The 72089-nt window shown below is 34.2% G+C and overlaps 1 pseudogene across 1 annotated transcript; it reads left to right on the top strand.

Moving 5' to 3' along the window:
• Positions 1–13300: 13300 nt before the first annotated feature.
• On the top strand, positions 13301–55173 carry LOC143223469 (uncharacterized; annotated as a pseudogene). The gene is made up of 5 exons (XR_013012923.1): positions 13301–13398; positions 18965–19117; positions 25096–25208; positions 43791–43974; positions 52980–55173. The product of XR_013012923.1 is annotated as an uncharacterized LOC143223469 (transcript).
• Positions 55174–72089: the final 16916 nt, after the last annotated feature.

The raw sequence follows: 72089 nt of genomic DNA, 5'->3' as shown, positions 1-72089 counted from the left end.
CTATTTGTAATAGCCGTTATTATAAAGTGTATTGTTGTTTGTGCATTAAAATATATTTGTGTTTAGAAAAAATAATGTGTATGTCAATCTTGTTGGCAAATATCACAAATTTAATACACATCAACATTTAATTAACTTTTAAATTAAATTGAAAGTTTCCTCCTATTTGAAGGCCCGGCATGGCCAAGCGTGTTAAGGCGTGCGACTTGTAATCTGAGGGTCGCGGGTTCGCATCCCCCTCGCGCCAAACATGCTCGCCCTTTCAGCCGTGGGGGCGTCATAATGTGACGGTCAATTCCACTGTTCGTTGGTAAAAGAGTAGCCCAAGAGTTGGCGGTGGGTGGTGATGACTAGTTGCCTTCCCTCTAGTCTTACACTGCAAATTAGGGACGGCTAGCACAGATAGCCCTCGAGTAGCTTTGCACGAAATTCAAAACAAACAAACAAAGTTCAGTTTGTTTTTGAATTCTGCAACAGAGCCACCACACGAAGGTTATCTTCACTAGCCGTCCCTAATTTAGCAGTGTAAGACTAGAGGGAAGACAGCTAGCCATCACCATCCACCGCCAACTCTTGGCTACTCTTTTACTAACAAATAGTAAGATTGACCGCACATTAAACGCCCGTGCGGCTAAAAGGGCGAGCATGTTTGGTGCAACGGGGATTCGAACCCGATGTAAGTTCAATAGATTTTTATTATACTTTGTGGTTTGTAACCTTTGTTCTTACCTGCAATTATCCTTAATGTGCAATATGTTTGGTGGTGTTTGTATGAATGTTTCTAAAATTTTCAGCCCATTTAAGGTGGCTGTGGAAGGTTATGTTTAGAAACATGGCTGAGGGGCATAATTTTGTTTCAATATCGTTTGAGTTTTACTTTTTTAACGTTTTGAAAATATTTGTTAAACTTATGTCGAAATATATTTCTTGTTGTTTTAATTGGTTTAAGTTGTTACATCAATTTACAACAGAATGAAGATATTTTTGTACACTACTTGCTCTATTAGGGGTTTCGCGAGGTGCTCCAAACAGCAATATCTTCGCATATTGTGAGAAAAGTATGTATATGTTAGATTAGGGAAAGGAACTTATTAACAAAAATAATATGAAGGAGTGATGAGAAGACTGAAGGACTCCAACAGAAATTTTAAATCATTTTTAGAATATGTTGTTAACTTTAACTGAGACTGTGCAATCACAAAGGAAATTAGATATCTATTAAAGTACTGTGTTATTGATTTTCCTATTGTATAAACGGTATCTAATGGCATTGTACCACACAGAACCCAAGTCCTTCTTTACATCTAGGACTACGGCTAGCGAAGATTGAATGCCTTGCAAATAGATTCAGTTAATCTGGTTAGATGGTATACATTATGGGAACCTTTACGGGAGGAATTTTGGAAGTTTAGTATAAGATTGTTGTTATCACAATAAAGGTGTAGTCTGTCTAATATTATGTACTCAAGTAGTCTATCAAATCATCATACCAAACTCATTGGTATGAAGATGTTTGGTCTGAAATTATTTGTAGTAGATTTAGGAATAATTGTGATTATAGCTTTTTCCTATGATTCCGGGATAACCTAATAGAAATGATAGATTCATAGTGTTAAATAATGTAGTATCAGACGTGTTGTAGTCTTTTGTTTGTTTGTTTTGAATATCGCACAAAGCTACACGACGGCTATTTCCACTAGCCGTCCCTAATTTAGCAGTGTAAGACTAGAGGGAAGGCAGGTAGTCATCACCACCTACCGCCAACTCTTGCGCTAATCTTTTACCAACGAATAGTGGGATTGACCGTAACATTATAACGCTCCCACTGCTGAAAGAATGAGCATGTTTGGTGCGGCGGAGATTCGAACCCGCGACCCTTAGGTTACGAGTCAAACGCCTTAACCCACCTGGCCATGCCGGGACGTTTGTAGTCTTGCACCGTTTTGATTTGTATTTAATATTATACTCGTTCAATATGGGGGCGGCAGTGTGATTTGTTTGGAGATGTGTTTTTCGGCTGATACAACAGGAGATATTTGCGAAATAGATGGAATAATGGGTCAGTGCAAGTACCATCAGATACTGATACATCTTGGTATTATCAGCGGTTTACACATGATTGGTGAAAAGTTCTATTGCCAAGAAGATAATGACCGCAAATATTTATCCAACTTATGCAGAAATTACTTAGCTAAGAAAGAAGCTGCTATCGTCATTTAAATGATGCAATGGCCAGCACAGAGACCCGATCTCAACCCAACTGAGCAGAAACGGGATTTGATAGATCAAAAACTTGACAAATCAAAAGTTACTTCCAAAGAATTTTAATTAAATATTTTGTAACAAAGCCTTGATGGAGGTACACACAAATTATTAACCGTGTGCTGAACTCAAACACTTCCTCTGAGTTTCTGTTGTACTAAATATGAAATTAATAACATTTTGATGTTTCACCTGTGATTTACCTCTCACTGTTCTATAAAAGAAGCCTGACATCTAATTTTTTACTCTGTAATAACACTTTTGCACAGTACCGTATAATACACAAAAGAAATATCTTACAATTACACATCATTTATTTTTACACTCAAAGCTAGTTAACTTTTCATTTAATTTTATTTATTTACAGTTGTATCTGGACAATCTGTCAGATTGTGCCCGGCATGGCCGAGCGGGTTAGGCGTGCGACTCGTAATCTGAGGGTCGCGGGTTCGCATCCCAGTCGCGCTAAACATGCTCGCCCTTTCAGCCGTGGGGGCGTTATAATGTGCGGCCAATCCTACTATTTGTTGGTACAAGAGTAGCCCAAGATTTGGCGGTGGGTGGTGATGACTAGCTGCCTTCCCTCTAGTCTTACACTGCAAAATTAGGGACGGCTCAGGTTTCTCCTCCTGGTTGGGGGTTGTGCAGTAGGCTAACAATTAACTCACTTAAAAAACCAGCCTGTTAATGAATCCGCAAGCGATTGCGGCCCTATGTTCCTTCATGGAATCGATAAGCATAATAATAATAATCTGTCAGATAAAGACAAAAGTTAGTTATTAAATGGGACAACTTTGTGTAAAAAATTAAATAAATTAACTACTTGAATTACACATTAAAGCGTTGCTGACGTCAATTATACTTTATCATTTTAGTAAGAAATATTTAGATGTAATAATCCAAAAATTACATGAATTTTTAATTGTTACATCATTGTTCTTTCCTTGTTCCTTTTTTCCAACACCAAACTTCAAATTCGTACATAAAAATATTTCGTGCAGGGAACCAACTTCTCCTGTTACTAGAAGTATACATAATGTAATTTGCTATATAAAAAAAAAAAAGTGAACATACCCTATGCTTCAGGGCCTGGCATGGCCTAGCGCGTTAAAGCGTGCGCTTTGTAATCTGAGGGTCGCGGGTTCGCGCCCGAGTCGTGCCAAACATGCTCGCCCTCCTAGCCGTGGGGGCGTTATAATGTTACGGTCAATCCCACTATTCGTTGGTAAAAGAGTAGCCCAAGAGTTGGCGGTGGGTGGTGATGACTAGCTGCCTTCCCTCTAGTCTTACACTGCTAAATTAGGGACGGCTAGCACAGATAGCCCTCGAGTAGCTTTGTGCGAAATTCCAAAAACAACCAAAAAAAAACAACAACCCTATGCTTCATTAAATAATAATTAAAATCCATGTAATACATTTAGCAGAACGAACCTCTTTTATTATTTACTTTCTGGTATGCAAGTGCACTAATATCCATAATTAAAATTATCTATTATCAGTTAAGTGAAGGTTATGAAAATATTGTACATGGAGTAATCTCAAACATGAAGATCAGAGGACAATACAGAAACTCAGGTACACAAATATAATCAATTTATTTACACATTACAAGTTTCTACTAAATATCCAAGTTGTTTTTAAGAGTGAAACATTATCATTTTCTGCTAAGAGAGAAACCGGGAAGATTTTATGTTCCTTTAAAACTGATATACTTTTCTTTATAGTACTGTAAGAGTTTTCATGCTGACTCATTCTCAATCTATCAACAGCCATATGACTTTTAGTTTGAATGACCCTGATGAAGGGAATCACTTTCATTACTTGAACACAATTTTACAGTTTTTCACCTTTGTACAACATACCATTTAAACACCAGACAATTTGCATGAGCCCTTCTTCCTATCACAATCAGACTTCTCTGTTTGTAATCCTGAATCTATATTACAACTGATTGTTCGAAGGAGGTTAAAAAAGTATTATAATGTTAAAGATCTGTTTTATATTCATTTTTATCATAAGCACATTGAGAAAAAAGATGATGGGGAGTTACCTCTGAATTACTTAAAATACCAAAAGAGTTATGTAACTAGACTATTCAGTAAGCATTCAAAGGGAACCGTAAAGAGCCAGATGAGCTTGAAAATGACTTCATCAGTTTTCGAATTAAAAATATAAATAGAGTTAAAAAGGCCAATACCTCTTAAAATTTTAAAATACAACTGAGGTGGACAGTGTCACTATCGCTAATGACATTGTCCAGCGTCAATGGTGAATCCATGATAAAAACATGACTAAAATGGTGCCATCGGTCACAGTCGTAGCAACAACATGACAGCAAAATGTGAGCTATTGTGACTTGAGTGTCACACAGACACACGTTGAAGCATCAGTCCCAAATAAAAGTAAATGATGAGTTAAAACTGTGACCAATGTGTAGCCTAGCCAGGCCAGCTTCCTTATAGAAGAAAGACTATGAATTAGTCACAGTTTTTTAACTCATCATTTTCTTTTATCTGGAACATCCAAAGAGCAACAGAAGGTTTAATCTAGAAAAGCTTGTTATCACATTGCTCCCTTTAAGTCGTCTACCAACTGGTGCGGAGCTGAGCCTTGAATTTAGGTACACTGTCTATAAATGGGACAGGCATAGCCGTGATAGCACCCGAGCAGACAGAATTAGTTGTGATGTTAGTGAGTTTGTTCCTACAAAGACGGACGTAGAGTGGTATCCAGAAAAACTGGATAAAAGTAGATTATAGAGAGAAATAGGCCAGTCGGTTCTGAATATCAATGAGATTGGGGCGATAACTAACATGAAGCGATTCCAGGACCAGTAGAGAGTTAAGAAAGTTGGTATAAATAGAACAGTTTCTGTACTGCACAGCTTTTTTGTGATTCAAGGCAAGAAAAATGGCGTACAATTCAGTAGTGAACACAGAAACTGTAGATGGGGTACTGAATGCAACTAACAAGCCACAACAAAGGCCATAGAGTTACCTAATTTTTATCTCTCCGTATAAATGAGAATGGAAGGATGATTAAAAAAATGTTCGACAAATAGAAGGCGGTAATTTCAATCAAGAGTATCCGCCTTCTTCAGATGATTCAAAGAAAGATCACATTTGGGTATGGTAATAAGGCATGGTTGGATGGGCTGACCAGTGAATACAGCAATGTTGTCCGAGGTCAGAGCTACTTTATCCAACTGTGCCTGGATACAAAGGCCAAAAGAACAACAGACCATCTATTCTGAAAAAGCATGATCCATTAAGGAAGGAAAACACAACCTCAGGTGGGATGCTGTGGTATGGATCAAAATTTTGAATCATACAGTAAAGACAGTTACAAAAGGCAAAGGTGTAGAAAAGGTTCATGAGATTCAGTGTATAAACTCTGGAGTGGAGAAGTTTTGTTTGTTTGTTTGTTTTTGAATTTCGCACAAAGCTACTCGAGGGCTATCTGTGCTAGCCGTCCCTGATTTAGCAGTGTAAGACTAGAGGGAAGGCAACTAGTCACCACCACCCACCGCCAACTCTTGGGCTAATTTTTTTACCAACGAATAGTGGGATTGACCGTCACATTATAACGCCTCCACGGCTGAAATGGCGAGCATGTTTGGCGCGACGGGGATGCGAACTCGCGACCCTCAGATTACAAGTCGCACGCCTTAACACGCTTGGCCATGCCGGGCCTGTGTGGAGAAGTACAGAAGACCCCAGTAAAGAGCTAAAGCTCTTGATGGTGAGTAAGGTCCAACATCTTGAACCTCGAAATCCTGGCAAAGCTACAGACCAGAGACCCATAGTCCAGTTTTGATCGAATTAGAGCAAGATAGATTTTTAGTATAGAACATTTATCTGATGTGGAAGAAAGGACACAAAGGATGTTCAGTGCCCTTGTAATCTTGAAACTGAGCTGCTTGATGTATGGAATACAGATCAGCTTATGGTCAAAGATAAGCCCAAAGAACTTTGCCTCAGGAACAACGGGAAGCACAATTTCTCTCAGCCAGAGCTCGGGATCAGGATGAATACCCCATTGGCAGCAGAAGTGCATGCAAATGGTTTTAGAGCGAGAAAGATTAAAACCATTTGCTGTGGTCCACTTCAATAAATGATTGAGGGCAGTCTCTAGTTGATGCTCAATAAATCTCATGTTCGACGACTGACACGAGATGTTGAAGTTGCCGACATAGAGACTATTTTTAAATGTAGTGGGAGTTGTCCACTGATGTCATTGATCTTTAAATTGGATAGTGTGACACTCAAGACACAGACCTGAGAGACATCAAGTTACTATGGGAAAGAATGGTGAAGTGCCAAACCCACACAGATTTGGAAATGTCAGTCCATGAAAAAATGTTTAATAAAAATTGGCAATTGACCATAAAACCTGTGTGAATGAAGGTTTTGCAAGATGCTATACCCCACACAGTGTCATAAGCTTTCTCATTGTCATAAAATAAAGAAACAAGATGATGTCGCTTGAATGACGTTTCAAATTGAATCAGGTGGTCCACAGTGGAGCACTGTCATTGGATCCCACACAAGCAGAGGCTGTTTGATTTGAAGAACCAAAAAAGATAAGCATTAACCATCCTCACTATGATCTTACAGAGACAGCACGTCAAAACATTTGGATAGTAGTTTGAAGGAATATTGGGATTCTTCCCATGCTAAGAAAAAGAGAGGACAATAGTATTCTCCTGCCATATCCAGTTAAAACAACCAGAAGAATAACAAGAAAAGCAGGAGATAGATAAAGCAGCATCTCTTAGTGAATTTTATAAGATCTGACTGATGTACTACCAGACCAATGAAGAGCAAGCTTGAAATCCACCAGTGTAAATTGGCAATTATAATCACAGAGACAATCAGTTTGGAAGGAAAGAGGCGATCACTCTGTCCGTGTCTTAATGGCTAAGAAGGTGGCGGATGAAGCAGAAGTACTAGATGCATGAAGAAAGCTTTTGCCAAAAGTATAAGCAATGCTCTGGGCATAAGCAACTCCCTGGCCTACAGAGAGCATATCAAAAGGGAGCAGAAGAATACTGCCCACTGTTCCTGTTTCATATGACTTTGGAAATGGTGTATTTAATCCGAGATTTATTCTGGCTTTGACGTCTGATTGGTCAAGAATGTGCACGGACCTGCTGTAAAGCAATGCAGTTTAAAAGTGTTTGTTACCTATGAAAGGTATCTATCCCAGGCCTGTTTTTGAGCCTTCCATGCCAAATAGAAGTCAAGATTCCACCATGGAAAAGGATACTGTGGAAAACGTTTCGAGGTTTTAGAAATACACAGACAGCTGCCTGGACAATACAGTTAGTCCCTACTGTCACACAGTAGTCATCTATGAATGGCTTATAACGGTAGCAGGATCAAATTCTGAGAGAGCAGTAAAAGACGGCCAGTTTGCCTGATCCAACTTCCATTGAGACACATGAGTCAGAGGGCATCGACAATAACTAGTCTCTCTTAAAATCATAGGGAAATGATCACCAACCTGTAGGTTACTGTTAAACCTCCAGGAAAAATAAAGAAAAGTAAAGGAGAGCAGGTAGAGAGATCAATAGTGGTAAAACTCTTACTAGGTGCAGGGAAATAAGTATAAGAACCAGTACTAAAGAGAGAAAGATTATGATCCAAGAGCATACACTTTGTAGAACAACCCCTACCACCAGTATTAGCACCACTCCAGAGGGAATTATGTTTATTAATACCCCTCAGGATTAAAAAGGGAGAAGATAACTGCTCAATGAGGGAATCAAGGCCTGACTGATTATAGGTTTCCATAGACAATCGTGTATCGAGTGGCAAAGACAGAGTGGGCACATGTTGATCGACCAGCACTCATCCATCACATAGCCTGTCATTTCTGTACAAAAAACTGCCGAAGGGTGACTGTGTCAACAGGTGTCAGAAACGTTTCCTATAAAGAAACACATACAATGTTAAAAATCAATCAAATCCTTTATGTAATCCATATTCGAATGAAAACCCTGGCAGTTCCACCATATCAAAGTGGCCATTTTTATTAATGTGGAGAAAAATGAGACAATGAGCCCTTTTGTATTCAACCACATTTTTTCTTTATTGGACGAGGGTCAATATCAATCTTCATGAATCTTGCCCTGGATTGAGAAGCCAAGTTTGTCTGTGGAGAAAGCTTCCAGCAACTGATGGCATAAACGATTAATATTTTTCATCTCGGGGCTGCAGTAGAGGATCGACCCGAAAAGACAGCCGAATTTGAAGGCAAAAGAAGTAGACCCAGCCGGTCACAAGAATGAGTAGCAGGGACAGAGATGGAAGTAGATGCAGATTCGTTAATTCTTTTAACCATGGAAAGCAAAAGCCTCTTCAGATGATTTGCAAATAACTCTGCTGGAGGCACAGAAAGATCTATCTGCACTCCCACTGTGGTAGTGGAATGGAATGCAGCAATATATGTCTCAGATGGAGTGGGGAACAATAACTTCTGAGCATCTGGATATGAGATACTGTTTATAGTCTTCAAACATTGCACCTGTTTCTCCTCCACCCACTTAGGGCTAGGTGTAAAGTAAGAGGGGTGTGAACCACCACAGTTAACACAGCATGGTTCAAGTTCTCATTCGTAGGTGTCGTGGTCTTTGCCACCACAACAAGAACATTAAATAACCATGGCATGATGTGTTCGAGTGACTGAACCAATGGCACTGGAAACATCTAAGAAGGTTGGGAATGTATTGCCATACTTTACAGTGCAAATAAACTGCTTTTACTGTGGAAGGATGACGTGGTGATGTAACCATTAATATCAGAACATAAGTAGGTATAATTATTCCGTCTCTGCAAGAGGAGATTCGGTACACCGAAGAAACGCCTTGGCTGGAGAAACAAGCAAGGATCTCCAACTCGGAAATGTTCTTTAAATCCCTGTCAACTGTAACTTCTCTGGAAGAATTCAAAATTGCATGGGGAGTAAACTCGATGGGTATATCCCAAATGGCTTTCAATTTCAAGAGGAGTTTGGTATGTTGTGGTGAACATGTTTCCAACAAAATGACTCCAGAGCATTAATGTCAGATCAAGACGATCGTATAGCCTAGGCATCTTGTGTTCATAGGCTCTACCAGCCATATAAGTTACACCAAAAATAAGATAAATTTATGATATATAAATTATAAATTCTGGTTTGAAATCTAAATATTTACATGCTTATAATGTAAACTTACTGTTTATGTGTGTTAATACACTGCAGTTAAATATCGGCTGTATATTTATATGAATGTGAGTACACAAACGAATGCATATATACAAAAATATATCATATAACTTAAAGATGTAATAAAGTTTTTACAGTAAAATGTGTATTTCATGTATTTATGCTTATTATTTTTGGCCCTCTAAGAATAACTTTTGAGAAAAATTTTTTTAATCTATTTTCTCAATTTTTTTACATTTGTTTATTTTTGTATGGGGGTATCCACAATAAAGTTGATACATTTCAATGCCCACTGACCCACCCACCATGGAATCCTACGAGGGGATACTCTACAATGCCAAACAAAGACACTGCAGCATTGCCAGGGTTTTGTAAACACTATACACAAACACCAGTATCAGACACAATGTCTACAATAATCGTTGAGAACGTCCAACACTGCAGCATTGCCAGGGTTTTGTAAACACTATACTCAAACACCAGTATCTGACACAATGTCTACATTAATCGTTGAGAACGTCCAACACTGGTACTCAGTTGATCCTACCCTAAGTGGATCAACCAGTTAACCCTGGGGGCACCACCCCAAGACTGCCCGTCTACATGAATTAAAGGCCAAGAGGTGCATTGCAGTTGGACCCCTTAACCACCAGGATCTTTTCCTCCTCTTCATGAGTCGCCACGCACGGCAAACACGTGGGTGGATGTTTAAATTACAAAGGAAGTGAACTGAAAGTACAGAACCTTCTCTGGGTGGTCCCCTCACCACGTACAGGAATCCACCTCAAGCAGTATAGAGTTGGTAAGATAATATATGTGTAAGGATGGAAAATTTGTTGCAGTATAGCAAATCTTAACTAAAAAATTTTTAATCTTTAATAGTATAAACCATTAAAATTCCTTCAAGACACCATCAAGAAGTACGTCTACTAAAAAACATTAAAATTCCTTCAAGACATCATCAAGAAGTTCGTCTACTAAAAAACATTAAAATTCCTTCAAGACACCATCAAGAAGTAGTACGTCTACCAAAAAACATTAAAATTCCTTCAAGACACCATCAAGAAGTAGTACGTCTACTAAAGAACATTAAAATTCCTTCAAGACACCATCAAGAAGTAGTACGTCTACCAAAAAACATTAAAATTCCTTCAAGACACCATCAAGAAGTAGTACGTCTACTAAAAAACATTAAAATTCCTTCAAGACACCATCAAGAAGTACGTCTACTAAAATCATAGCACAATTCAATGCAAACAAATTTCCTATTTCATATCTGTATTGAAGTAAGTTTACTTGATAATACTACAAAATAGATATGAAGAAAAATAATTTAATGTCATGACCAAAGAATTTATGGTACTCTTGAATTAAATAATTAGTCATTGGAAAAACAGCTTATTCTAAGGACCAAAGTATTAACAACCAAGAGAGAAAGTTTGCAGCCAAAGAGACAATGAGAGAGAGATTTGGTTTAAAACAAAATGCACTTATGGTTATGAGACTTTTGCTCATTTTGTAAAAGTTAAAGACATCAATCATCTTACAACTGTAGATTGAAGATGACCTGCTGATGTCTGGAGCATACAGACACAGAATCAACCTTAACTAAGAGGATCAGTCTTTGCACAAGAGAAGCAGCAAATTATCAAAGTCAATATAAACTGGCACCCATTCATTCAAGTGCACTTGGCAGATTTTTACATAATTAACAGATCAATTAAAGTAGACTATGACAGCCTCACCTCTGGTCAACAATCACTGATGAAAAGCTTAAAAGAACTGGGTATGGTGCTAACAAAAGATCTCAGCCAGCCATGGTTGTTTCTACAGTATGAGAAATAGAGGCCAATTACAGGTAATAACCATGACAAATTGTACAATAAGCCAAAAGTACCCTGCAACCCCAATAATGATATGTGATTACACCCGAAGTCATAATGAACTACACAATGAATTCCAGAATATAGCTCTTTGCCCTCTGCTGGACCAGGGGCTGATTACTTGTTCAAATATTGAGGCACGTTAGAATTACTACCACTTTGAAACTAAAACTTCACATTCTTAAAATGTTAAGGAAGGTAGCTGCTTAAAATGGATGGAGTCAGAAACACATTGTCCAATGCCTGATACTAAACTTGGAAGGTCCTATCTATGCTTCTGCTGAACATCAGTACAAGAAGTAGCAACAATCTGTGTCCCCAATTCAACCCTTTGATGAACTGAATGTTCCAATGGGTTAAGTTCAAGGGTTGAAAGGAAATGGACACTAAGAAACTGGCTTCCCATGCAGATCACCTTTGCTGATTGCATAGGAATACCTACCCATCAATGATATTGAATATTAGAAGGACATACTCATGATCAAATTCACTGAAGGTCATAAGGCAAGAAAAGTGATATACATCATACAGGGGGTATCCTCAACTAACATCAGTACAAGGAGCAGCAATCACCAACAATGTTTGTCCCCAATTCAACCCTGTGGTGAATTGAATGTTCCAATGGGTTTAGTTGAAGGCTTGGAAGAAAATGAGCACTAAGAAAATGGTTTCCTATGCATGGGAATACCTACCTAACAATGATATTGAGTATTAGAAAGGCATACTGATGAACAAGTTCACTGAAAGTCTTCCCAGTAAAGTCATAAGGCAACAAAAGGGTGTATATCACACAGGAATATCCTCAACTAACAGAGAGGTAACCATGTGTGATATTGTAACAGACACAAGAAAGTCCACAGTGAAAGCTGTAATGGCTACCTCTAATATGGACTGACCCACTCAGACAGTCCACATCATTAGAATATACGCAACCAAGGGTTAAACCATGGCCCACATATCACAGCACTGTGATACAACCAATCAGGTACCCAGTGAGCGGTTAGGGCTATCAAGAGCCATCCATTTGGATATTTTCTACTGCATGTTCACCCATTACATTCACACCACAGAAAGTACTGAAGATCCCACCTACCATCATCCAGGTTGGAAGAGCATATGTTTGGCTTTGTTTTGGACAAATATGATGCTAGCAAATTAAATGACCATATTTTACCAAATAGTAAATATATAAAAGTAAAGGACGTAAAGTATGCAGAACCGGCAACTGGAGGTTGACAAAAAAAGTTAGGGAATAAAGGAGGATGGATAGGAAGGAATTGCTATAGCTGGAGTAATGAAAGAAACCACAGTTAAGCGGGCCAGTAAGGATCAATCAGAATGATTTTACACGGAAGTAAGTATTATTATATAACTATGAAAAATTATTACATATTGTATGATAGAACATTCAAAGATATTCATGTGATGTTTTATTAGGTGGTTCGTTTGGATTATTTAGTGAAAATAATTCAACATACACTCCACATGATAATCCTAAAGTGGCTTATTATATCTTTAATTGAATTTACAAACCTGATCACTTGTAATCCGTGGTAAGTTGTTGTAGTCCCACGTAACCAATGACGTAATTTTAACACACTTCCAAAAACATTACTTATACAGGTTATGTAACTCAATACACACGACAGCAAACACACTGTCGTATTCAATTCTCTATCTTGAAAAATTTCTACAACCTCTACAGTTTTCTCTATTTGTGATATAGGTTTGAATGTGCGAGAGAAACGTACGTCTATTTCATATTTTACAGGTGTTCTACACCTAGTAAACTGAATTACAACATTAAAATTGTAGCTTACAAAAATATGAGTAGATATGTATTAATTTTTATTTGTGATACAAGGGTTTGTATGTGTTTTTCTTATATCAAAGCCACATCGGGCTATCTGCTGTGTCCACCGAGGGAAATGGAACCCTTGATTTTAGCGTTGTGTAGCGGGGGACCTGTGACACTACATATTTTCAATATCTAAGTTAGAGGAGAAAGACTGACTAATGAGAGCCTTAAGCGGGACAGCAGTAGGTTTGTGGACTTACAACGCTAATGTGCTAGATTCAGTTCCATGTGATTATCACAGCAAATAGTCTAATGTTTAGTTCTAAAATATATATACAAGCAAACAGTTTGAATTTTGAATTTTAACGCGGTCAGTCATTATGTACAATTTGTTTTGTGATAATAAAACTTTGAATTGTCCTTATATTTGGTAAAACATGGAGTGATGCTTCAAAAATATATGATAAAAACTTTTGTATAGTAAATGTGCGACAACAGTTATTTCTTCGTTGGCATTTCATATTTATATTTATTTATAATTTAGAAGGTGGCGGTTGTCGATAAATATGTAATAGGTTATTACTACTATATTCATGTACAGTTAACAATACTTGCGAAAGATACTGCGTTTTTATGTGTAATAAAATAAATTGTCATTTTCATTATTTCGATTTTTTGGTTCTAAAATTATTCTACTTTTAATGGTTATATTTTAACAGTTAAAGACTGAGACGTTATTGTTTTGAAAAAGTGTGATGATTCCATATTTTATTTTCAACTTACCCAGTTTTGTGAAGTTACACACGTTTTTAAAACCGGAAAATTTACTTTAAAATCCAGCCAATGGAAATCATATTTTCATATGACAAATAAAGAGCTCTGTTAGTGAAAGTGTTATAAATTTGTACAGTCTTTATAACTATATGATTTGTTTTTATCTTTAATCGCTTAAGTGTTTCATTATTTACGACGGTACTTCGTAGAAGGTTTACTGCTGAGTTTGTCTAGGCAACGGTGCAATGTATTCACATTTTATTCAGTGCAGGCCTAGTTTGGTTTACAACATATTTAGCGTGTATATTTCGATAACTAGGTCATCATTGGTTGGTAGATCAATCATACTGATAGAAACAAACCATTTGCGTGCTGGTGATCCTTTCAAATTTAAAATTATTTATCGTCACATTAGGGTAGAATAAGACCGAAAATTGTTATGAGGTGTTTGTTGTTTTGTTTAGTGATATTATTAGTGTTAAAAGTATTGTTATGTAATAATATCACTTTATAATGATTAGATATACACGAGCTAGTATTAGTTGCACTAGTAGTATTAATACTACTACGCATTATAATGATTGTGTATAAGTATTAGCAGTGTATTACTATTACGTGACTGATAACTATATCATGTAATTATAATATTAGTGGTAGTACTGATAATATCGATACCACTATTATAACGTGTTCTGTCGTTGGAAAGGTCGTTTTATTTGGTAAAAGTATTGACAAATCGAGCACGTGTAATGATAGCTGGTTAATTTTTTTTTCGATTATATTTGCTACAGGATATGTTCACTGGTAGGCCTAACCTTACAAACGTGTTAACAGAAACTTTTAAGAAAAAACACTCCTTACTTGCAAATGAAGCTTAAGTTATATATATGAAGTACTCCAGTTATTTATTTGAAAACGTGTAGACCGACTCATTAACATCTTGCTAGTTGAATTAGAGATTAACAGAATTACTAGCTTTCACTGTCTTAACTTACTAACTGATAGTGACACTAAATTAAAAACTCCATAATGAACTCATTAAGTATGGCATTTTTTATATTATAATCTTTTTATACATATTACAGGAAGCTTCTGAATTTTGTATCTTCATTATGGCATGATAAGCTCCCAATAGCAAACTAATATTTAAATATTAAAATTATATCTTACAATAAAACCATTATTAACATTAACGCTGTTCGTGTTAATAATGGCTTTATTATAAGTAGCCCACTGCTAGTACAGTGAGAAGTCTATGGATTAACAACACTAAAATCAGGGGTGGGATTCCCATAGGGGGGGCTAAGCAGGTAACTCTATGTGGCTTTGCTATATTGCTATAAGAAAAGACTTATTGTAAGTTAAGAGTAACACGTTTGGGGGGCATATTAATTTTTAAAACATACATAGTTACCAAACTTATTTCCTGGTCGTAATTAGTCTGTAGCATATCGTAGCATTTTTACCATATTTTGCAAATATATTTATACAATGCATTAGATTTAAAACAGTTGACTGAGTGTGTTGGTTGTTCATTATGCAGTTCTTTAACTATTGCTGGTTGTTTGTCATATAAGTTAAATTGAATTATAATCTGGGTTTCTTGTTTCTCTGGGTTGGATTGTACTGTTGTTCATGCATGTATATTTATAAAAGTATAAGTGTGGCATATAGATGGCTGAACTAAGTTTTATAAACATCTGTGTGCATATGAAATAAACCAAACTGACAAGATAATGTGGCTCTTCTGTAACTTTTTTTACCAACATGATTTTTGTTGTAGTGCATATTAATGCTAATAAGATAACATGGTAAATAAGGAAGAGGTAGGCCATTCAAAGTATTTCTTGTACACTCAATTTTAAGAAAATTAAACATTTAAACCTATCCTATACATTTCAAGAAATCATTGATTCTCTTCTTAAACAGTTGTAAAATTTATGAATTCATTGCTGTTAAGATCAACTCATTCCAAAAACCAATCACCTGTGTAAAACAGATAAAACATTTTAACTAGAGCTCAATTAGCCTATCTGTTCCAAATCTTAGTTCCTTATACTATTGTTTTCAGAATACAACATACCAAAATTGGCTATTTACCATATTGATCCACATAAAACATAGTAATCTTTTAATTAGAAGTTACTCCTTATCTTTTCCACATACAGAAGCCCTTCTATTTACAGAATTGTCATTTTATCCTGTTTCTGGACTTTTTTGTGGTAAATTAGTATTTGTTTTTAGATAAGGAAACCAAAACATAATTCGAAATGAAGTATGATAAGTGATTTAGAGTAAACTATTATTGTTAACTGATTTTCTACAAGTTTGTTAGTCCAGTTAAGTCTAAATTGGAACACTGTCATTGGTAAAGTGAACACGGATACTTGTTATTAGTATTATTTATGTCTGTGTAAATACACTTCCTAAAATTCTGTTAGCTTTACTACTAGCAACAAAGCATTGTTTTACTGGATTGATTGACTCATCCTCTACTATATTAAGATTCCTATCTTCAGTCAGTTTTAATGAGTGAATTCCAATTTATTTTAAATGTGTGATCAAAATTATGATAATCCAAATGCATTACCTTATAATACCTTTCAAATTCATCTTTCTCTAGATGTGATAATGCACTACTTTTTGGTAAAGAAACCTGTTATTGAACCCTCAACTGTACATGTTGATGAAGTATGTGTTAAAGAGATCCCAGTGATACAGATTATTTTGAAAATTATTGACTGATATCTATTTTATCTGCATTAGCACATCTTGTTGAAGGAATACTTTATAGTAGAATTATTAATTTAAAAAAAAAATTAAGTAATTCACAATTTAGTTTCATTAAGTAGAAATCAACCAAAAAGTGTCTACTGGCGATTATGACAAAACTTATCAAGGTTTACCAAGCCAAGAAATCTGTTTTCTTTGTGCCCTAGACATTGCCAAGACTTTTGATAATGTTAATCATACAGTTTTACTTTTTAAGCATAATCATTATGGTCTACAAGGTAAAATGTGTATGACATCATAATATCTTATTGGAAAAATATGCAATGTTTTACTTCATTTTATGGTATGAAGTCACATTTCTATAGTATTCATTGTGGAGTTCCTCAAGGCTAAATTATTCGCCCTCTCTTATTTATTATTTATGTTAAATATTTAATATCTGTATGTTCAAAAGATAATTGCTATCATTATGTTGATAATACAGCTTGTGAAAGAAGATTTTTTTTGCTATATGTTACAAAACAGCAAATTACGAGTTGCTTTCTATCAACACTGCTTATTGTAAATTGTGTGTTTTTAAATATTTATAAGTTGTAATAAAAGGTTATTTCACTGAAGAGGTTAATGCCAATTTGAACATGAATAGCAGTGCTTTATTCAGGGTCATTCAGTTAGAATTCTTGGAGTTATTATTCAAAACAATCTTAGATGGGAAAAATATATAAATAATTTCCAAAAACATTGTTGGTATTATATATATTGATATGGTGTCAGAAGGCCTTCCCACTTTGAGTACTTTATCAACTTTACTGTGCCATTTTTGTAGTCTTACTGATGTAAGTGTATTGAGGAATATATTTCATTGCATTAAGGCCAGTTTGGTTATTACGAGGGAGAGTCTTAAGACTAATGATTGTTCCATATAGAGCATCTGTGACTAGCAGTTTTAAATAGTATGGAGTTTTAAAAAAATATTAAACCTGTGTTTACTGATTTATTTGTATTACAGAGGATAGTATAATATTTAATCCTGGTATAAACTTGAAACTGCCTTTGCTGCATAATTCCACAAAGTAGTTCTGTTTGAGCTTTGAGTACTTTTGTAATTTGGCTTTATTCTAAATATAATTCTGTAAGATGATTTGTTAACTTCCAGTAGTGAGTTGTTTAAAGTAAAAAAATTCAATTATATATATATATATATATATATATATATTCTAATTACTCTGTATTTGGTTTAACATATCAGTAATTATTGTATATAGTTGTTTTTGTATTTCTGTAGTTACTTAATCCATTTTGGGTGTGGCTTTATGAATTAATAGGAAAAATAAAAAGTCATTTGTTGAATATTTCTGTAAACAATTCTGTGAAATTTGTCACGTTGAAATATCGTTATTCATTCATTCCCCAAATGTAAAACTGTATTACATGGGAGAATGAAACTTGATAAATTTCAAACTTGTCTGATACAGCATATGTTTTATATTTATTTCAAAACTTCTAATAACAAAATGATGATGAAGAGTGGGTGTTCTTTCACTGAGTACTCATGGTGTTATCTTAAAGAATTGCATGTTGTGGACTACGTATCGTAGTTATAATGAATGTTGTTTTATTATCATGAAAATATTTACTTTGTGGGTACTTTGTTTTGGGAAGCAGTTAAACACTGAAATTTATTTAATAAATGCAGTTGTACTTTTTGTGCATTTTTTTTTGTATTATATGTAGTTTGTCCATTTCTTTAGTTTTTTAATGTTTTATATATTTTTAAAATTAATTAAGTATAGAGATATTTGACAGGCTTAGTTGTAGAAGACAAAGTCTTCTAAGGAATTATGTTTATAAGGTTGATGACTAATAATATCTACTATTTTTATGAATTCTAAAGTTCAAAATCTTTTGAAATCAACATATGTAAAATGTTATATTTACCATGAAAACATGTAACAAAGTTTATGTTATTGACTTTCCTTGTCTATGTCTTCAAGGATGTTGTACATATTGTTTGGATTTTTTAAATATCATGAATTGGTTTATGTTAAAATATGATACATTTCTTGAATTAAGGTCAAGAATCAGTATATAAAAATGTATAATTTTTTGTATGACGTTTGTGATTTGGTGTTTGTTTATGGTGAAATTTAACACTTATAGGTCCATCAGAAGTTGATAAAAATCTGATACAGTTACTAATTTTTATTAACAGTTTTATTATAAAGATGTGTATAAAATTATATAAAGATAACAAAATAATGTTTTTAAAGTTGCAACTTTTAACTTGTAACCTGTTTCTCTCTAGTCTAATTACAAGCTCTGATAAAAATATAAAGGTGAAGCTGTGATGGAACCAAAGAAGTGTTACAGATGAAAGTTGAACCCTTTTCAGAAAAGGAGCAGTGTGCTTTATTGGATACCAAGATGATTAAAAATGAAGATGAAACTTCAGCTAGTAGTAAGTATATATCTTTAGAATTTACTTGTGTTTTTCTCAGTACAGTCAGTATGAAAGCCACTTGATTTACTTGAATAGTATGGCTAAATTTTTCATCACAGATTGAAAATTTACTATTTCTTGATAACAGTTTACATTTTCATACAGAATAGATTCAATCCTTTCACATCCTCCTTAGTGACTTGCATGACACAAGCATTAATCTGATTTCTGCCTAAGAATAATGTTTAATGTAAACTGTGCTAGAGCATGATGGTATCATCATATAATAATAGCCTTCCACCAATAGGAGGAGACACAATTTCCTTGTGCAGTAACTCCCATTACGAACTTGTATTTAAGATAACTTCATTGTTTTCCTTGGTACTGTCTACTAGAATGTGTTTTTAAATGTGTCAATTATTTGAAGTTTGAAGTAGTTTCTGAAACTTACCTTTTATACAAGTTTTGATGGTGTATTTTATAAATATAGAATAACATAATAATAGTTTTATTTTCCTGCTCATCCATTATGAATTGTCTTATGATGAAAACTTCCACTACATTCTTTGAAAGTGACAATGTTCATGTGTCTTTTGTAGCTACTAAGGGTTTATTGTCTGTGGAGAACTTTGTAGCCATTGTTCATCATGCAGTATTTTCCTTCATGCACACTGGTTTCCTTCTCACACATTTGGACGTAATAAGGATAGTGATGTGTATTACATTCACCTTAAGAATGTTGATACTAGATCTGAGGTTGGAGACAACTACTTCCATTCTGGGAACAACATTTTCTGGACAAAGGTGAAGATTTATTTTCTCTCTAAAATCTATTCTATAGCAATTTACAAGAACAATATTTGTATTCACTGGCTTCAATGTGGTCTCACTTAGAGGGCTCAAAGATTGTGAGGTCTCCTGTTCTACCCCAAACAAAGGACTCAGTCCAGCTTGAACTTTGTTAGATTTTTTTGGAGTATTTGCTGCAGTGTCCACCACTTACTGTTGATTGTCCTAGACTTGCTGAAATGATGGCAGTTTATAGTAACTTTTATGTATTTGCTGTTTGGTAAAATATGGACCTCTCCTTTGTCAGCATCATATTTGTCCAAAACAAAGCCAAACATTTGCTTTTCCTAACCTGGATGATGTGCAGGTGGGACCATCAGTATGTGCTGTTGTGTGTATGTAATGGGTGGACCAACAGTAGGAAATACCCAATGGGTGGCTCTTGATAGCCCTAACCTCTCACTGGAAATCTGATTGGATGTATTACAGTGCTGTGATATGTGGGCCATGGATTAACCCCATGGTTGCATATATTCTAATGATGTGGACTGTCTGAGTGGGTCAGTCCATATTAGAGATAGCCATTACAGCTTTCACTGTGGACTTTCTTGTGTCTGTTACAATATCACACATGGTTACCTCTCTGTTAGTTGAGGATATTCCTGTGTGATATACACCCTTTTGTTGCCTTATGACTTTACTGGGAAGACTTTCAGTGAACTTGTTCATGAGTATGCCTTTCTAATATTCAATATCATTGTTAGGTAGGTATTCCCATGCATAGGAAACCATTTTCTTAGTGCTCATTTTCTTCCAAGCCTTCAACTAAACCCATTGGAACATCCAGTTCACCACAGGGTTGAATTGGGGACAAAGATTGTTGGTGATTGCTGCTCCTTGTACTGATGTACAGTGGAAACATGGGCAGGACCTTCCAAGTTTAGTATCAGGCATTGGACAACTTGTTCCTGTCTCTATCCACTTCAAGTGGCGATCTTCCTGAACACTTTAAGAATGTGAAGATGCAGGTTCAAAGTGGTAATTACTCTAAGGGACTCCAATACTTGAACAAATACTCAGCCCTTGGTCCAGCAGAGGGTAAAGAGCTATATTCTGGAATTCATTGTATAGTTCTTTATGACTTCGGGTGTTATTACATGTCATGTTTGCTGTCACAGGGTTCTTTTGGCTTATTGTAGAATTTGTCATGGTCCTTACCTATGGTTGGCTTCTATCTCTCATACTGTAGAAACAGTCCTAGTTAGCTGAGATTTTTCATTAGAACCATACACAGTCCTTAACTTGTTATCAGTGGTTGTGACCAGAGTTGAGGCTGTCATAGTCTGCTTTAATTGGCCTGTTAGTTTTGTAGAAATCTCCCAAGTGCACTTGACTCAATGAGTGCCAGTTCATTTTGACTTTGATCAATTGCTGCTTCTCTTGTGCAAAGACTGTAAGATGATTGATGTCTTAGACTTTCAGTCATTGAATACATTCTTTGGTCATAACACTAAATTGTGTTTCTTTGTATCAGTTTTGTAGTATTATCAGGTGAACTTACTTCAATGCAAGTATGAAATAGGAAATATGTTTACTTTGTGTTGTGTTATGGTTTCAGTATACTTACTACTGCTTGATGGAATATTTATAAAAAATTGTAATGTTTTATACTGTTAAAGATTAAAAATTTTGAAGCTATGATTTGCTACAGTGTAACTAAATTTTCCATCATTACACACATACTGTATGACCAACTCTGTACCCCTTGAGGTGGATTCTCGTACATGGTGAGGGGACCACCCAGAGAAAGTTCTGTACTCTCAGTTTACCTCTTCTTGAATCTAAACATTCACCCATATGTTGGTCATGCATGATGACCTGTGAATATGAGGAGTGATCCTGTTGGTTGATGGGTCCAACTGAATGCACCACTTTGGCCTTGAATTCATGTAGATGGGCAGCCTTGGGGTGGCACCTCCAGGGTCAGTTGGCTGGTCCACTTGGGCTAGGGACAACTGAGTACCAGTGTTGGACATTCTCAGTGGGTGTGGGGCACTGTATCTGATGCTGGTGTTCGGGAATATTGTTCACAAAACCCTGGCATTGCTGCAGTGTTCTTGTTTGGTATTGTAGTGTGTTCCCTTATAAGGCTCCATGGTAGGTGGGGTCAGTGGACACTGAAATGTATTGCGTTTATTATGAATACCCCATTAATAAAAAAAATAAGTAAAAATGAAAAAGAAAAGAGAAACAAAAATTATCAGAAAGCGTCCACTCATGGACGAATCTGTTGAACAGTCACTGTCACTGTCAAATTTTGTACCTCAATTTCTAATTATGCATTCCTCATTCAGAAACCCTTAGAACAAATGTCTTTTTTTTCCTTTTTTTTTCAAAAGGGATTCATGTGGCTTGCTGGCTCCCCTAAGTCAGTAAAGAAGTTATGCTCTGCAAGGCCAGATTATTTATTACATACAATAGGTGGTACAGTGCCTAGGGCCTACAAAAACTAAGGGTCATGAAATTTTTCCTTAAAAGTTATTCTAAGAGGCCAAGCAATAATAAGCATAAATACATGAAATACACATTTTACTGTAAAAACTTTATTACATCTTTAAGTTATATGATAGATTCACACAAATATGCAGGTGATATCTAACCACAGTGTATTAACACATAAAAATGAAGTATACATTATGTGCATATAAATACTTAAATTTCAAACCAGTATTTATAACTTATATATCATTAATTTATCTAACTTTTGGTTCAATTTATATAGCTGGTAGGGCCTATGAACAGAAGGTGCCTAGGCTGTATGATCGTCTTGATCTGGCACTGATGCTCTTGAATGATGTTCACCACAACATACCAAACTCAATTTGAAATTGAAGGCCATTGAGGATATATCCTTTGAGGTTACTTCACACGTAACTTTGAATTCTTCTTGAGGAGTTATAGTTGACGAGGATTTAAAGAATATTCCCGAGTCAGAGATTCTTGCTGGATTCTCCAGCCAAGGTGTTTCTGCAGTGCACTGAATCTCCACCCACAAATACAGAATTGTGATGCCACGTTTCTTTAATGTTCTTGTTGTGGTAGTAAAGACCACAACACCTACAAATGCAAACTAGAACCATGCCGTGCTAACTGTGGTGGTTAACACCCCTCTGATTTTATTTCTAACCCTAAGTGGGTGGAGTAAAATGAGGTGCAATGCTTGAAGAGTATAAGTTATTGCCCCCTACTCCATTTCAGACATGTGCTGCTGCACTCCATTCCACTACCACAATAAGAGTGCAGATAGACCTCTCCATGCCTTTATCACAGTTGTTTGCAAAAATCTGAGAGTGTTTTTGCCCTCCATGGTTAAAAGAGTTGACGAATCTACATCTTCTTCTATCTCTGTCCTTACCACTCCTTCCAGTGACTGTTTGGGTCCACTTCTTTTAGCTTTGGGTTTGGGTGTTTCCTCTGATCCATCCTCTACTGCAGCCCTGAGATGCAAAAAGATCATTTATGCTTTGTAACTGGAATCTTTGTCCATAGACAGGATCCATGGAGGCTGATAGACCTTCATCCAATAATGAAAAAAAAATTGGTGGAAAACAAAAGGGCTCCCTGCCCCATTCTTCTCCATATAAATAAAAATAGCCACTTTGATACAGTTGAACTGCTAAGGTTTTCATTCGAATATAGATGACATTTAGGATTTGATTGATTTTTACCATCCTGTGTGTCTTTCCCTACAGTGTAGCCACATTGGTCACAGTTTTTTAACTCATCGTTTACTTTCATATGAGACTGATGCAGCAATGTGTGATCTGTGACACTCAAGTCAAAATAGCCCATATTTTACTGCATGGTGCCATTTTAGACATATTTTTACCATTGATTCACCCCCTGACATTGGACAGTGATATTGGCGATAGCGATACTGTACACCTTAGTTGTGTTTTTAAATTTTTAAGAGACATTGGCTTTTTTAAATCTATTTTAAATTTTTATTTTGACAATTGTACTTTATTTTGTTTTAATATGATTTCTTTTCATGAGAATGAATTACTACCAGATATGGGAGAATGTTTTGTTCTCTGCACCTGGCTACTTGTGCAGCAATAATTTCCGACCTCACCTAAAAACATGCATTAGCCCACTCGTATACATTTTGCACATTTCTTAACCATCCATCACAGCATGTTGGTATTAATCTCAACACTGAAGGTTATTGTAGTGTTAGTATATTACCTTTCCTGTCCTAATGCTCAGCATCTGGTGTTTAGTTTATATTTTATTACAGCAATATATGGTTCCATCCATCCTCATTCATTACAACACTGAATGTTGATGTAGTGTATGTACATTACCTTTCTTGTCCTAGTGCTTAGCATTTGGTGATATCTGTTAATAATTTACTTTGATATTTTCCATTGTCTTCTTCCATCAGAATGTGTGTGTGTATTTTGGCTCAAAGCAATTTACAGATAAATGTGCCTAATCTTTTTCATATATATATTTGTGATGAATATGAATATAAAACAGATCTTTAACACTATAATACCTTTTCAACCTCCTTCTCACAATCAGGTGTAATATAGATTCAGGATTACAAACAGAGAAGTCTGATTGTGATAGGAAAGAAGGGCTCATGCAAATTGTCTGGTGTTTGAATGGTATGTAGTACAAAGGTGAAAAACTGTAAAATTGTGTTCAAGTAATGAAAGTGATTCCCTTCATCAGGGTCATTCAAACTAAAAGTCATATGGCTGTTGATAGATTGAGAATGAGTCAGCATGAAAACTCTTACAGTACTATAAAGAAAAGTATATCAGTTTTAAAGGAACATAAAATCTTCCTGGTTTCTCTCAGCAGAAAATGATAATGTTTCACTCTTAAAACACAACTTGGATACTTAGTAGAAACTTGTAATGTGTGAATAAATTGATTATATTTGTGTACCTGAGTTTCTGTATTGTCCTTTGATCTTCATGTTTGAGATTATTCCATGTATAATATTTTCATAACCTTCACTTAACTGATTATAGATAATTTTAATTATGGATATTAGTGCACTTGCATACCAGAAAGTAAATTGTACAAGAGGTTTGTTCTGCTAAATGTATTGTGTGGATTTTAATTATTATTTAATGAACCATAGGGTGTATTCATTCTTTTCATAGACAAATCTGCATTGTTTATACTTTTAGCAACAGGAGAAACTGATTCCTTAGAAGAAATATCTTCACATAAAAGTTTGAAATTTGGTGTTGGAAAAGAGGAGCAAGAAGAGAACTATGATGTAGCAGTAGAGAACACAGAGGTAATATTTAGATTAATACATTTCTTAAAGTGATTATGTAGTTGAAATGATGTATTTATGAACTTCATTTCACTAGCCTAATCAGCAGTCAGGTGTTTGTAATCACAGTTTGAAGAAATGAACTACAACTTTATTACACTGTTCTCGTTGTATAATTAATGCTAACAGCGTATTTATGTTACACTGTTTTTATTGTAGCATTAAAGTTAGCTGCCCACAAATTGTACACTATTCTTGAATAATTAATGTTAGCTGTCTGCAAATTGTACACTATTCTCATATAATTACTGTTAGCCATCTGTAGATATTACACTGTATTGTATCATAAATGTTCATCATCCATGGATGTTAAACTGTTTGTATTGTATCATTAATATTAGCCATTCATAGATGTTACACTGTTTGTATTGTATTGTTAATGTTAGCAAGGCTTAGTTGTGTAATTCAAATTGGTTATTTGATTATTTTTATTTACATAATTATCCCACATAATTACATTTGTCTTAATATTACAGTGTCTAAATACACCTGTAAAGAAATAAAATTAAATGAAAAGTCTTTTAGCTTTGAGTGTAAAAATAACTAATGTGTAATTGTGAGACATTCTTTTTATGTATTATGTTGTAGTAAATAAAAATGTTATGCAATATTCATATTCTCTGCCAGTTTTTCACAAGTTCCTTAAGTTGGTGAGCTATATGCTCATGACTGTATATCTCGGTATTTAAAGAAATACTATTTGTAGTTTGTATTGTGTCACAACTGTTTTACCCGTTACATTTAGGATAGTGAGGCATGAAACAGTTGTATCAAGCTTTAGAACAGTGACCGTGGCTTACAATGAAATGTGAGGTAATTTTTTCTTTTATAGAATGTCATAATAAAAGTAATCAGGTTGTCTTTTAAAAATATATATTCCAATACTTTATTGGACTTTTGTTTGAGAACACATACTGTTTTGTTGGTTTATTATTAACTTTGAGGGCTGATGTTAACTTTTAATCAATATTTGTGTGAGGTAGATGCATATCAGATTAAGGGCCTAAGAGGACTGGGGCTGAAGATTTCCAGTAGGCTTACTCACAGTAGTTTATAATACAACAAATAAATAAAATGACCATTCAGGTTCAAGCTTTACCCAGCTATTTTGAAATTATTAATATTTCAGGAAGTGCCAATATCTATTAACAACAACTAACCTGATAAATGTATTACAGAAGACAAATTATACAATTCAGTTTAAAGTTTTTAATCACAGCCAGGCATGGTTACAGAATTCTTTGACGGGCAGAGTTCAGACTGTAACAGGCCAAACCTATAAGTACAATAATGCATTTCTGATTTTAAAATGTATATTTGTGATTTAACAACATGAAATGGATGCAGAAGTGTTGCAGAGAAAACTTGCTTGTTTGATCAAACAATCAATATTGAGAATACAGGTTTTCATAACAAATTTATTTTATATTTCCACTTATTATACTACTAAATGCTGTAGTATTTTTAGGGTTGTACTTGACAATTCATGTGTGTGAGGGAGTTTCGTGTGTGCATAAGGATGATTTCAAAACATTGTTCCTGAATATTTTATTACTTAATATATACAAAGTACACAAACACAGAAATCCATATATTAATTTTAGGAAATGCATATTTTTTATTCAAAATATTTGCATAGAAATGCCATGTTTTTTTACAATAGTTTTATATTTCATTTCCTAAAATATCACATACAATTAGACTGAGAATGATAATAATTCATGTTCTTGCATAATTTTGTTTTGCATAAATAACTGAAGTAAAACAGTTCAACATACACATTGAAATAATTAAATATTTTACATTTTTCATTAAATGAGTGTTGTTCTAATATAACCATTTGTGTCAAGCATCTTCAGATTGAGGAATCTGTCCAATTAAACAAACACTTGATGGCTAAAAGTCAATTCAGAAGTGTATTCAGCATCATAATAGTTTTTGGTTTCCTGCCAAAGTAAAAATGATGAATGTTAAAGTTTCTTCACACCTTTGGGAAGTGGGTATTATAGCTCTCAGTACCTCTACAAAGTCATTTTGCCTCTGCTTTAGGTGTAGGATTTCCTGGCAAAGAGAAAATGGTGTAATGAAGTTTATATAATGAGTTTTTTTAATTTTTATTATGTTTATTTTCTGAGATTTTAGGCAAATCCAAAATATGTTGCATATATTTGGTAATTTGCATAAAAAAGGATGTATTTCCAGGACCCCCCTTCATTGTATCCACTAGTGACAGAAACATGTTCAAAGACATTACATAGCTTTTGTAAGCAAGACAGATATCATCATATTTGTGCCACTTGCAGTTCTAGTAATTCAATAATAATATTTATGTTTGAGGAATCTCTCAAATTGTGTATATTGTTCAGTAATGTTTTTTTGTGTAATAAATCTAGGCCTATTCCAAATGACTAGGGTCACAGATTTTTTTCAGATTTATTTAAACCCTGAACCCTCAGTTAATTCAGGATTGTGTATAATTTCTAATGCTTGTCTTTTTCCTTTCTTTTTTTCAATGCATTGGGCCTCTTGTTTCAGTGAGCCTGCAGTTGCAGCTCCACCAGTCCCCACTTTAATCCAACCCTAGGTACATGACAAACAAATATTATGTTTAAAACTTTTCCAACTAAAGACTTCTTGTGTATTTGTGTGCTGAACAGATCAATTAATAATCCTACTAACAGTAGCTAAGATTCAAAATTATCTTTGCCAATTATTACAGGTCTTCCATGAGAGCTCTAACCCCTGTCTTGCTGAATACTTCTCTTTTAAATTCATATGTACAGATCACCCTTGAAACTAGCCTTCCTACTGAACAGTTGGTGAACATTTAAAGAAACATGACTGTACAAACCACCCTCTCCCATTACCTTAGAAACTAGCTTTCCTACTGGGCATTTAGTATGTAATTTTGTGATAAACTTTAAAGAAACAATCAATACTGTACAGCTTCTCAATGAAATTAGCTTTCCTGCTAGTGTGTAGTACATAATTTTGTAATGAATATTAAACAGTGGAAGTCTACAATTTAAGTAATCAAAGAAATTTGTTACCTAAACTTTAACTATTTGCTGTCATAACAACATGAAAACTTAATTTTGTGTGATTGGAATTTTTTTGTAATCAGTATTAATAAACAGTTGACACTAGAGGATATCTTCTACCTTGTTAGTATGAAGTTAGAAGGGACACAAGAAAACGTAAAGCACTGAACATTTACTATCAGTTTTTTGGATTTAGCTTATTTTTGCTATGTTTATCCTGCATAAAATGGTGTTAATTTATGTACTTTACATAAGATACATGTTCATAATAAAATTAACTCCATCAAAATAAAATGCTGCTTCAAAGGTAGATTAATGTAATCTTTTCCAGAATTATAGCCAGTTTCAAGTTGATGATATTAAAGATAAACAGCAAGATGGTTAAATCTGTTTGACTTTCTCTTTGTAGTTATAAGAAGAGAAGATTTTTTTTAGTTGGAATTTGTCACATACCATCTGATGAAATTAATGACAGACTCCACAGTGAGGTAAAAAATTCAGTTGTTGATGGGGTTATAATTATGGGAAGATTTTAATTTTAGGCATATAGAGAGGGAAATGTTAGAGTCAAACCATGGGAGGAAGTAGGGTTGTAGAAATTGTTCAGAATGGCTTTCCTCAATAACTATTAAGGTAAATTGTTTGTAACAATGCTGTTTTAGATTTAGTTTTAACTCCTGATAATAAAGTGGTTGATAAAGCAGAGATGGGGGAACATTTGGTTGCAAGTTACTATTACCTTATTAGATTTGATATTTTACTGCATATGAAGATAAAGAATAATGAGAATTTGGCTCTGGATTAAAAAAAAAATTGTAAAGATCAGACAAGCATTTTCTAATTTTGAATGGAGAACTGGATTAATTAGAAATACTGGTGAAATATTGAAAAGTTTTAAAATCCTAAATTTTCAAGATAGGCATGCATTTTATAGATAAAAAAATGTCCGCAAGTCAAAACTAGGTTGGCTCAAAAAGGGAATAAAGGATAAGATTAGAGGAGAGAATTATATATACTAGCAGAACCTCTACCCACAGGGACTCTGTTTGTGTGAGTAATTACTTATGGTAGTATTCATACCTTATTCAAAAAATTTAGAAGAAAAATGAACATTTTCTAAGAAAAGGACTTTTCTCAGAAGTACCGTATGAGAAAAGTGTTTGGATTGTGCTATTTAATCATACAAAACTCATAACATTAAAATGATTCAGGTGACATAATTCACACTTTTAATAAATTTTACTCTTATGTTTTTATTTTAAAAGTGGTACTTTTATTAAATAAATAACTTTAATTTTTTATTTTTTTACATAACTCTTGTACTCCATCAATAAAGATATAATCCAACCTTCACTTCCAGTTCTTGTAAAAGTCATGTTATAGATATGAGTACAGTTCCTGTAAATAAAAGTATTCTATTATAAAGAAATGGTTGTTTTACATAATATAATTCTTTTTGTAATTGTCTGAATCTTGAATTGTGAAATTTTGTATGGATATTTGTATGTGATGTCATTCAATAGAAAACACGAGTTTTAGTTACATATATACATTCTAATATACACATTACATCCATTATAATGAGATAAAAAGTCTACATTGACTGCAATGATGGGAGGTTTGTAAAAGGACAAGTGAGTTGGCTAAACTGTAAGTTAGGAAATAAAAACAAATACACAAAAAAAGGTTAGCTGAAAATGAAAATACTAATAGTAAGGATTATTTCAAATACATTAAGGGTAAGCAAAATGGTAGGATGAGAGAAGGGCTTGTGAGAGATGATAAAGGAATGCTAATCTCTGATGATTATACAAATGATGGGTTATTAAATTCCCCTTTTTCAGTTTTTTGTAATGAAATTTTAAGTAATATTCCTCATTCTGAATAGCTACTAGATGGAAACAAGATGATAACATTAATTTTGGACTTGTTAATTAAACATTTTGAAGTTTAAATAATGATAAAGCTCCTGAGCCAGATAATAGATTTTGACAGAGGTTAAGGATTGGATAAATAAGTTAGTTGCTGTTAGTTTTTCTAAGTTCTTTAACAGCTGACAGGTGCCAGAAAATTGCAAGCTGACTAATATTTCTCCTCTTTTACATAGGAGGTGACAAAACTATCCCATTAATTTTAAGCCATTTAGTCTTACATCAATTTTAGGGAAACATTTTTAAAAGTCTGATAAAAGGTGTTATGCAGAGCTAATTAATAAAGTTTAAAATTTTATTAGATAGCATAAGTTCGTTTGGACAGGTTATTTCTTGGGGGTGGGGTGAGGGAGCAGACCTGGATTTGGTGTTTCAGGATTTTTACATATAATACTTGTTAAAAAAGTTATCTCTATAGGTATGGAGGATAGGTTGGCTCGTTGGATAGAAAACTCGCTAGACAGAAGAAAATAGAGGATTGTTATAAATGACATTCAGTTAGACTGGATTAATTTTGGAAGTGTTGTACCTCAGAACTCATTGTTAGGATAATTGCTGCTTTTATATTTGCATCATCAACACAGATGAAGGAGAGAGCAGTATGTTATATAAATTTCCTGGTGACAACAAAGTGTTTTGGTATTTCTGATTGAGGAGGATGCTGTTACTTTACCAAATGATTTGGATTATTTATTGAATTGGGCAAATAAATGACAGATGACATTTAATTATAATAAATGCAAAATAGTACATGTGGGATATCACAATTTGAATTATGAGTATAATATTTATGGGAACAACCTTAATAATGGCATTTTGACTGATAAAGATCTTGGTGTTGTGGTTGATCAGTCTCTTGTGTCATCCAAACATTGTTTTGTTGCTAGTAGCAGGGCAAATTGGATTTTAGATTGTAATTACAGAAGTAGTGAATACAAATCTTAAAGATTAAAAAAAAGGGTTATAATGTCATTATATAGGTCATTGGTTAAGTTGCATTCAGAATACTGTGTTTAGTGTATGGCTCCTTACCCTTGAAGGAGGGCTAGTAGGATGATATCTGGGATGGAAAAGGACATAGCAATGTATGAATTAGTTATTGCACAAGTTAAATGAATTACAATGCAGGCTGAGTGTATATATTATTATATAACACTGTACTCTTAGTAATGTGTAGTATTTAATATAAGCTGCTTATGAGAGCAGCTGTAAAAGCCACAGTAAAAATCAGAGGTATTATTTGATATTTTTTCATCTATTTACTTCTGTTTAATAATTGAATAATTCCACAATAATGAGTTATTGTTTCACTGTACACTAGAAACAAGGTACATGGTTGTACACATCACACTCAGTGTGAATGTCAGTAATGGGATTTCTTGCATTTCTTTTCTTTTTGTAAAAACTGGTACTTTTGGTAATAGTACATATATATACTGATAATAAGAGATACATGAACCCTTAAAGTTTTATATTATCCCTGAATCAGAGCTGTATGGTTTACATATCATCAGTGGTCTTTCAGACATGGTTTAATCATTTTTATCCCATTCACTGCATCTTTGTCCATTTCATAGAATAAGGTGAATTTGTGTGATACTTTTCCCTAAATGTTTGAGTCCTTGATTTTGTCATTGCTTCTAAAATCTCTATAGGTTATATGTCATCAACATTCTTTCCAGGTTCCTAATTTTGATATATCAGTGATTCTCCATGTCTTATTTCATCCACTTTTTGAACCTTTAGCATCCTACTCACTGTATCATCTTTTGATTAAGACTTACTGTTGGCTAGTGGACAGTGACATTCAAATGCATTCATAGTTCATGTTCATGGGACTCTTTGCTATTCCACTTATGTTCTGTTGTATTCTGATTGGTCCTATTTTCTTTAAAATTCAGTAGCTAGAGAACAGGATAAGACTTTTTCAGCTATTTATTTTCCTTCTACTTCTTATTTCTATGAATGCTTGGATCCAGATTAACTTTTATTTCTGATTCAGGCTCTTTGATGCTGTGTTGGATGTATTAAAGGGTTTCTGTACTCTCATCATGATTTGTTTAACCACTGAGATCCTACGGTGTCAAATGACTTATCTTCTGTAACTTTGAAAGATTAGGTTAATCAATAGATGTGTATTGTTTATTCTGGGCTTTCATTGAAGGAATAGAGACTTCTTCAGGTTTCATTTCATCAAGTTCACCATATCTTGATGTGCTTGGCAGCTTGGTTACATCATCCACTGGAGAAGATTGTACAAGATGCTATGGTGAACAGCTTATTACATGTATGCCTCATTATTTACATAATTTAGCAGTTGCCTCCATGAAAGATTTTAGGCTACCTGTCATGACTATTCTTATCATCCTGGCTCATTTGTAAAAAAGGTGAGTGATTTTATTCTTTTTCAGGATCTCTCTTGCTATTTTCATCTGGATTACATCCTGGGGCAGGTGTTGCCTGGTCAGGTATGCTTGTTCCAAAATCCACACTAGCTACAAGTAGACCAATCTGTTGAGATTGGATGTTTCATAAGATCACCTTGTGTGCTTTCCTAATGGTATACAAGTACAACTAAAGCTTAAGAAGATTTTGTTCATTCCTGCTAACCCCAAGATTGAATAAATCAAGGTTAATTTTCTTTTCTAAATATGGAATGTGGTTCACCTATTGCACTGTTCCCAGAGCATTGTTCCTCAGGGCTCTCCAACATGAATATTCATCTCGTTTTTCTTAATGGGGCATGGGATTCCATGCTACTCTTGGTTTTCAGTAATTGGAGTAATGGACAGAGGCCTCCTTAGTAATGCTTGTACTCATTATTCCACTCTCAGGAGCAGAGGATAAAGCTGAATGCCCTCTTACCAGTAACCTTAGATAGCTTTTCCACATGTATGGTAGTATCAAGACCACCCTATTTAGGAGTATTCTTGTTATTCCAGTTCACATTTGATTTTGATATTTGATTTAGTTGTGCATGGTCCTTCTTTTTAATCATTCTCTTTCTTTTTGAGGATCATGAAGAGAGTTCTGAACTCCACATAATTCTGCACATCCTCCTCATAATTCTGGAAGTAGATGTTGCCTTGCCTCTCAGATTAGGGGATTATGATTTTGGTTTGTAATCCTAGGTAGGGTAATCTTTGTTTCTTTAAGGTCTTGTAATTCTGAGGATGGTTTGTTGCATTTTGCACTTCTTCAGGTTGGAGTAAGGGTTTGTCCACTTTTGTGTTGCTTTCCTTCTTTTTTGTAATTCCTGTGACTTGGCATGCAACATTCTGCTACTTCCTGGTTTCAATAATACTAAAGAGTAAAATAATTCATATCCATACCCACTACACCTTGGACCTCAAGTTTGATCCACAGTACTATAAACCCAAGGACGAGGTGTAGGACATCACCTGCCTGATTGAAACATGGACATATAATTCTAGTTCTTTTGAAGATGTTAATATTTTGACTGGTTGACCTTTACCACCAAGAAGTTAGATTTCAGGTTGTCCAGGCAGAGATTATACATGTCCCAGAAGTAGTGCAGACTCCACTGGTGTGCTGTGGCTATATCTCATCTTTTCACATTTTCTTTCTTGCAAATGTTTTCTGTATGGACCTTGCCCTCACTGACCTCTCAGTGTGGGATTCTAGCTAAAGTGTAAGAAGAGGTGTGTTTTGGAAATTAACATTTTCCTACACTGAAAATATTTCTCTAATAATACTTACCTATTCACACTCTACCCTTCTTCCTGCAAAATGGCTGATTTCAGGTTTGTTAATTTGGACCATCTTCAAAAGTGAATAAGAAGTCATGATGGAAGCTTATGTATAGATCTGGTATAGGGGATGTATTGATGTAGGTGGAGATAATCACAAGAGTTAAATTACTATGAGCAGTATAGTCGTGTATAAAAGTTAGAGCAAATGAGGTAAGATTTGTACCAAAGCTAAGATGGGCAGACAAGAGAAACTTGTGTTGGGATAAAACCAAAGTATGAGTACATGTAGGTATTATTGGAAATACATTTTTGGTGTAGGAAAATGTTAACTTTGAACTTAGTTACCTGAGGAAATCAAGAGATATAAATGAAGTAGTAACCTAAGAGTGTGTGTCAGCATTAGCTGTGAATATTTACAAATGCATGAGATATTTACTACAATAACAAAAATTTTAATTCTTCAGAAAACTAACACATAAGTCAATGAAAATTAGTTAATAATGCAACGGTCTGAAGACACTACAAAAATTAACCTAAATGTACAGTGACTAGTGTAAATGTAATGATAATTTAGAGAAAAGCCATACTTCCATGAAATACACCATATGTCTTAGTTGGCCACTTTTACTGAGTGAATGTATGATGTAGTGAGAAGTCTTTAGTAATCTAGTTCTTATTATAAAGTTCATAACAGTCACCATTAAACTATGTTTTGATAAACTTAACATGAAATCAGAGATCTCGAACAATTTATTCACACTGTATCTGTGTATATAGTTAGGATTTAAAATGTGGAAGCTATGCCATGTAGGAATATTTGTTTAATGTATGTGACATTGATAAAGAATGTTTAAAGAATTATCTGAAGGATAATAATGTTACTACAGCCTCTTGTTGTAAGGATATTTTGTGCTGAGTGTTTGTAAATAGCCACTTGAAAAGGGTGACAATGTACATGTGCAATTTACCTGTTTCACGAAGACACAAGCCAACAGGCTGTTGTAATGTTCCATATTTGTTTCAACAATCTGCTGTGTATACTGATAACATTAGCTACGTCTTCAGCAGTTTTCTTAGTTCTGATGCCAGATGCTATTCATATTACTTGCTTAGCCTCAGTCATAGACATCGATTGGGATGCTTCTTGTTTTCCTCTCAAGAAGTGTACAAAGTTTATCCATTTGTAACAGGAGGCCCACCCTGTAGGCTAGTCATTTGGCTTTGCCTTTAACACCAGTTACAAATGATTTATTTATATCCAAGCATGCAGATGCAAATGGAATACACAAGTCACTGACTTGAAGGTTTTACAGTTAGAATAAAGAAAGATTTGGCTCAGAGACAAAAATTCAAAATACATATTGTACTTTAATTAAAATATTCATGTACATTCATTGTACCAAAGCTATTTAACAACAGTTTCTTATTAACCTGTTGTGTATGGCTGGTTTAAACCTTCCTATCACCCTATGCACAAAGATCTATGAATTTTCTCAGTAGTTCGTTTAAAATGTTGTGAGCCAAGTACTTGTATCATATGATGTCAACTAAAGTTGCCTATGCTAACATTATATGATGTCAACTGCAGTTGAATTTGTAGAAATCAATTTCTTCAAGTAGCAATTGTTCACTAATTACACTTTCAATAATACTCATCAAGTTAGAAAGTACCCTGAACAAATTACTAATTAAATTATTATGCAACAGACATTTAGACACAGTTTGACTTCTGTAATCTGGTTACTACATTCTCTAAGTTGTCCTCTGATAAGGATACTACTTTTTCAATAAACCTTATTAAGTCTACAAGTGAATTTTATTTCAACATCATCTTATTATTTGTACACATTATACATTGTTTTCTAACTACACTGTTCAACTAGAGAGAGAAAATAGCAATTTACACATGTAGAGAGTTTGTCTGGTGGAAATTTGTCAAGTTTTGTAATAAAACCATGGTGAGGAGTTAGGATTACAGCAGTTTTGCTGGTCACTCATTTCTTTGCTGGATAAGTGACTTTTGAGCTGAAAATATGAGACTAAATATATTTTTACATGTTCTTATAATCTTTCTGCTAGAACTACAGGCTTAGTTTGGAAATAGTTCCTCTACCCAATTGATTTAATTCTGCTAAATCATTGGACAAAAACTAAAAGATAATTGATTTTTGGTCAAGAGTTGTAGACAGTAGCCTATTTGTATGTATCTATCCATATTTTCCTTCTAATCAAAGTTGTGCCATTCATTTGTTATATGACCTAATTTCATGAGTCAATGAAGGTATACATTCTGCAGCCTTCATCTTTGCTATGGTTGCATCTATTTGTCATCAGATTGTTGGTTTTGATTTCATACACAAAAATTTCAGTTGCATCTTAGTCAACTAATCTTTTAATTTATCTTCTGTTTCCTTGTTCAGATAACTTACTGTTAAACTTCCAATGATTATATGTTAACGTGTACATCTCTGTTTTGTGTGAAATGTATGTGTTCTAAATGGATATTTACAAAAATTTCTATTTCTCATCACAGGAACACTTGTAATTTCTATAAAATGCTTCAAAGGCTCATCTTCAAGCATAATTTTGGGATGATCACAAGCTTTTGCACTAGCGTAGTACTTTTTTAGGCTCTGTTTTGATCCTGAGACCTGTCTTGCCCTGTATGAGTATTTAACTAACAGAACTTAATGATTAACTTGCTATAATTTGCAAATAAGAAACCTTATAATGCTCAAACTACCACAGATATAGATACGTAGATAGTACTCTGGCATGCCTCTCCACTTATTTCTGTTTAAAAAACTGGAAGTGAAAGATACCAATGCATTTCTCTATACTTCTGTTTAGCATGTGCGCATTGAAGATTAGCTAAGAAAATAAATAAGTTGTATGGTATTAAAAGCTATAAATTTGCCAAGCATCATTATGTCTTCCACATATTACATTGTAATTGATGTAATGTTATACAGACTTTTTGAAGAACTGATACATTGTATAAGGAAGTTAGTGTTATAAATGTAAGGATGATAGGTATATTTTAAAGCAGGTAATAATGATTATAAAACTCCCCTGGATTGTAAATGAAAGGCTGTATTAAAAATATGCATTTGATAAGAATTTTGTGTGACATATAATACTGATTATGAAACAGTAATGGACTGTTTAAGGAAAGTAATGTTAAAAAATTTAAGCCAGATAAGAATGTCTTATGACATGTAATACTGATTATAAAACAGGAAATATTATAAAATGTACTTGTAACCAAATCTGCAAGAATGTTTAATTATTTTTTCTAATAAAGTTGTGTTTAAAAAAAACTTGAATAAATAATTCTAGTAAACTTGAAAACAGTATTGGTAACAAGCATTTACAATGTCTCAAAATATTGATACATATTTTTAAGCTTTGTAGCACACAGTAGTAGTACCATTTCATAAAATATTGGAAAGCTTTGCAACCTGTATCAGTTACAATCATGTGAAAAAATTAGGACACCCCATGAAAGCCTGTGTATTTGTGTAACATATTTGGATATGTAGATATTTAATCTCAATATTAAACAATGCAGAGAGATTATAGGAATATAATTAAACAATTAAAACTGAAGAAAAGACTTTTCAAGACCTTCTGTAAATGTAATTCTACAAAAATGCATATTCTAACTGAGGAAAAAGTTAGGACACCCTACCCCCTAATAGCTAGTGTTATCCCTTTGGCTGAACTAACTGCAGTGAGACACTTCTTGTAGCCATCTACCAATCTCTGACATTGGGCTGAAGTAAGTTTGTCCCCACTCCTCAATGCAGAATTCTTTCAGCTGTGAGATGTTTGAGGGGTTTATTGCATGCACAGCCCGTTTCAAGTCACCCTACAGCATCTCAATGGGATTAAGATCTGGGCTTTGACTCGATTCCAGGACTCTCCATTTCCTAGTTTTCAGCCAGTCCTTGGTGGATTTACTGGTATGTTTTGGGTCATTGTCATGTTGCAGGGTCCAATTTCTCTTCAGCTGTAATTTTCTTACAGATGGTCTCACATGTTCCTCAAGCACCCTCTGATACACAGTAGAATTCATGGTGGATTCTATGATTGTGAGCTGTTCAGGTCCTGCTGCAGCAAAGCAGCCCCAAACCATGACACTTCCACCTCCATGCTTCACAGTTGGTATGAGGTTCCTTTCCTGGAATGCTGTATTTGGTTTACGCCAAACATGTCCTCTGTTCTGGTGTCCAAATAATTCAGTTTTGACTCATCTGTCCAAAGAACATTATTCCAGAAGTTCTGGTCTTTGTCTACATTCTCTCTGATAAACTTCAGTCTGGCTTTGATGTTTCTCTTAGAGAGCAAAGGTTTCCTCCTTGCACACCTCCCATGCAAGTTAAACTTGTGCAGTCTCTTTCTGATTGTAGAGGCATGCACTTTCACATCAACAGTAGCCACAGCCTGCTGTAAGTCCCGTGATGACATTTTAGGGTTTTTGGAGACCTCTTTTAGCATCTTGCGGTCTGCTCTCTGGGTGAACTTGCTTGGATGACCAGACCTGGGCATGTTGGTAGTTGTTTTGGAAGCCCTCCACTTGTTGACTATTTTCCAGAAAGTGGAATGGTTGATTGCATAATCTTTTGAGATCTTTGTAAATCCCTTACCAGACTCATAAGCTGCTATAATTGTCTTTCTGAAGGCCTCAGACAGCTCCTTTTTCTCACCATGGTGCTCACTCTCACTTCAACACTCAAGAGCACACCAAACTAAGTGTCTGAGGTTTAAATAGGGCAAGCCTTATTCAAAATGCAGAGAAACGATCATCTAGTTATGTGCACCTGGTGTGATACACCTGTGTGTGAGTTGAGCCATTGTAAGTGGGAATAAATGTGGGGGTGTCCTAACTTTTTTCTCAGTTAGAATATGCATTTTTGTAGAATTACATTTTACAGAAGATCTTGAAAAGTCCTTTCTTCAGTTTATTAGTTTAGTTATATTACTTTAATCTCTCAGTATTGTTCAAATTGAGATTAAATATATCCATATATCCCAAATTGTTACACAAATACACAGGCTTTCATAGGGTGTTCTAATTTATTCACATGACTGTATGTATATGATATCAACACTTATAGCAGCCACATAATGCAAGTACAATGTAGCAAGTGAGCTTTTTATATCATGCTTATCATACCCATACTAACATTGATATGTTTGTGGATTTAAATTTAACATGGCTGCCAGTGTATAAGCTAAGAGTATAAAGAAAAAAATTCAACACTTGCATATATTGTTAGGATGAATTACATTATACAAGGTGTTGTTATTTTACTAAAGAAAAAGTTATGTTTTAAAACATTATTTTTAACCAAATGGTGATTTTGTGAAATGAAAATATTTGGAGATGGCCTACTCTGTGTTTATCACTTGTTATTGGCAAAAGGACATAAATAAAAATGAAACAGAATATGCTGTATGAGTGTGGAAAAAGATTGTACGACAAACAAAGACAAATAATTATTTATATATACATATATATCAGCTTGATTGGTGATGTTGATGACAAGACTAAATTTAAAGATGACGTTACAGAACTCACTCTAAAAATTTTTTTTTGAATGGCTTCAATTGTGATAAGTACCTGGCAAAGGAGTATCCAGATAATTATCTGATTCATCTTCAATTCCCTTTCTTTATTCCTGCCTGATAATATCAGTATGTGAATTGATGGTTTTAGTACATATAATGTGAAATACAAAGAGATGGATCTTTACCTATTCTGTCTCTTGATGAAGGGCAAACTGTTTGTACTTGCTGATCTAGCATTGGTGTGGATTAATGCAACAACTAATTGGGCAGATGGAGAAAGCAGGTTTTATATCAATAAAGGACAAACTGTCTGTAGTTGTTGATCTAAAAAAAATTATGTGGATTAAAGCAGTAAGCAATAGTGCAGATGGAGAAAGCAGTTTTTCTGCAAAAAATTAATTGTACCTTTAAGACAAAGGTCATAAGCTGAGAAGGCAATTATGTACTATAATTGCTGGGTTTTGATGGAAATTGGATTATGATTTGAAGATGATAATAACAGTGTAGAGCTAGTTATTTAAATGCTATATTAAATATATACTGCACCTCATGTTAGATTGTAATAATATTCACCATTATTACAAAATAAACTGTCATACTATGTACGTTTAAATATATTAAATGTTGACAGTTTTTAGCACTTAAACTTTACTCCTGAGAAATTCCAGGTGTTACATAATGTTTGTATAATTCATTGTCAAATGAGTTGTATTGTTGGATACAGTTTGATTAATGTGTATATAATTTATTCAGATCAACCCTAATATAATACAGATGTACAGTGATTTAATAAAGTTTGTTATTTGATAACTTAGTTTATAAAATTTTGGTAATTATTTATGTGTATGCAAACTAAGTTTAGAATGAAATATTACCAAAGTCTGTAAAAATATATCTCAGAACAGCTGGTACAGGTATTAACACTTTTATTGATAAGCAGAGAACAGGTATAACTGAAGTCTGTTCTCTTTTTCAAGTTTAAGAGTGACAAGTTTGTAATGTAAAAAGAGAATACAAAGTATTGGGTTGAGGAATAATTCGTGAGCGTTTTTTCAAGTTAAAAAAATATATTCATAAATGAAACGCTTTAGCAAAATATTTCATGTCATTTGGTAGATAATTTTTTGCTCTAATAGATGGTGTGTTTGATTTTCATATGTCTTTAATTTTTGCTTTCATTTTCAGCTCATTAAATGGACTGTCAAGTGAACAAAATTGAGCATTTTCGACACCATCTGCTTTTTGCATTTAATTTTTTGCAATTTCGTTTACAACAATGCATACTTTATACCTAGGTATTACATGAAATAAAGTATCATAATAAATGTTTTGGGTGTAATGTGTTCATGCATTGAAGTACTGTATAGTCTTGCATGTAGTGCTTGAATGAAATTATTTAAAAATGCTCACGAATTATTCCTCAACCTAACATAAACATCTGATAACTTATTATTCTTCCCATTACCTTTCTTCTTTTGTCAGACTTAAAGTATTTCTGTTTTATTTTACAGATTTCAATATTCCATCATTATATTAACAATATTTCCTCAAGTTACAAATCCCTATTTTGATTCTCCTATATATCACAACATTTAGACATAGAATCAAAATAAGGATCTGTAGCTTGGGGAAATAATATCAACACTGTCTTAAACCTTATGTTAGTTTACTTTTAAAATTTGCATTACAATGTAAACTATTTATCTTGTTCCTGTATCTTTTGAAGACCCCTATTTCCCTTTTTAAATTAATAATTTTTGATAATCTTGTTTGTGTTACAGCAGGACTGTCCTATTTGAAACAGTTTAGTTTAATGAAATATGTAGTTATTGTGTAGTGCTTTATCAGGAAACAATCACAACCCTGAGACTGGCTTCATGCAGATTGGATGACCATTGTTCCTAATGTCATTATTACTATGATCCATGATTATCAATGTACTACATTATGTAAATTTTGTATAAAAATGTATAGCTACTGTATTTATACCCCATAGCTGTATACGAAGTCTGTAAACACTGGATTGAAAGAACTATGAACTATACTAGAATGGTGTATGGACTGAATTTTGTAACTGCATGAGTTTTACACGTATATGCATGCAATGCATGTGTGCTAGTATATATACTCTTCAAAAAAAGAAATGCAAAAGGCAAAATATGAGACAAATTGTTAACAAGTTTATTCCGGGTAGTTCTGTATGACATGTGTGAAACTTTGCACATTCACTGCTGAACATCCAAAGTCTGCAAAGGCAAGTCCACGCCACTAGGTGAAGTTTAACGCCACTCAACGCCAATAATGAGTATGCCCCCCCGTGAGCATCAATAACTGCTTGGCATCTCCTGCCCATGGAAGTGATGAGATGACGAATCACATCCTGTGGAATGGCTGTCCACTCAGCCTGCAAAGCTGCTGCAAGCTGAGGTAGAGTCTGTGTTTGAGGTTGTAGCCGTCGCAGACGTTGGTCCAACTCGTCCCAAAGATGTTCGATGGGGTTTAAATCTGGTGATCTGGAGGGCCAGGGAAGAACGTTGATGTTGTGGTGTCTCAAGAAGACAGTGGTGAGTCGGGCTGTGTGAGGACGGCGTTGTCATGTTGAAAACGCCGCTGACGCTCACCATGATGGGTTGCACATGGGGCCTAAGAATCTCGCCGACGATCGTTGAGCCGTAAGATTCCCTCGAATGTGCAAAAGGTCTGTTTTGGCATTGCAGGTGATGGCAGCCCACATCATGATGCTGCCACCACCAAATCTGTCAACATCCTGTGCACAAGGTCTGCCAGATTGTGGACGGTCACGAGTTGATCCATGTTGTTGGTGACGATTCCATAGCCTTGAGATGGTGCTTGGGTGGATATTCACAGCTCTGGCAACATCTGATCGAGATTTGCCTACTTCCAAGCAACCAATGGCGTTGTTGCGTTGTGCTTCAGTCAGTCTTGGCGTAACTGTATTGCATGTTGGTGGCTTAACACTGAGCTATGGAAACCGAGAACCCATCACTTTTATAGGGATTTTGCACATGTTGCACTTGCAGAACATGCAGATCTCTCAAACAAATGTATTGGACACGCATGCGTTTGGTTTTCAAAGTGCACAACTTTTATTGTCATTTTGGTCTGACAATCCGATGTTTTCAAAGTGCACAACTTTTATTGTCATTTTGGACTTTATAATGTTTTTAATCTGTAAAGCCATATATATAGGGACAGCTATATGAATTTTTCAAGTTGTATGGATGCATACATGTATATTCAATGCAAATATAAAACAATGAGCCATAACATAGTAGAATATGTATACAAATAAACATTTTTATTATTTCTTATAATTGTTATATTTCCACTTCCTCTCTACTGGCCATAGTACAACAACTTGCTGCTTTGCTGCAGCTGGACAGGTTACTTTACAGCATCAAAAATGTGTTACTTAAAAATCATGAATTTATTACATTAATGTACCTTTTTCCCTTCATTTTATGACCCTCTTCCACCATAATGACTCCCTAACCCTGGTGGGCTAGTGCTGCTCCATATATTATCTAAAACTCAATATTTTCTAAATAAAATTGCTGCCTCACTTTCATCTAGAATTGCTATCTCCTGCCTGTACAATTCTTGCCAGTCCTGATAGCCATCTTCAAGGCTCACTACTTTGTCTATCTGTAAAATTTATAATCATACAGTGTTGGCTATAACTCAGTACTTACCAGATCGACCATCACCTTGCTGATCCTTTGCGTAAAACTCAGGTTGATGCTATCTTTTAAATTACAGATTGAAAACTTTGTGTTGTAGGAAACGTTAAATATTGTTTAACATGCAGGTCAAGATAAAGCTTTGAATTTGGTCATTTTATATTTGTTTCTAAAATGTTTTTTAATTCTTGTTTCTATGGAATGTCCTGTTTGACCTACATACATACTATTGCAGTCTTGACCCCAATTGGTAAACACCAACAGAAATTATGTTTCATGATAAAACTTTTGATATTTGTCCTTGTATGTTTGTTTCACTAAGAAAGTTGTAAGATTATTTGGGTATTTTCTTTACAGTAATTTATTTTTCTTACATTTTTTCAGTTTTGGCTTATTAAAAATCATTGAAAATGGTGAAAGTATTACAATAGTTTTAGTACTTTCCATTATTACCAACTAACTTTGAAGTGTTAAGTTTATACCATCAAGTTTTAAATTGTGGAGACTGTCTGTATTTGTCTATTTTAGTGATGCTATTCGTTTTCATTTTGTATTAATTTTTTAAAATGTTGTTTGATTTTAGAACATACTTGTCAGAGTGAAAACAAATCAGTCTAGTGATGTACCACAAAATGAGATTATTTCAAAGTTCAGTGACAGCAGTTATGATGATCTGGATAGTTCCACTTACAGAGTTTTAAATGTAAAAACAGAAATTGTATTTCAAGATTTACAACAAATTGAATCTGGGCTAGAAAGTGCTTCTGGTAAGTACAAACATCTAAAAACTAAATTCAATTATTTTAGTTGAAAATAAATATTTAATTTTATGGTAATTTAAAAAATATATTAAACCAGTTGAGATAGGATTAATTTGAGATGTGTAGGCTCATGTTTGTTGTGTTTCTTTGATGCCATATTTGAGAAGTATTGTTAGAAAGGGTTTGAAGTAATAAATAAAATGACAGCAAAACAATTTAAAAATTTTTAAATTAAGAAAATAGTTAATAGAACAATTTTGGTTTCTGTAAACTGAAATTGGATAAAACTTTCTAACTGGTTATTCAACAGTTAGTCATTTGGTATGAGCCCAGTAACTCTTTAAAAGTTGGTTGTATAACATATTAAAATATGTTTTTATTTATTTACATGAAAGAAAATATTTCCATTATAATAATAATAAGAATGTCAGGTCAATCAATATTGATCATATAACTCTAAATTAACCTAAGTGAGTAAAAGTTAAAATAATGTTAATACATTCTGTAAATGTCTAAATCATTCAAGTTATAATCCAGTTATTTCAAAGCTAATATCTCTACTTCTAGCAATGTGATTGATATAAAAATTAAAACAGTAAAAAACAAGCATTTATATTTTTTATCTTAGTTACTCAGTTATAATTATTTGTCATCATATTTAGAAAAAAAGATATAAATTAAGTAGACATGATGCCTGTTTTCAAAAACATTTGAAAATGTTGCTAGATACACAAGTCATACCATATGAATTTTCAGTTATTTTGGACATCAATAATATGAGAAATATTTTCTCAGGCAGATTTAACTTTATAAACAATATAAATTAATTCTGTAATAACTATGTTATAAGAACTGCAAGAGTTCTAAGTAATACTAACTTTGATGAAAGTAGATCTTTCAAGTCTACACATTACTAGTGCACCTAGGAAAAGACAGGTTAGTTGACGTACTGTTGTATTAGCTTGAAAATAATCACTTTTGGCTGAGACCTCTGTATCACTGCAGACTCTAGAATCCTGATTTCAGAGAAATGCTTTTATGATAATTTATAGCCCAATCAAATACAAATTACGACACCTCATGTTTCTTTTTGATACTATATAGCTAGTGTAAAGATGCCTTGTTTTCTTTCAGTGTTTGGAAACAATGAGGGTTGAGATCTGAAACCTTGCCATGGATATACACTTGCTTTTACTAAATTTAAAGAATACACTTATGAAATTATAAGTCATATAACACAGTCTAAGAAACCAAAAGAATATTTACAGTCTGTATCTCACTTCATTGACCAAAGATTTAGTAGTGGGTGCTTCTAGCCTGTTGCCTTTTAACTATTCAGCTGTTTATAATAAGTGACAGTGGAAGATAAGCTTAGTAATATCTTTGAAATAACAAAGAGCAAGCACATTTGGTGGAACAGGAATGAAACATGAGACTCAAAGAGCAAGCACATTTGGTGGGAACAGGAATGAAACATGAGACTCAAAGAGCAAGCACATTTGGTGGAACAGGAATGAAACATGAGACTCAAAGAGCAAGCACATTTGGTGGGAACAGGAATGAAACATGAGACTCAAAGAGCAAGCACATTTGGTGGGAACAGGAATGAAACATGAGACTCAAAGAGCAAGCACATTTGGTGGGAACAGGAATGAAACATGAGACTCAAAGAGCAAGCACATTTGGTGGGAACAGGAATGAAACATGAGACTCAAAGAGCAAGCACATTTGGTGGAACAGGAATGAAACATGAGACTCAAAGAGCAAGCACATTTGGTGGGAACAGGAATGAAACATGAGACTCAAAGAGCAAGCACATTTGGTGGGAACAGGAATGAAACATGAGACTCAAAGAGCAAGCACATTTGGTGGGAACAGGAATGAAACATGAGACTCAAAGAGCAAGCACATTTGGTGGAACAGGAATGAAACATGAGACTCAAAGAGCAAGCACATTTGGTGGAACAGGAATGAAACATGAGACTCAAAGAGCAAGCACATTTGGTGGGAACAGGAATGAAACATGAGACTCAAAGAGCAAGCACATTTGGTGGAACAGGAATGAAACATGAGACTCAAAGAGCAAGCACATTTGGTGGAACAGGAATGAAACATGAGACTCAAAGAGCAAGCACATTTGGTGGAACAGGAATGAAACATGAGACTCAAAGAGCAAGCACATTTGGTGGGAACAGGAATGAAACATGAGACTCAAAGAGCAAGCACATTTGGTGGAACAGGAATGAAACATGAGACTCAAAGAGCAAGCACATTTGGTGGGAACAGGAATGAAACATGAGACTCAAAGAGCAAGCACATTTGGTGGAACAGGAATGAAACATGAGACTCAAAGAGCAAGCACATTTGGTGGAACAGGAATGAAACATGAGACTCAAAGAGCAAGCACATTTGGTGGAACAGGAATGAAACATGAGACTCAAAGAGCAAGCACATTTGGTGGGAACAGGAATGAAACATGAGACTCAAAGAGCAAGCACATTTGGTGGAACAGGAATGAAACATGAGACCCAAAGAGCAAGCACATTTGGTGGAACAGGAATGAAACATGAGACTCAAAGAGCAAGCACATTTGGTGGAACAGGAATGAAACATGAGACTCAAAGAGCAAGCACATTTGGTGGGAACAGGAATGAAACATGAGACTCAAAGAGCAAGCACATTTGGTGGGGAACAGGAATGAAACATGAGACTCAAAGAGCAAGCACATTTGGTGGAACAGGAATGAAACATGAGACTCAAAGAGCAAGCACATTTGGTGGAACAGGAATGAAACATGAGACTCAAAGAGCAAGCACATTTGGTGGGAACAGGAATGAAACATGAGACTCAAAGAGCAAGCACATTTGGTGGGAACAGGAATGAAACATGAGACTCAAAGAGCAAGCACATTTGGTGGAACAGGAATGAAACATGAGACTCAAAGAGCAAGCACATTTGGTGGAACAGGAATGAAACATGAGACTCAAAGAGCAAGCACATTTGGTGGGAACAGGAATGAAACATGAGACTCAAAGAGCAAGCACATTTGGTGGGAACAGGAATGAAACATGAGACTCAAAGAGCAAGCACATTTGGTGGGAACAGGAATGAAACATGAGACTCAAAGAGCAAGCACATTTGGTGGAACAGGAATGAAACATGAGACTCAAAGAGCAAGCACATTTGGTGGGAACAGGAATGAAACATGAGACTCAAAGAGCAAGCACATTTGGTGGGAACAGGAATGAAACATGAGACTCAAAGAGCAAGCACATTTGGTGGAACAGGAATGAAACATGAGACTCAAAGAGCAAGCACATTTGGTGGGAACAGGAATGAAACATGAGACTCAAAGAGCAAGCACATTTGGTGGGAACAGGAATGAAACATGAGACTCAAAGAGCAAGCACATTTGGTGGGAACAGGAATGAAACATGAGACTCAAAGAGCAAGCACATTTGGTGGAACAGGAATGAAACATGAGACTCAAAGAGCAAGCACATTTGGTGGAACAGGAATGAAACATGAGACTCAAAGAGCAAGCACATTTGGTGGAACAGGAATGAAACATGAGACTCAAAGAGCAAGCACATTTGGTGGAACAGGAATGAAACATGAGACTCAAAGAGCAAGCACATTTGGTGGAACAGGAATGAAACATGAGACTCAAAGAGCAAGCACATTTGGTGGGAACAGGAATGAAACATGAGACTCAAAGAGCAAGCACATTTGGTGGGAACAGGAATGAAACATGAGACTCAAAGAGCAAGCACATTTGGTGGGAACAGGAATGAAACATGAGACTCAAAGAGCAAGCACATTTGGTGGGAACAGGAATGAAACATGAGACTCAAAGAGCAAGCACATTTGGTGGGAACAGGAATGAAACATGAGACTCAAAGAGCAAGCACATTTGGTGGGAACAGGAATGAAACATGAGACTCAAAGAGCAAGCACATTTGGTGGAAACAGGAATGAAACATGAGACTCAAAGAGCAAGCACATTTGGTGGGAACAGGAATGAAACATGAGACTCAAAGAGCAAGCACATTTGGTGGGAACAGGAATGAAACATGAGACTCAAAGAGCAAGCACATTTGGTGGGAACAGGAATGAAACATGAGACTCAAAGAGCAAGCACATTTGGTGGAACAGGAATGAAACATGAGACTCAAAGAGCAAGCACATTTGGTGGAACAGGAATGAAACATGAGACTCAAAGAGCAAGCACATTTGGTGGGAACAGGAATGAAACATGAGACTCAAAGAGCAAGCACATTTGGTGGAACAGGAATGAAACATGAGACTCAAAGAGCAAGCACATTTGGTGGAACAGGAATGAAACATGAGACTCAAAGAGCAAGCACATTTGGTGGGAACAGGAATGAAACATGAGACTCAAAGAGCAAGCACATTTGGTGGGAACAGGAATGAAACATGAGACTCAAAGAGCAAGCACATTTGGTGGAACAGGAATGAAACATGAGACTCAAAGAGCAAGCACATTTGGTGGAACAGGAATGAAACATGAGACTCAAAGAGCAAGCACATTTGGTGGGAACAGGAATGAAACATGAGACTCAAAGAGCAAGCACATTTGGTGGGAACAGGAATGAAACATGAGACTCAAAGAGCAAGCACATTTGGTGGGAACAGGAATGAAACATGAGACTCAAAGAGCAAGCACATTTGGTGGGAACAGGAATGAAACATGAGACTCAAAGAGCAAGCACATTTGGTGGGAACAGGAATGAAACATGAGACTCAAATCACCAGGTCACACTGCTCCAAAGCTGAACTAATTTGACATAAAATCTCAACTACGACTTTTAGCATTAAAGTTAGTTTTCAATACTTTCAATGGGCATAACACAGATAACTCTATGTATCTTTGTACTTAACAATAAATTACTTTGATGAAAGTATTTTTAACACTTGGATACTGTAAATTGCTAATCATTGTTGTGGAATTAACTTTTGCTATTTTTGTGGCACATACATATACTTTTTTTGAACAACAGTTTTGGCAAAATAAAAAGCCTTTATCAGTGGATAAATTAATTCTGTGTTACAATGTTGTGGGGTTTGGAGGCCTCTGGTTTTGGAAGAATTGGTTGATTTTATCCATTTCTCTAAAGACATTTTAAGAGTGTTATGTAATGATGTTGTAACTGTTTGTTGTTTGGTATTGCTAAAAAATAAAAAATAATTCTGTATCCACCAAGCCATTTAAGTAACTGTTCTTAATGTGCTATACACAGATAATAACATATAATCTGGAAATAGCAAATAGTGAGGAGACATTAGCTGTTGTCAGTTAAGTACCTGCAATGCCTGCTGTAACACAAACAGAAACATTCACTGCTTTCAGTAGGTGGATTACCAACATATCAGTTCAGTTGCACAGCATGATTGCATAGATTTAGCATGAAAAATGTTGTTTAGGAAATCAGGATAATATCTGAAAACTTTTTCCAAAATTTATGCAATGGAAAATCAATGCATCTTTAATGTCATTTTTCCATGGAATTTAAAACTTGCAAAACAAGTTTCAATGTAAAAACCATGAAAGACAATTCCTAAAAATATTAAGTAGAACTACAGTTGTTGAAATAACAGAATATGGTAATCAGAACCAATAATTTTAATTAGTAATTTTGATTAATACAGCAATACCTTGCACAGTGCAACTTCAATCAGTATGGGGTGTATTATTGTGCAGTTTATAATTTGTCACAGATGATTCAATTAGTACTGAATGATTCAATATAATGTGGCTATATTTACATACATATAAGTCCTTGGGTCCTTTTTATTATGGTTGACATTTTTCTAAGATTTTCTTTAATGATCTCCCAAAATTTGAGTGACTAGCTTATTGTACAGGGTGTTTGGAAAGTCACTGTGCACTTATATATTTATTAACAGACATGTTTCAATATAGAATACAGGAGGTAAATATGAATGACAATTATAAACAATGTTGAAAGTGACCCCTGTTGGCATCAAAATAGGCTTGGATCCTTCTTATTTTGTTTCTAAACATCGCTCTCAGTTGCTGGTTTGAAACAGACTGAATAAATGCTGTTACAAAATTGCACAGTGACTTTCTGAACACCCTGTAGTTCTTTCTGCAAGCCTATACAATATGTAGGTGCATTTATATACTGTATAGTTTAAATCTGAGCATCAACTGCTGCCAGCAGCAATCTAAGTTCAGCTTTTTCTTCTTAAGCATGGGTGTATCCTTTTTGCAATTTTTTTACAGAGATCTCTTTATTATGAGTGAAAAAGAAAGTTTGATGATACCGAGCCAAAGAAATGTAAATGGCTGACATTAAAACAGAAAATTGATATCATCAAATGCCATGAACAAGGCATTTTGTTTGCCAAACTCACACAAGACAAAGGAATAAATGATTCATCTGTAAGAAGAGTTGTAAAAGGAAAAAGAATCAGTACAAAAAGTATTGAATGGCTACCAACTCTCGTGAAGAAAAGGAGTTCTCTAATGGTGAATATGGAATATCCGCTATCAATACGTATAAAAGATTGCAATCAGTAGCAACTTCCTTTTTTAAGTCAAATAGAAATTCAAACGAAAGCTATGAGTCTTTTCAACACCCTCAAAGAAAACGTGATGGAAGAAAACGATGGAGAAGGGGTAAATAATGAAACATTTTCAGCAAACCATAGTTGGTTCTTTCATTTTAAAAAATGCCATTGTATTCATAATGCTTGCAATATAGACAAAAGCTTAAGTGCAGAGAAGGATGCTGTTAAAAAATTTCCTAATGCATTTATGGAAATTATTGAAAAAGGTGGCTACAAAGATAACCAACTTTTTTATGTTGATGAAATGGGTTTATTTTGTGAAAAAATACCTTCTAGAACTTTTCTATCACAAAATGAAAAACTCAGCCAGGTTTCAAGGCATCAAAAGATCATTTGACACATTTTTAGGAAGAAATGCATCTGGCTATTTTAAATTAAAATCTATGCTTGTGTATCATGCAGAAACCTCCCTGAGCAGCTGTGCAAAGACTCTCCCAGCTGTTTGGCAATCAAGTAAAAAAGCATGGGTCATGAAATCTTTGTTTGAAGACTGGTTAAAAAGTTATTTTGTCCTGCAATTGAACGCTACTGCAAAGAAAACAACTTGGACTATAAAGCTTTGTTTATATTAGATAATGCACCAGGCCATCCAAAGTGACTTTGTAACTTTAATGAAAATGTCAAAATTCATTTTCTTCCACCCAGTACAACATCTCTATTGAAACCAATGGATTAAGGTGTCATTATGATGTTTAAATCTTATTTTAGGCGAACTTTTTCTCGAGCAATAAAGGCAACAACTAGAGAAGCTGCACTATCTTTGACTGAATTCTGGAAAAATTACAACATCAGAAATGCTATCAAAAACATCAACAAAGTGTGGCTCAAAGTTAACAAGAATAACAATGAGAGCAGTGAGGAAGCACATTTTGCTTCACTGCACAAGCAATAACTGTGGCTTTGCGTCTGAAATTAGGGATGTTTCTGAAGATGTAGTCAATATTGGACACAATCTTGGATTCAAGTTTTTGGAAATGGTTAATGTTCGAGAGTGCATTGACGTACATCCTCAAGTTCTTAACAATGATACACTCCTTAATTTAGACCAAGATTGGACATATAAGAAAGAAGAAAGTCCAGAGTATAATGAAGATGCTAGAGAAGAGATGGAAAAAGAATTTCCTTTACAGGAACTTGAAAAAATGTTTAGGGGCAGTGGAAACTGCTTCAGACTTAATTATAAATCATGATCCAGACATGGAGTGCAGCATTAATGTCCAATGAGTGTTAGAAAATGCCATTCGACGTTATTGAGAACTCCATGAAGAAAAGAATGAAAAGAAAATGGTGCAACTTAGATCAGATAGATTTTCTTTAATCAGTAAAATTTTACAGTTTTCATTTTTTCAAAATAAAATTTTCATTGTTTTAATTTTTCAAAATAAAGTTTATCAATTAGTTTAATTTTTATTTTACCTCATAATTATTTGTGTTTATTTTTTTCTAACTAATCAGGCTTAATTATTTCTACTATGAAGAAATTCCTTATGATACCCACGTATCATTATTTTTCTTATTAAAACTATTCCCTGTTCAGTGTTGATTCAATCATTGCAGTAGTTTTTTCGAACTCATTAACCTCACTGTGCGAGATATTCCTGTATATTGCTGAGAAAAAATTTAAATTATTATAACAGAAACACTAATTTTGAGTAGTTAGTTATTTCTGTAACATTAAATTGATGTAGTTTGTAGTTTCATTAATTGGTTAGTGTATGTGATGGTAATCAGTGCTCATAGGAAATTAATTAAATTGTTCAGCTCTAGTTTAAATGTACATAAATTATACTGCTATCATTAATTTCCATGGATGTTTTGAATGCTTGCAACTCGTACAGCTTGTAATAGGAGGATTTTGTTGAGAACTTGATAAAATAAATAATGTTGATAAATAGTTAATTTTGGCAAAATAATGACACGTGTAAATATTAATTAAACATATATAGATCTTTTCGATAGAATCTTATAAGAACTGATATTAACCACCTTGCTAAAACAACAAAGAATTAGGAGGCAATTGTGATAATCAACCACTGTATTTAAGAAGTTAAGATAGCTTTTAAAATTAATATAATAAATTACTGACTTAAAATAGTGTTAGTTGTTGTAGCATTCTACCATTATATTTCAATAACTGATGTTAAATGTTTTCTACAAGTAATTTTACTTTTGAACATGTTCTGTTGTCTCAATTTTGTTTTCAATGCTATTTCAGATCGCAAAGAAATTTTTAATAAAGTGTAAAACTGTGAAGTAATTTTTCTTTACTTATACATTTTGATTTTGATATTCATATTAATTGTATAACAATGTTGTAATGTATTTCAAAGTTCATCAAATACAGTAACATATGATATGTTGGTTAGTGTTTGCTGCATCATATATATTGATTTCAGATATAAAGATTGGTGTGAACAACTGTTGTGGAAGTCAGTTTCCTGATTATCAAATTTTAAATCAAGAAGATCTCTTCACAGATGTTGTCAAATTTCCAAAACTGAACAATGTGTGTGGAGAAAGGAATTTAAATATACAAAATCTAAAACAATATAATATACCTCAGAGTGGTGACAAACCACATAGTTGTAAAATCTGTGGACTAAAATTTGTAACAGTAGATAACTTGAAACAACATAAGAGGATACACACAGGAGAGAAACCTTTTATTTGTGTAGTATGTGGAAAACCATTTGGAACAAATAGTAACTTAAAAATACATCAAAGAATACACACTGGGGAGAAACCATACAGTTGTATAGTTTGTGGAAAACAATTTCGAACAAGTAGTACATTGAAAATACATAAAAGAACACACACAGGGGATAAACCTTACTCCTGTGTAGTTTGTGGAAAACACTTTAGAACAAATAGTGAGTTAAAAATGCATCAAAGAATACATACTGGAGAGAAACCATACAGTTGTGAGGTGTGTGGAAAAGAATTTGGAATAGTGGGTAACCTGAAACAACATGAGAGGATACACACTGGAGAGAAACCATATAATTGTGTTGTGTGTGGAAAAGAAATTGGGACAATGGGTAACCTGAAACAACATGAGAGGATACACACTGCAGATAAACCATATAGTTGTGTAGTTTGTGGAAAAGGATTTGGAACAGTGGGTAACCTGAAACAACATGAGAGGATACACAGTGAAGATAAACCTTATATTTGTGCAATTTGTGGTAAAAACTTTCGAACAAATAGTGAATTAAAAATTCATCAAAGAATACACACTGGGGAGAAACCTTTCATTTGTGCAGTTTGTGGAAAACAATTTCTGACCAATAGTTCCTTAAAAAAACATCACAGAACACATACTGGAGAAAACCTTACAGTTGTTTAGTGTGTGGAAAACAGTTTGGAAGAAATAATGAATTAAAACTGCATCAGAGAATACACACTGGGGAGAAACCTTACACTTGTGCAGTTTGTGGAAAACAGTTTCGAAGAAATAGTAAATTAAAATTACATCAAAGAACACATACTGGGGAGAAACCTCATTGCTGTGCAATTTGTGGAAAACAGTTCCAGACAAATGGCCAATTAAAAATACATCAAAGAACACATACTGGAGAGAAACCTTACAATTGTATAGTGTGTGAAAAACAGTTTGTAACAAATGGTGATTTAAAAGTACATCAGAGAATACACACTGGGGAGAAACCTTACAGCTGTGCAGTTTGTGGAGAACAATTTGCAACAAATAGTAAATTAAAAGTACATCAAAGGATACACACTGGGGAGAAACCTTATTGTTGTGCAGTTTGTGGGAAAGATTTTGGAACAAATAGTAAATTAAAAATGCATCAGAGGGTACACACAGGAGAGAAACCTTATAACTGTGCTGTTTGTGGAAAACAATTTCGAACAAATAGTCAATTAAAAATACATCATAGAATACACACTGGGGAGAAACCTTACTGTTGTTCAGTTTGTGGAAAAGACTTTGGAACAAATAGTAAATTAAAAGTTCATAAAAGGATACACACTGGTGAAAAACCTTGCAGTTGTGCATTTTGTGGAAAACAATTTGGAAGTAACTCTTACTTAAGAATACATAAAAAAATACATACTAAGTAGAAACCATACTGAAACAAATACATCAGAAAATAACTCCAGGAGATGCCATATATTCCTGTGTGTGTAAAACAATTTGTACAAACTGCATATTGAGTGGTTACAAAATACATCAGAAAATACAGTCCAGGGAGAAGTCATATAGTTGTTCTGTGTGTGAAACACAGTTTCTTACAAACTGCAGCTTTAATAACCATAAAAGATACGTACCACTGAAAAATCTTTTAAAAATTTCTCAAAGTGGAAACTGTAATAAATTATAACTTAAAAATACACAAAAAAGAATAATGTGGTCCTGTATCTGGAAAAGAGACTTGGTAAATTGTTGTTGAAATACTAAAGTGTAGAGTATGTAATGCAGTGGGTTTTTTATAACGTGTAGACCAAATGAAATTGAAGTTTTGTAAACTACTGATACTTGAGTAAGGAAGCACATTTGTGATATTTGTGTATGATCCAAATAAATGTAAAATCATTATCATTACAATAAAGTATTCCAGTTGAAAAACATGTGTAGTCCTCCAAACTCAAAATCCAGTACTCGCAACATCTCATAAACACTTGAATTAATCATGGAGTAATACTAATTAATAGTTATGGGGGGGGGGGGGTAATTATATGAACTGTGAACATCATATTTCTTTTCTTTGTTAAGATTTGGAAATTACTTGACATACAGTTCTCTAAAATATTCAACACAGGTTCTGCTTCCACAAGCTACACAACATAAAGTGACCTTAGAAGTCATATCTCATTGGTGGTTTGAAAGAATAACTCAATCTCCTTAATGGTTACTGACTACCCTTGTTATGAGAAGATTTGGGAGTAAGAGGTGCAGTGACATCAACTGGTTCAGATGCTGGCTGATGATCTTCAGGAACCATTATGTCATCCTGCTTGGTGATCATTCCCTGATCTGTAGGTATTTGAAGATTTACTAGTGACTTCATCATCGTAGGATTACCTTCAGACTAATCCTTTTCACTGAAATGAATATGAAGATTATCACTGTGGTGTTTCACCACATAGTTATGGTACAATATAATCTTGTACAATAAGGGTCCAACACAAACAATCTCATGAGACACCCAGACAGATTTTCATCCAAAGTTCTTCATATGGACTGTGTCTCTAATAGATAACTATCTACTCAACCGTGAAGGCCATGCAACTGTTTCTGTCTAAATTGTTCTCCGAACATTTGAATCTACTTTGGAGCATAGTAAGTCCAAGTTAGATCTAATCTTCCACTTCAGTATATCTGTAGATGCTCTGCAGGTGATACTTCTGTAATGTTTTGAGGAGTTATAACTTTCCACAAATCAGTGAAGTTTGGTTTCAAGAATTCCACTTTTCATTTTAATGCAATTCTTGGCTGTTTGAATGGCACGTTCAGCAAGATCATTAGTTGCATGATGATACAGACCAGCACAGATATGTTCAGTTTCACTGTTCTTCAGAAATGATTTGAATTCTGAGCTAATGAAACTACTGTTATTGTCTGATACAAGAGACATTGAAGTCTGTGTCTAGCAAATAGTTTCTCAACAGTTACAGCTAATGATGTGCTTGAAGCATTGATGCTTTGAATGAGCATTAGTTATGACCAGAATCATTTTGCTCATGAATTGCCCTGGATGATCTATATGCAAACACTCCTGTGGTTTAAAAGATCATTCCCATGAATCAGTGGATTTTCAGGTGACAGTTTCCTTACAGATTGACAGGCTGAATACTCACATGCCATTGACTCTATGTCCTCATTCAGAAATAACCACCAAACAAATGATCTAACCAATGCTTTTATCTGGATGATTCCAGGGTGAGTATCTTGTAAATCTTCCAACACAAGTTGTGGTATAATCAAATGACTTCTGCATACTTATACATCCAGCCTCATTGTAGCTCTTTTTTTTTTTCTATTACCATAATGCTTCAAATCTTGATTCACTCCACCTCTTTCACCATTTGTCATGGGTGAACTCGTATACTTTCAACAAAACTGGATCCCTTTGAATGTAGATTTATATCATATCTGCAATAATAGTCAACTTAGTAGAAATGTGATCCATGAGAAATCCTTATCTTCATGAGTAGTTAGGGTAGAATCCTTCACAAGTAATCTACTCAAAGTATCCACATAAGTACCAATCTTTGAATGCATGGTGAAGCTATTTGAGGTACAGCTTTTTCTTCATTGAACAAAGTGAGTAGAGGTTTATCATCAGTCACTATTCTTAATCTTCAGTTGTGAAGTAGTTCAGTGCATGACAATGTTCTGAACGTGAATCTGACTGGATGTTCTTTACCATTCATGATTTTGAATAGAATTCATCTAACAATGTAAGGTGAAACATCACATACCAATATTAATTCCTTGGATTCTAGGAATGTTTGATCTTCCCACTGGTAAATGATACCCTTCTTTTTAAAATGATTTAAAGGAATAAGTAGAGACAACAGATTTTGTAGAAATTTCCTGTAATATTTCAAAAAACCAAGGTATGAATGTAACTCATGAACAGATATAGGAGCAGGACCCTCCTTAATAGCTCTCACTTTATCTTTCAGTGAATAAAGTTAAGTGACATCCATCTTGAGCCCTAGGTTAGGTAGAGATGTAGCACTTAGTATCCATTTCTTCTTGAGTTTGATGCTGAAGAACTAATTTTAGAGTTCTTAAGTGTTTACCATTAAAAGGTTCTATTATGAGAATATAAACCAAGTAGTAAAAGACACCAGAAATAATGCCCAGTAGATTTTCTATTAATCTCTGAAAAATACCAGGTGCTGAAGAAGCCACTAATGGAAACCTAATACCCTGGTACAGACTTTGATTATTATCTTTTTGTTGTTGTTGTATACTTCATTTATGATTCATCCAGAATTACTTGTAGGTAAGCATTGCTTAGATCTTTGTGAAGGTTTTTTCCTCCAGCAAGTTGAAAATATAGGTCTTAAACCTTTCAGTTATGGAGTACACATAAGTCTTAAATACAGTATTGATGGTTGTGGAAAAATCTCCATGGATCCTTACTTGATTTTCAACATTTTTAAGTACTGGTACTGTGGGTGCCATCAACTCAGATTGACATGTTCTTTCAATTATGTCTTCACTTCAGAGTCTATCAACTTCCAATGTAACATTGCTTTGTCACATAAGGCACAAGACACAGGCCTCAGTTTCACAAAACATAAAATGGTATCAGGATCTGCTTGTAACTGAGCCTGAGTACATTGAATGCATTCTAATTCCTCCTTGAAGACACCTGAGAATTGCTCTAACAGCTTCTCTAACATTTGAAACTTGATACTGACAGAAGATTCATCTTCTTTAGACTTGGCAATATGAACTTGAATCTTAGGCCAGTAAAGCTGGATTTGTGTCATTCAATTTCTTGTGAACAGACTTGTTCTACTTCCAGATTAACAAAGGTAGATTATACTACTTTCCATTTCATGAAACAGTAGCTTGAGCTTGACCTTTTATAGATACAGCTTCTCCTGCATATGTTGATAAGGCATTGCATAATGAAATAAAAGGTGGTCTGAGCTGGTTATTCTTCCACAAATGATCAAAAGCAACCTCACTTATGAATAGAGAAATGCTCCTATGTTGATCTCCTTAACTGTAGAGGATCCATTCAGCTAAAGTTCCACTGTGTATGGAGTAGATCTATAACCTTGCTGGACTTGATACAAAATACAGGTTAATTCAGAATGACTATCAGGAACATCTGACAAAGATATTATGGTGTTTTTATTCAAGAATTCTTTACAGGATGAGATGGTTTCTCAGATTCCTTGTTCTAACAGACATAACAAACACAAATAACATGACCTCATTTCTTGCAGTAATGGAATTCTTGTGTAGAAGACATGTAGATCTGTTGTGAATACCATTACAGTGAGAGCTTGATTGTTGTTGTAAACTTCCTGCATGATTCATCCAGAACTACTACTAGGTAAGCATTGCTCCTGCTTAGGCTTGACAGATTTCTTTGTCTTATGTTGCGTATGTTGTACAACAGATGTAATTGAAGTTGTGTCACTACTAGTGCTGCAAGCTTGGACATTCTGAGTTGTAGCCTCAATAGTTTGGGTTGTACTAACTGCTTTAGCTTTATAGCTGGATAACTTCATAATTATGTTCCACAAGTCTGTTCTTTATGTGCCAATCCCTCATGACAACTGATAAACAATCTTAAAGCATGTTTTCCAACTGATATACAAATTCACAATTCTTTGCAAGAGATTTCAACTGAGCAACATAGTATGAAATTTCCAGTCCTAATTTTTGAATGCAAGAGAATAAAATGATGGTTTGGGATTTTAACATCTTTTTAAAGTTTTTACAACATCAGAAAATATAGTTTCTCTAGGTTTATCAGAACTGAACAGATTTCTCAACAAGTTATAAATATTATTTTCATACAAACTCAAGAATATTGCTTTATTTTTGTTTCACTGGCTATGAAATAAAATTCTGTTTGTTCCACATAATTTGAGAAATTTACAGAATCCCAATATTCACCTATGTGTGATGTGCCAGGAAGTGCCATAGGCATCGGAATTGCAGAGGTCAAGGGGCAAATGCCCACAAATTATGGTTACAATAGTTTTTTTAGACAAACTTCACCAAGATATTTGGGAGAAAGCTGCATACATAAAGATTATGCCTTTTCAAAAAGCATATTACCCATCTGTGACATTTTCACTTGCATATTTTTAACCTTTTAGTGCCATGTGGTTTTGCAGGGGAGCCATTAGAACCTTTATTTATAAAGCAACTTAAAATATATAGTACATAATTTTAAAGTGAATTTTGGTATCACAGGAATTGATTCTTTCAGTTATTGTGTAAAGTTACTAGGTCATATGGTATATATAGTATATATATTCCATATATACTATGGTATATATTTATAAACGTTTCTATTATGTTTAATAGCATTTCATATACATATAGTATACTACTATACACACCCACCCACACAGTGACAGCTGTCAATCACAAAACTTACGTGCTTTATGAGGTAATTCAGCATCTTGAGCTGAGCACATAGTATCATATATTGATAAAAGGTTAGCATTGCATGTATGTTTCCATGGTAACTCATTTTCTCTTTGTATTATGTCCATACTTTACAGTACATTATTTGTTGTTTACATTTTGAAGCCCCATTTTTAACACTGCATTAATACAAATACATCACGTAACTTTATATTTAATTTATTCAGTAATCAGGAGCTAAATGAACTATTTCGGTTTTCAAATGGTCTGTTTTTATTTGTTCTGAAATCACTATTGAGTCATAACGTAGAACATTTAATGAAATATTGAGAAAAATACCTAATATAGGCTAAAGATATCCTAGATTTTAGCTACTAAGTCTAATTTAATATTCAATGATTTGGTTAAGCTTTATTTAACCATAATTTCTGCTCTATTGTTTAGTACAATAGCATATTGTCTGTTTCTGATTTCTATCATTATCATAGCAAAAACACAGCACCCCCAGTGGCACAGCTGTATGTCTGAGGACTTATACTGCTAGAAATCTAGTTTTGATACCTATGGTGGGCAGAACACAGGTAGCCCCTTTTGCAATAACATAGTATTTACTTAATAACAGGCCTAAGTTTAGTCATATCATGCTTATTTCTTCACTTATTATAAGAATTTTAAAAAAAAGCTAAATAAATAATATTTTTGAATGGGATAAATTAAGTTATGTATATGATATCGAGTTAAAGTATATAAACTACAAAAAATAATAAACAAAAATATAAAGTATTTTATAAAGCATGGAAAACTTTTGCATGGTGGAAGGAAAATAAAATACAGAGTCATATGGGTTGATTCTTTGAAAAGTAACCTAACCTGGACCCTTATGCTGGACAGCATAGCAGAAACATTAATTATAAAGTGAGTTTGTGATTCAAATTCAGAAACATAAAGCAATGATACTGGAATGTTGCACTTCAGTTTATCAGAAACTCAAGAAGTGGCTCAAAATTTAATGACTGGTACACACCATGCAGTGTTGGAAGTAAACTTGAATATGTTTGCTGGTGATGATAACCAGAAGTCAGACAATGAAAGTAGTGATAATGGTGGAAATAAAAAGCCATCAGGCCCATCACTATCTTTGGCCAAAAATCATTCAGAATCATCAGAATGTGCATCAGTCCCAAATCAACCAATCCTTGGGAAATATAACCCAATGTATTTTTGCAAGGAAACTACTTAGAGGTACTTCAATCTTGAATAGTTCAAGATTTATCCTTGTTTAAGTTATAGAATCTATGCAGTTGTGTAGTCATTAAAAGATATCTTAAAAATAAGTGATTTGTTGTTATGAAATAGCCAGGACAATAACCTGGTATCAATCAGACTGAAAAATTGTGAGCAGAGTTAAACCAATTAACAGAAGATAGCAAGTTCATCATGGAAGATGAACTCTTTGAAGTACTGAAAGAAGAATGGCAGTTACCTGGGAATGTCTGCACAAACTCTGAAAGCATGCCACATCAATGTGAAGCAGTATTGAAATCCAAGGGAATGCTGACTAAATATTAACTTGTGAAATTGGTTTGTGTTATTTTGAGTTCCATTTTGACATTTGATTATTGCAGAGAAACATGTTTGATCATGTTGTATGCTAATTGGAATAAAAAGATCTAAAAACTACAGCGAGTGCAAAACACTTTTTGTGAGAAAATGTAAGTAAAATAATGAAAAGTTCAGTTGTTTACAAGAGCCAGTTTAAAATGAGGATTTGAGATCGTATTTGAAAAAAACTCATCAAGTGTATTCTGAAAACATATAGTTTTACATATTTTTCTATTATATAATAAAAATTAACAACATTGTTGACATTTTTGTCCACTCCTTATATACTGAAATACCTTAAAGAAACTTCAAATGATCTTATGGAACACCTCATCTCACAATAGGTATGTAAAAAGCCAGGGCAGATGATGTAAGTGTTTTCCATTGTCTTGGCCCATTTCAGATTTTGGATAAGTATCCTCTGAAGTACACCTAGTAACTAGTAGGATCCTGTACTAAGTTAGTTGTGGAGGGAAAAGATATAAGAATACTTATGTGTTTAATGTCAGAAATGGACTGAATGGTGACTATGGCCAAAAGTCAACACCTCTCTGGAGATGAGACAGCCAGGTGTTGAAGAAAATGGTCAACAAAGGTATGTGGGTAGTCCTCATGCCAGCCTGGAAAATGTGTATGATGTTGAATCAGGTGAAAGTTCAGTTTAGGGGAAGGTAAGGGAAAACTTAAAATGCTGTTGGAGCAATTAGTCATCAAGCAAGATCTTCCTGTGGAGAACAAGAAGGAAGGATTAGTAGGTAAAGTGGATCCCTATATTGGTTACATTAGTTGAAAAATGCCCACTATAAGGGACACCTGTGTAGTGTCAAGTGGAATGAGAGTTTCTAGATAACCTGTGGGCCTCAAAAGAATTGTTTTGAATGTGGAAGCAGATTAGAAACTTTTGCAACCAGATTCCCAAAGTTGTATGAGCAAATCAGAGACAATTGGGCATTATTGAAGAAAGGCTTCAGGTGAATGAGATATTGGTTTGGAGGAAGAAAGGACTTGGATACCTTGAGAAGCCACCCTAAATGAGCAATTTCATAAAATAGAAGGTGTATGTTCACAGGACTATGTGTGGGGATGGTCAAGAAGAAGTCTGTTGTCCATGTAGAAAAGAAATCTCTAAAGAATGGTAAAGCATTTTCATTATAAAATGGAAAGAGAAGAGATACCTAAAAATAAGGTAGTGAGAAGGCTCAAAATCAGTAAAATTGGGTACAAGGCAGAGAAATTGATGTACATTAAAAAGCACAAAAGTACCATCACTTATCTATGAGATACCACACTTGTGACATGCATCCAGTTTGATTGTTTTATTTATTTGCTTCTATGCACATATATTTTTAAACCAACAAATTCTGCTTATGAATAGATTTCAGCATACCTAAATGACAGCATTAGTATTTGTGAATTTTGTCAATTTTTCTTATCATAATACTGCATTGTAATTTTCCAGGAAAGTGGAAATATTAAAAGAAGATAAATATAAAGCGAGTTTGACTTAGTAACTTGAATACAAATGTGTTTTTTTCAAGTACTGTTTCTCAACCAGTTTTTCAGTTTCTGATGCAGCCTTCTATGTCTCACCTATGAGAGATCATAAACTTATGATCTAAATATGTAATGAAAGTTCTTTTTGTTTTTAACTTTATAAGCCATATTGTCTATTTTTCAACAGTTTTGCATGCAGGTGACAAAACTACCAAATCTTGACAATATTTACCATTATGTCCTTAATTTTCTTTAAAGCTTTCAAAAAGAGTACTTCATAATTTCATTCTTCATTTGAATTATGATATTGTTATTTGATATGAGAAGGAAATATTGTGGAACAAAATGAGGTGAACTTAGTTAAAGCATATTTATATATCAAGTCTAGTTTAACTGAGACAACACTGTGTTTAGCCTGAGCACCTACTTTAATGTGAAAAGAAAATCACTGAAAAAAGTACCAGTACAACACATTAATAAATTCTTTTCATTAACAATTATAAAAAATTGTTTGTAAATTTTGTGTTGGGGAAAAGGTTATTCATATTACACATCAATAACCATAAAAACAGTGAAACTGCACTTTGAAGAACTAAAACGAAAAGATGAGGGAATCCTCAGTAGCTGCAACACTTTAAATTATTTTGGGCATGATTAGAGTAAATTAATCTTTGAGACCTTTTTTCATTTTTATTAGCTATATTTTTTGTGCACCAGCAATACTGAGGATAGGTGTGTTACACCGATTTGATTTTATTACTCATCAGTATCTCTCTCAGCCTATCCTCAAAGTAAAATTCTTTGAGGAAAGATTAGACTAAATTAACTTATGAGTCTTTGGGCATGATCAGCATACCAATCAAAAAGGTTTAATCTCCTGAGTTCAAAACTGTAATTAAATCTCATACAATCAAAATCCTAGATAGCAGTAGGGTGTGGGAAAGTTAAACAGATGGGGGAACTGTACTACACTGACAAAATGTTATTTCCCAACTATACTTAGGGAAATGGTCACACTCAGGAGGTATCCTCCAATTTTTACCATCCCATGCTAGGAATTGGCAAGTGGCAAGGGCTTCAATGCTTTATGAGGAAAAAAGCAATCAAATGATAGAGGTATTGTGAAAAAAACGTGTGAGGGGTTGGCTGTATGCTAACCTGAACAGTCTTCTCCAATAGACGATGAATGAGTTAGGTGCAAAATGTGTTGGGAAGACACCTGTAAATGCCAACATACTTTATTCAATGCAAAATACATTAAATTGATAAGTTGTTGGACTAATATTGTAAGAATAACAGGAGAAAGACCTTGAGTGGCTGTAGGAGCCCACAGAAAGAAAAGAGAGGACTGGGAACCGTAAAAGGAAGAAGGGCCAAATAACAGCAGACTGCAGGAACAGGACAGGTGAGGTGACTGGTATACAAACTGGAATGAAGAAGAAAATGGAAGGAAGAGTTGTATAGGTTTATGTACTATCAATCTATTTGCAACATGTATATATGGCTAAAGAAGAATGTTGTGGAAAGCAGAAGAAAAGGAGAAGGAAAAGCAGAGGAAACCATGATTGGGCCAGCAAAGAGTCCCAAATGAGGGACTTAATTCAAAGTGGAGATGAACAGAGAGGTAAGCACAAAGGAAGAGATTTGACCATGCCTGGCTGATGCATTCATAGCCAGTGCTAATACATGCAGAATAGGAGACCTGAATAGAGAAAGATTAGCATTGTTATATGTGCAAAGGCATCAGTGTGTGAAGTGCACAGATGAGTGCAGAGCCATGAAAACAAGAGGTTTGAGGAACTGCTTTAGAAAAAGAATTCCAAGTGAGATTCCATTGATCATGTAGAGTCCACACTAAAAGATTCACCTGAGCATAATTCCAGGAAGTCCAAGTCCCCAATAGGTAGACAACCTCTTGCATGTGACAAAGATTTTGGAACAATGGGGAATCTACAAAACATGAAAGGATACACACCAGAGAGAAACCATACAGTTATGTAGTTTGTGGCAAAGAATTTGGAATATTGGGTAACCTTTAGAAAACATGAAAGGGTACATGCTGGTGAAAACCCATATAGTTGTGTTGTGTGTGGCAAATTTTTTAGAACAAAAAGTGACCTTAAAAAACATGAAAGGATACACACTGGAGAGAAACCATATAGTAGTTTAGTGTGTGGCAAAACATTTATAACAACCAGTGAACTGAAGAGTCGTGAGGTAGTACATACTAATGAAAAACCATACATTGTGTAGTTTGTGGTAAAGAGTTTGGAATAATGGGTAACCTAAAAACACATAATAGAATTCACACTCGAGAAAAACTATTCAGTTGTATAGTGTGTGGAATATATTTTAGAAGCAATGGCATTTTACAAAATCACAAGAAGGTGCATGCTAAAGAGAAACAATGCAATTTTCCAGTGTAAAGTGGAATATTTGTAACAACCTGTAAATTGACAATCCATAAGGGATCTACACCAGCAGGAAAATATCACATTATTGATACAAGTTACTGATTATTGAAAATGGGGATAATTTTATAGCTAGGCCTTTTCTTCTCAGTGTGAGGACAGATATTCACTAAGAGGAAACTGTAAATTCATTGATAGAGCTAATTGTCACACCTTTATGTAGTGTGAGGTACAAGCTGAAAGCAACAGTGGGCTAAAGCACTGAAAGGTATCTGTAGAGAAGCAGTCCAGGTAGGAAGTTAGTAGTTATGTCTTTATAGAGATTATTCATTTAAAAAAGAATGAAGAATGAAATTAAGCTACAATTTGTCACACATTTTTCATAAAAATGTGAGAGAAATATTCCCAAATATGGATGTTGCAGTGTAATATAAAACCCTTGTAATAATTAAGTTAGGAGATGAAATATCCATGTGATTGTCAATATTATTTCCTAATTTGTGTATTGTTACACATTTAATGTTATTATATATGTAAATCATGTTAATATTAAATAAATTTAATTTTTGCTTATTTTCCATTTTTATTTAAGGAATCTGGAACATTTTATAGCAGCTAACCTAATTTCAAATTATTTCGTTGGTTCATATGCCATATTAAATAGATATGTTGTTGTGTAACCTCACAGTGTTTTTACAGAAAGGAGTTTAATCTAATTCAGTATTTGCATACACTTGTTACCACTTTTAGTTCAGGAATCACCTGGGATATAATGAACTTCTGCTTGTAGTTCAGAAATGCTTCTATAATTAACCTCAGAGCTATTATGCCTAATATCAAATAAATAAAATCAGAACCTTCTGAAATGTACTGTACAGCTAATCAACCATTTTTCTGTATTAACTTTTACTGCAGGTGTTTTTATTTAATATATTTGGAAACTGCTTATCGAAATATGAACTGCACTGTGTATATGGGTACATATTATCTGGAGAATGTACAATATGAAATATTTAATATCCTCCTCTATGTTTAAGTGTTTAGGTATTCCTTCCATTTTAAAAGTTCCCTTTGTTTTGTCATAAAGTGACAACTGTTAGGTGTTTGTCATGAATAAGTGTGTGACATAGGTCTATTCAGTTAAATATTCTTACCAGCAAAACCAATCAAATTAACCATCAGCTAATGTTAGCTGTACTAGCTGGCATGGTGAAGCTCCACATACACTTTAAATGGAAACTGTCATCTGGTTACTGAAACCAAAGTTACTTGCAAGAAATTTATGCATGCAAACTTTACTTGGAACCATTGGCTCATTAATATTTATTTTAAAAACAACAAATATTATTTCACTTTCTTTAACAACAAATACCACTCTACTCCTGCTTGTCTTAATGTATTAGGTCCAACTAACTTTCAACTCAGTACTGAATAAACAGTAAAACAAACAGACAACTCTACAAGGTCAGAGTATCAACTAATATTGGTAGCAATACTTAAAACCTACCTTTGACTTAATGCTTACATAAGCAGTTACCATATTCTGAGTTTCTTTTCAATTACTTTGTAGGTCTGGGAGTTTCCTGATAAAAACAGTGCCAGTTTATGTTTATGTATAAATATCAGCCCTTATAATGAATACTATTTTTAGTTTTAAACTTCATAGAAAATGATCAGATCAACAAACAATTACAGAAAGTATGGAGAATAAATTTAATAACCCACTACCAACGAAAATGTATTGGTGATTAAACACTGTATACGGTGTAAAACATGGCACAAATTTAATTTTAGTACCATATCATTAAGTGAAATAAATACCAACTATAATTTCAAAATCAATATGTAAGATTTCTCTTAATGCTATTGTAATTACAGATGTAAGCTGATAAATAAGACATTAACTTCAAAATTAGATTTCACTTTAAAAAAAACAGGAAAAGAAAAAGTTAAAGAAGAAATTTAGGAAAATTGTGTTAGTTTTGTGATGTAAAGTAAAATAGTTTGGTTCAATGTTTTACTGTTCATTTGTAGTAATGATCTTTAAAGTTACTGACAATACTTGGTATAGCATGTAGTTTGAAATAATCATTTTTTTAATTACATTATTAAATGCTATCAAATCTGAAACATATTTATAATGCATCACATGTTGCATGAACTGGTTTTTATAGAATATTTTTAATATTTTGTGATTCAGTTTTAAATGAGTGGAGAATAAATTTCGTTTTTTCAGTACAATGTGCTGTTCAAAATAACATTGAGTTTTTCTTAATATTTTAAACCATTTCCTAAACTTGCTTTTGTATTTTTACTAAAAAAATATTTTTTCTATCCACATGAAACAATAAAAGAGCATGATATGCCCAGTGGGAAAAGATTCTAAATGGTAGCAGATTTAATTTACATAAATATTTGTACTAAGGTATTAAAACACCCTAAATGCATGCATAAAACAGTTGACTAAAAAAACAGCCCTGTCTTTTGTTTCTGTTTTTGTATATTTGGATAAATCTCAGAAACAAACAAACAAAAAGGAACTTTCTTGGCTTCTTCAAAGTTTATTGCTGATGCTTGTGCCAATGTTACCAAGAGCTGTGAAAGTTTTCTGCACCATTCTGAAAACTAAAGATAATAAAATAAATTATGTCATCATATATAATTTATCAAACCAGAATTATAAACCAATTTTTACAAGAATTTCAAAAGTAAATTTATACTACTATTAAAAACAAATAATTGGCTTTAAATGAGATAAATAATATGTTTTCATCATAACCCTGCAAATATTATTTGCAAATGGCTTAAATAAAATTTATAATAATTACAATTAACTTTCTTAACGTGGTTTCAACCATAAATGTACTGGAACCGCGAAAGTGATTCCTACGTAAGAATAAGTCCAGGTGAAACTGGTAGCCTGTATATCTAAATACAAAGCACGCATGCTAGGACATCGACAAAACCTAGCCAAAGGGACAGCAGAAAGCTCTTTATTACTTAAAAATAAAAACCGACTCAAAATTTCGACTAATCTTCCTTGGTATAATTGAAGAAAACGGCTTGCAAAAACATGTTTTCTTTATCTCCAATCTTCCTTTACGTCAACTGTAACTCGTAATCCATTGTGTACCTACTTCCAGCCTGCACACCATATATTTCATTGCTCCACGAAATGTACCTATCAAACATAGAGCCTAGGTGTTTTACGTTATATTACTTACAGTCCAGAATATATGCAAATAATACAGGTTTAATATTGCTCAGTACGAACATCAACTGATAGATGGCTCGGGTTGTGTTACTAATTTATCAGGTTGGACGTGTTTCGAAACATCCGAGTTGAGTTTTATATTCACTGTTAAAAAATTTTGCACGTGTAGAAAGCTTTTTCATCGACTTCTTATGTTACGTATTACAACTTGTTCTAGACGAGCTTTCAGTTTATTACGTAATATATTAAAATTTTGAATTGCTTGAAACCGAGTTAAATGATAATTTAGATTTAGAAGTTAAATAAATATCGATATGTATCCAATTTATGATACTTGCAAGATTGATATACACAGTTTTCTTTGTTAATACATATATATTCTTAATATACAAACAATATGACAATTCACAATAATGGTTACTACAAATTATGATCTATTTACAAACTAGTCTGAAACTTTCTTGTTATTTTATCGAGGGTTCGCGATAAACGAATCAGTTTTGAGTTGATGCAGGCACAATTCACTTAACAGGGAACCAGCTAGCTCTATATTCTTATTTCTTCGCTGAGTTATTACACCACTTATTTTATGTAATGTTTTCGTAAAAATACTAATGTTTGATTTCAACTCGCTAAAATTAAACGGTTTGTAATGTTCGAAATCTATAATAGTTCTTAATCAAATATCTGTAGTTCACGATCAATAAGCGTTATATTAATCACAGTTACAGCTTTCGAGGTTTATAACATCCTAACTACAGAATCCAATAATATATACTATCTCTTGGCGCGTTGTGTTGATTATATTTATAGGCCTGAGAAGAGTTTTTAAGACATTTCAGTTTTCCCAACAATAAACGTGATATACCAGTGTTTACGTACATCCACGAATCTTCTTGATTCTTACTCTCGAGAAATTTCTACAATTTTAGTTGGAAGGCGGGAATTTAGCAATAAAGACTTAACAGTACAGATTGTGTACATATCTAAATATAAATTTAACTTAAACAAACATCGATATTAAAACAGATATATGGTAGCAAATCCGTGACACTTGACAGTTCAACTTAAAACAATATGAATACCAAGTCCGAGAAAGTCGTTGTGTTGAATCTCTTATCGCACATTTCTGATTGTGTCTGGATAAAAATTACATAATAGATTTCACTTTATTGTCCACATTTTTAGAAACACCCTTTCCTCAAGATGTAATGTTCTACATCAGCTTAGCTATTAGAAACATAAAATACAGTAACTTGAAATGTGATGTTCTCTTCAACCTCTCAGAATTCCAAAAGATAGTTCAGGTCTGCGATGGTTTTTATTGTCACGAATTGTTCTAATAATTCCTGTATACTGAATTCGAAAATATCTTTTTCCCTATCACAAATAGATTTTTCGCAACACTTCATAAGTACTTTTACATAAGTGAATCATTTTCATTGAAATCAGGCCACGTTTTGTTATGCTTAATATATTTACTACAAGTGGCTATAGATTTCCCAAGACCATTCACGACGTGAGAGTCTTATCGATCATTTACAACCCGCAGGAATACATTGGTAGTATATAAAGAATTAACAGGCCACATTTCAAGATTTGGTACAAAAATCTCGAACTTTTTAATAAGGTCAAATACAAAGAACATGGTTAGCTGTTTGTGGAGACTTAAAAGTCCTTTACATGTTGTTGGGTTAACAATGCGGTTATACAAAATTTCCGTGTTTTCATGTAAATTGGACATCAGAATATGAGATCAACACTCGATAAAAGAGCAATGGCCAAGCAGGGTTAGCTTGATACCAAGATCGAAAAGCATTGCATGTGAAGGTTTGGTTGACACAAAGAAAGTCCTATTACCGCAATTTCACATAAAACTGGGCTTGATTAAGCGATTTATATATGTAAAAACGGCTCGTTTGGGTTGAGAAAACTTTTTACGTGGAGGAGTGAACAACGTTTCGACCTTCTTCGGTGAACCTGACGATGACCGAAGAAGATCGAAACGTTGTTCACTCCTCCACGTAAAAAATTTTCTCAACCCAAACGAGTCGTTTTTACATATATATTTCTCTACAAGTGGGTTTTCTCGACATCACTGATTAAGCGATTTGTAAAGGTTTCAGACCACAATAAGGATTGTTTCAAATATCTATGTGGGCAGTTTTCAACTTTTCAGAAACGAAACTTAAAGAAGGAATTTTTGTTGGCTCACAGATTAGTAAATTGATTTTCAATGAACAATTCGAAAGGACAATGAGGAAATTCGAAAAAGAAGTGTGGATTGCCTTTAATGATGTTATTAACATTTTTTAAGGATTCAAATAAATTAAAATATTGTGAATAAAAAGCTTGATAAATTCAAAGAGCTCAGTTGTGATATCAGCTTGAAAGTTCATTTCTTATGCTCACATATTGACTACTTTCCTGAAAATATCAGTGTCGTCAGCGAAAACAAAGAAAAAGGATTTCATCAAGATATCAAGGAAGTATAGAGGAGATATTAGGGAAGATGGACGCATCAGCATAATGGTTGGTTACTGCTGGTCATTGAAACCAGATGTTCATTTTGATAAACGAAATAATATTTTGATCTAAGTAAGAGTGTTTTTCCTTCCAGATTTGCCAAAAATCCTTACGCGACAGAAGAAAAAAGGAATATTATTTACGAAATCTGTGAAGCTGAATTATGGATAATCCGTTATTAAAATAAAAACAACTTTTATGAAGTTTAAAATTCGCAAGCATATGTAATTACTTACGATAGGATTTGGCCAGTGGTTAAGGCGCTCGAATCGTAATCTGAGGGTCACGAGTTCGAATTCCCATTGCCCCAAACATGCCCTTTCAGCCGTGGTGGCGTTATGATGTGAGAGTCAATCCCACTATTCGTTGGTAAAAAGAGTAGCCCAAGAGTTGGCGATGGGTGGTGATGACTAGTTGCCTTCCCTCTTGTCTTACACTATAACATTAGGGACGGCTAGCACAGATAGCTCTCGTGTGCGCGAAATTCCAAAACAAACAAATGCTATCAGACTATTGCAGTTTAGGGCTGGAACTGTACAAATACAGCGGAAGAAACAAGAACTAAGATTATGGGTTTCCAAGATAGCTTATTTACACAAAGCTTTGAATGATAGTGAAGAATTATTATCTATTTTGTCTCACATTTAAAATATTAACAGAAAACTGTGGTTTAATTTAAACAGTACAATCATTCTACAACATACAACATTAGAAGTAAACTATTTTTTTAGATTAAACAATACGATCATTCTACAGCACACACCACTACTACTCATGCTAAATATCTATTAAAGGTGTGACGATACAATATGACTAGGCTCGGCATGGTCAGGTGGTTAAGGCACTTGATTCCTAATCCGAGCGTCGCAGGTTCGAAACCCAAACATCCTCGTCCTTTCAACCATGTTATAAGTGATGGTCAATCCCACGCTTCGTTGGTAAAAAAGTATCCCAATGATCTGCAAGATAGCCTTAGAACTCTATATCCGAGACCCTAACCCAACTATAGAAATTCCCAGTAACCAGTTAGCAACCCTCATAGAATTCACCACGATAAAAGACCAACTTCATGTTCAACAACCAAAACTATATACAAACAAATGGCCTAAGCATGGGCAACCCAGTATCACCAGTTCTAGCCAATATTTTTATGACACAAGTTGAA

Source organism: Tachypleus tridentatus, chromosome 8 (assembly GCF_004210375.1).
Source record: "Tachypleus tridentatus isolate NWPU-2018 chromosome 8, ASM421037v1, whole genome shotgun sequence".
NCBI classification, from domain to species: domain Eukaryota; kingdom Metazoa; phylum Arthropoda; class Merostomata; order Xiphosura; family Limulidae; genus Tachypleus; species Tachypleus tridentatus.
This window is presented reverse-complemented; position numbering and strand designations above follow the sequence as displayed.